Source organism: Oncorhynchus kisutch, linkage group LG25, assembly GCF_002021735.2.
Source record: "Oncorhynchus kisutch isolate 150728-3 linkage group LG25, Okis_V2, whole genome shotgun sequence".
Lineage (NCBI taxonomy): Eukaryota > Metazoa > Chordata > Actinopteri > Salmoniformes > Salmonidae > Oncorhynchus > Oncorhynchus kisutch.
Genome location: NC_034198.2, coordinates 34,534,109 through 34,605,418, shown reverse-complemented (window position 1 = coordinate 34,605,418; position 71,310 = coordinate 34,534,109). Strand labels below are relative to the sequence as shown.

The window sequence follows — 71,310 nt, the reverse complement described above, 5'->3', positions numbered from 1 at the left end:
AGGATAGGGAGTTTGAAAATAGGACCATAGTTATTAGCATTTGAGGGATATCCACCCTTTAGCAATGGGCTGATAAGCTGATTTCCAAATGCTGGGTATGGAATTGGTTAAGAGACTCAAGTTGAAAATGTGAGCCACAGGTTCAATAACAATACCAGCTGCTATCTTTAAGAGGTAGGGGCCCATGTTGTCTGGACCTGCAGACGTTTCAGTGTCTATTGCCTTTAGTGCTTTATACACCTCAGTATAAGAAACAGGCTCAAAGTTAAAATGGCTCACACGAGGGCCATCATAGTTGACTGTAACAGAGCTTACATTAGAGACCTGGGCCCCACCATTATCAAAAACTGAACCAGCAGATATGAAGTGCTTGTTAAAAACCCCTACAATATTGGCATTATCCTTCACTTCATTCTAATTCATCATTACAACCTGACACTGATTTGATTAACTTTCAGAACTTGGTAGGGTTGTTTAGGTTCTCTGTGACTGCGTTTAGATAGAAATCTGATTTGGACTCCCTGAACAATCCTGTACATTTGTTTTTAGCACTCTGAAGGAGGGCTAGTCAACAGGAACATGAGTACATTTCTCTTTCAAATGAATTCTCCCAAGTTATCTGAAAAACAGGGATTGTCCCTTCCACTGACTCTACATTTCTTAACATCGGCATTCTTATCACAATATCTTGTGTATATATCTTGTTGTTAACACAGTGTCTTTGGACACTGTGTTAACAACCCTCCAGGCAAGCTTCAATGCCATACAACTCTCCTTCCGTGGCCTCCAATTGCTCTTAAATACAAGTAAAACTAAATGCATGCTCTTCAACCGATCGCTACCTGCACCTACCCGCCTGTCCAACATCACTACTCTGGACGGCTCTGACTTAGAATACGTGGACAACTACAAATACTTAGGTGTCTGGTTAGACTGTAAACTCTCCTTCCAGACCCATATCAAACATCTCCAATCCAAAGTTAAATCTAGAATTGGCTTCCTATTTCGCAACAAAGCATCCTTCACTCATGCTGCCAAACATACCCTTGTAAAACTGACCATCCTACCAATCCTCGACTTTGGCTATGTCATTTACAAAATAGCCTCAAATACCCTACTCAACAAATTGGATGCAGTCTATCACAGTGCAATCCGTTTTATCACCAAAGCCCCATATACTACCCACCATTGCGACCTGTACGCTCTCGTTGGCTGGCCCTCGCTTCATACTCGTCGCCAAACCCACTGGCTCCATGTCATCTACAAGACCCTGCTAGGTAAAGTCCCCCCTTATCTCAGCTCGCTGGTCACCATAGCATCTCCCACCTGTAGCACACGCTCCAGCAGGTATATCTCTCTAGTCACCCCCAAAACCAATTCTTTCTTTGGCCGCCTCTCCTTCCAGTTCTCTGCTGCCAATGACTGGAACGAACTACAAAAATCTCTGAAACTGGAAACACTTATCTCCCTCACTAGCTTTAAGCACCAACTGTCAGAGCAGCTCACAGATTACTGCACCTGTACATAGCCCACTTATAATTTAGCCCAAACAACTACCTCTTTCCCAACTGTATTTAATTTGTATTTATTTATTTATTTTGCTCCTTTGCACCCCATTATTTTTTATTTATACTTTGCACATTCTTCCATTGCAAAACTACCATTCCAGTATTTTACTTGCTATATTGTATTTACTTTGCCATCATGGCCTTTTTTGCCTTTACCTCCCTTCTCACCTCATTTGCTCACATTGTATATAGACTTGTTTATACTGCATTATTGACTGTATGTTTGTTTTTACTCCATGTGTAACTCTGTGTCGTTTTATCTGTCGAACTGCTTTGCTTTATCTTGGCCAGGTCGCAATTGTAAATGAGAACTTGTTCTCAACTTGCCTACCTGGTTAAATAAAGGTGTTCTCAACTTGCCTACCTGGTTAAATAAAGGTGTTCTCAACTAGCCTACCTGGTTAAATAAAGGTGTTCTCAACTAGCCTACCTGGTTAAATAAAGGTGTTCTCAACTAGCCTACCTGGTTAAATAAAGGTGTTCTCAACTTGCCTACCTGGTTAAATAAAGGTGTTCTCAACTTGCCTACCTGGTTAAATAAAGGTAAAATAAAAATAAAATAAAACAAACGGACACATATTTCATATAAAAACAGTCCCAGGCAGTGTAAACATCAGGAATCAGGCTTACTCTGTCAATATTATGGTACAGATCATGTAAGAACGCTTGCTCATCAAAATGTCTGTAGTGGGGTTTGGCTTTGGTCATTTTTGTATTTCTAACACAAGCAATTGCATAGTGATCACTGACATCATTACAGAAAATCCCAGTCAATGTGTATTTGTGAGGGGTATTCGGGAATGTCCAATAGTGTCACGCCCTGATCTGTATTACCTGTCTTTGTGATTGTCTCCACCCACCTCCAGGTGTCACCTGTTTTCCCCATTAGTCCCCAGTGTATTTATCCCTGTGTTTCCTGTCTCTCTGTGCCAGTTCGTCTTGTTTTGCCAAGTCAACCAGCGGTTTTCCAAGCTCCTATTTTTCCCAGTCTCAGTTTTTTTTCCTAGCCCTCCTGGTTTTTGACCTTTGCCTGTCCTGCTGCAGAATCCGCCTGCCTGACCACTCTGCCTGTCCTGACCTCGAGCCTGCCTATCCCCTGGTACTGTCTCGAGTCTGACCTGGTTTATGAACTCTCGCCTGTCCCTGACCTGTCTTTTGCCTACCCCTTTTGTTATAATAAATATCGGAGCTCAACCATCTGCCTCCTGTGTCTGCATTTGGGTCTCTCCTTGTGCCCTTATAAATCGTGTTGATTTGTTAGGTGCTCTGGGATTTAGTCTTGTAGGCGCATTCATTCATTTTGTGAGTTTAAGAGAGTCACACAGTTATTTAAAAGAGTCCGATACAGGCGTAAGCATGTTCAAGTCAACTGAAAGAATGAATTCAGTCATTTCGCTTGTGCAGGACATCAGAAAGAGTTATGTGCGCCTCCCAAGGGTGGTCTGTAGCAGCTACTACATGTGGGAGTCCTTATATACATTCACTTCCACTGGAAGCTTTTCAAAACGTTAGGCTTTGGTCATCGAGAATTTCAGAGGTGTTAACCTCACATCAATTGCAACCCCTCCTCCTTTACTCATCTAATTAATTCTAAAAACCGTGTAGAAATCAAGTTATTTGACACATTTCTTTAGCCAAATTTCTGATAAAATCATATCTGTGTTTGTCTTTTTGGCCCATAAAAATATTTTTTTAAATGTACTTCTGACATTAACCTGTAAGAGGCCAAAACCTGCTCTGTTTTTAAAACCATAGTGAGTCAGTAGAGATTGCATGGGATCCACCAGCCCAAGGTTTGGTCGCACATTACTAGAGATCAACAGTAAAAGCATAACAATACCTCTCAGTTGCCCAATGCGTGAGGACTTGACGGAGCCAGTACCAATGTCAATAAAACTAGTCTTTTGACACAGAAAGAAAGTAATTCAGTAGTTTGAGATTTTGGAAGTGTGCCATCAAGTGTAGATCCACTTGCGTTTGAGAGTGGTACAAATGCAGCTGCAGAGAGAGACCAAGTTCCTGGTGGTATTGACATTGTCACAGTCTTCCTCCTCGTCATCTGAAGAGGAGAGGCGAGAAGGATCAGAGGACCAATATGCGGCGTGGTTTGTGTTCATCTTGAATTTTAATAAAGAAAACACTGAACACTGAAACACACTATACAAAAACAATAAACGCAATAACGACCGTGAAGCTAAATGAGAACTGTGCTGAACACAAGCAATCAACATAGACAATCACCCACAAACAAACAGTGAAACCCAGGCTACCTAAGTATGATTCTCAATCAGAGACAACTAATGACACCTGCCTCTGATTGAGAACCATACTAGGCCGAAACATACAAATCCCCAAATCATAGAAAAACAAACATAGACTGCCCACCCCAAATCACGCCCTGACCATACTAAATAAATACAAAACAAAGGAAATAAAGGTCAGAACGTGACAGACATGATGGTCTCGTCGGAGTGTTTGCAAATTGTAGGGCATAAAGCAAAGAATTCACTCACCCATTGATCACTCAGCCTATTTAATCCAGGATGGCATTGAGTAAAGAGCAGTAACAGATACATTATTCTGGTTTTTAGAGGTCATCCAGAACAGGTGTGCAACAACCAGGAGAAGTTGTGTAGAACAACGTCAACATTATTCTATCTTCATGGTTAAACTCATCAGTATCCTGTGATGACAGGAGTATGGAACGGGCTTCGGCTTTATGTGGATTATTTTGTTTTATGATAATCCTTAATCTTGTTGACTCAGTCATGGGGGTTTATACACTATTAGAAAAAACGTTTTTTGAAAGGGTTCTTCGGCTGTCCCCAAAGGAGAACCCTTTTTGTTTCCAGGTAAAACAATTTTTGGTTCCAGGTAGAACCATTTTGGGTTCAATATAGAACCCTCTATGAAAGGGATTCTACATGGAACAAAAATGGTTCTACTTGGAGCCAACAAAGGTTCTTCTCCTCCAATGGGGACAGCCGAAGAACCCTTTTAAGTTCTTTTTTATAAGAGTGTAGTGAGGATGATTCTAATACAAGGAAAAACAAGTCATTCCCGTGATGGACAGTGAGAGAGAGACTAATATTAATTTCCCCCCCCATCTCAGCTAAAGTGGCTGTAGATTAGAACTACAGTGCCTTGCAAAAGTATTCATCTCCCTTGGCGTTTTTCCTATTTTGTTGCATTACAACCTGTAATTTAAATAGATTTTTATTTGGATTTCATGTAATGGACAAACACAAAATAGTCCAAATTGGTGAAGTGAAAAGAAAAAAAGAAAAAATGGAAAAGTGGTAACTGCAATATGTATTCACCCCCTTTGGTATGAAGCCCCTAAATAAGATCTGGTGCAACCAATTACCTTCAGAAGTCACATAATTTGTTAAATAAAGTCCACCTGTGTGCAATCTAAGTGTCACATAATCTGTCACATGATCTCAGTATATATACACCTGTTCTGAAAGGCCCCAGAGTCTGCAACACCACTAAGCAAGTGGCATCACCAAGCAAGCGACACTATGAAGCACAAGGAGCTCTCCAAACAGGTCAGGGACAAAGTTGTGGAGAAGTACAGATCAGGGTTGGGTTATAAAAAAATATCGGAAACTTTGAACATCCCACAGAGCACCATTAAATCCATTATTAGAAAATAGAAAGAATATGGCAACACACCTGCCATGAGAGGGCCACCCACCAAAACTCACAGAGTAGGAGACTCCCCAAACATATGGAAGAAGGTAACTCTGGTCTAAAATTGAGCTTTTTTGCCATCAAGGAAAACGCTATGTCTGGCGCAAACCCAACACCTCTCATCACCCCGAGGATACGATACCATCCCCACAGTGAAGCATGGTGGTGGCAGCATCATACTGTGGCAACGTTTTTCATCGGCAGGGACTGGGAAACTGGTCAGAATTGAAGGAATGATGGATGGCGCTAAATACAGGGAGATTCTTGAGGAAAACCTGTTCAGTCTTCCAGAGATTTGAGACTGGGACGGAGGTTCACCTTCCAGCAGGATAATGACCCGAAGCATACTGCTAAAGCAACACTCGAGTGGTATAAGGGGAAACATTTAAATGTCTTGGAATGGCCTAGTCAAAGCCCAGACCTCACTCCAATTGAGAATCTGTGGTATGACTTAAAGATTTCTGTACACCTGTCACGACTTCCGCCGAAGTCAGCTGCCCTCCTTGTTTGGGCGGCGTTCGGCGGTCGACGTCACCGGCCTTCTAGCCATCGCCACTCCATTTTTCATTTTTCCATTCGTTTTGTCTTGTTCCCCGCACACCTGGTTTACATTCCCTAATCACACTACATACAGTGGGGTAAAAAAGTATTTAGTCAGCCACCAATTGTGCAAGTTCTCCCACTTAAAAAGATGAGAGGCCTGTAATTTTCATCATAGGTACACTTCAACTATGACAGACAAAGTTAGAAAAAAAATCCATAAAATCACATTGTAGGATATTTTATGAATTTATTTGCAAATGATGGTGGAAAATAAGTATTTGGTCAATAACAAAAGTTTATCTCAATACTTATATACCCTTTGTTGGCAATGACAGAGGTCAAACGTTTTCTGTAAGTCTTCACAAGGTTTTCACACACTGTTGCTGGTATTTTGGCCCATTTCTCAATGCAGATCTCCTCTAGAGCAGGGATGTTTTGGGGCTGTTGCTGGGCAACGCGGGGGGGGGCAACTCCCTCCAAAGATTTTCTATGGGGTTGAGATCTGGAGACTGGCTAGGCCACTCCAGGACCTTGAAATGCTTCTTACGAAGCCTCTCCTTCATTGCCCTGGCGGTGTGTTTGGGATCATTGTCATGCTGAAAGACCCAGCCACGTTTCATCTTCAATGCCCTTGCTGATGGAAGGAGGTTTTCACTCAAAATCTCACGATACATGGCCCCATTCTTTCTTTCCTTTACACGGATCAGTCGTCCTGGTCCCTTTGCAGAAAAACAGCCCCAAAGCATGATGTTTCCACCCCCATGCTTCACAGTAGGTATGGTGTTCTTTGGAATAAACTCAGCATTCTTTGTCCTCCAAACACGACGAGTTGAGTTTTTACCAAAAAGTTATATTTTGGTTTCATCTGACCATATGACATTCACCCAATCTTCTTCTGGATCATCCAAATGCTCTCTAGCAAACTTCAGACGGGCCTGGACATGTACTGGCTTAAGCAGGGGGACACGTCTGGCACTGCAGGATTTGAGTCCCTGGCGGCATAATGTGTTACTGATGGTAGGCTTTGTTACTTTGGTCCCAGCTCTCTGCAGGTCATTCACTAGGTCCCCCCATGTGGTTCTGGGATTTTTGCTCACCGTTCTTGTGATCATTTTGACCCCACGGGGTGAGATCTTGCGTGGAGCCCCAGATCGAGGGAGATTATCAGTGGTCTTGTATGTCTTCCATTTCCTAATAATTGCTCCCACAGTTGATTTCTTCAAACCAAGCTGCTTACCTATTGCAGATTCAGTCTTCACAGCCTGGTGCAGGTCTACAATTTTGTTTCTGGTGTCCTTTGACAGCTCTTTGGTCTTGGCCATAGTGGAGTTTGGAGTGTGACTGTTTGAGGTTGTGGACAGGTGTCTTTTATACTGATAACAAGTACAAACAGGTGCCATTAATACAGGTAACAAGTGGAGGACAGAGGAGCCTCTTAAAGAAGACGTTACAGGTCTGCCAGAAATCTTGCTTGTTTGTAGGTGACCAAATGCTTATTTTCCACCATATTTTGCAAATAAATTCATTAAAAATCCTACAATGTGATTTTCTGGATTTTGTTTTCTCATTTTGTCTGTCATAGTTGAAGTGTACCTATGATGAACATTTACAGGCCTCTCTCATCTTTTTAAGTGGGAGAACTTGCACAATTGGTGGCTGACTAAATACTTTTTTGCCCCACTGTATATATATATTCCTCTGTTCCCCCATGTTCTTGTGTGGAATTGTTTTGTTTCATGTTCAGTGTGATGCGCCAGGCTGGTTGTTTCCACCCTGTGTATTCTTGTTGAACCCATTGGAGGTTTGATGACTAACGTTAGTTTTGTGACTGTATTTTGCGCGTTTCTCTTTTTGCATTTTTGCTGGAGGTTTGACGCAGTTGCGTCCGTTTGTTGTGCTTCTGCCCAAATAAAGAGTGCGCCTGATCACAACTCTCTGCTCTCCTGCACCTGACTTCAACACCAGTAATGCAGATGCTGACAACACCAGCAGAACCCATCCAACTTGAAGGAGAGGGAACAGTTTTGCCTTGAAGAATGGGCAAAAATCCCAGTGGGTAGATGTGCCAAGACATACCCTAAGAGACTTGCAGCTGTAATTTCTGCAAAAGATGACTCTATTGACTTTTGGGGGGGTGAATGGTTAAGCACCATCAAGTTTTCACTTTTTTTGTCTTGTTTCTTGTGTGTTTCACCATTTTTTAAATTTTGCATCTTCAAAGTGGTAGGCATGTTGTATAAATTAAATGATACAACCTCCCAGAAAATCCATTTTAATTCCAGGTTGTAAGGCAACAAAATAGGAAAAAATGCCAAGGGCGATGAATACTTTCTCAACCACTGTATGTTCATTTCACTGCCATTCCAACTCGCCCATTAGATGAGAATGTGTTTGGATCAGTACACATATATGCAAGCAGACAGACACACACACACACACACACACACACACACACTCACGCACACACTGCTGTGTAGGAAAATTCTCAGTAACAAAAGTGATCAAATTAAGATCCTACATCTGTACAAAATAAAAAATGTTTCCATGAATTCTCTCTCTTTCTCTGTCTATCTACTGTCAGCCCTCAAGGACCAGAGGGTTTTAAGTGGCAGTGTGGCACACAAAGCCATGCCAGCCTCATCTGTTCCTCTCAGACTTTCACCCAAAATAGGCACATCTTTCCTTTGAAACAGTCGAAACCAGTAGTATTTCTCTGCATCTTGCAACAACAAAGTCTGCATTTTGCATTAGGATTTAAACTGAACTAGCCTTATTTTCACCTAAGCAAGATGGTAGAGTGTTCGTGCAACTTCAACAGATTATATTGCATTTGTGTGTATGTGTGAACTAAATATCTCACCAATCCAGAGCCACACTCACACATGAATGAATACAACACTAGAATGAATACCTTTCTCTTCCAAAACCACAGAGGGAGAGCGAGAGAGAGCCATTGAAGTTTATTATAATGATGTAATAAGTGGTTCCTGTGTGTGTGTGTGTGTGTGTGTGTGCTTGCATGTGTGTGTGTGTGTCATTGTTTTCCTTCCTTTTTAGCAGAACATCATTAGCTTAGAGCTCAGCTGCTAAACCCACAGAAACCTTGAACCAATTTAACCATCCCTAAAAATGTACCACAGAGCACCCTGCCTTGGGGTATATTTTGGAAGATTTAGGACTATTCATCATTTTCCAACCTATCTGCTCCTTTTCCCAGGACACAGACCCACAGAAACTTATATTAGGAGATAAGGTTCTGGTAAAATGATTTAATCTGTCACTGTCGTAGGATCAATGTCACCTCGCTCCCTCTATTCCTATCTCTTTTTGTATTTTCACTCCTTCTACCTCTGTCTCTATCTGCTCTCTCCTTGCAACTCCCAGTCTTTTCTCCTTCTGTCTGTATCAGCTCTCTCCCTGCAACTCCCAGTCTTTTCTCCCTCTGTCTGTATCAGCTCTCTCCCTGCATCTCCCAGTCTTTTCACTCTCTGTCTGTATCTCCTCTCTCCCTGCAACTCCCAGTCTTTTCTCCCTCTGTCTGTATCAGCTCTCTCCCTGCATCTCCCAGTCTTTTCTCACTCTGTCTGTATCAGCTCTCTCCCTGCATCTCCCAGTCTTTTCTCCTTCTGTCTGTATCAGCTCTCTCCCTGCATCTCCCAGTCTTTTCTCCCTCTGTCTGTATCAGCTCTCTCCCTGCATCTCCCAGTCTTTTCTCCTTCTGTCTGTATCAGCTCTCTCCCTGCATCTCCCAGTCTTTTCTCCCTCTGTCTGTATCAGCTCTCTCCCTGCATCTCCCAGTCTTTTCTCCCTCTGTCTGTATCAGCTCTCTCCCTGCATCTCCCAGTCTTTTCTCCCTCTGTCTGTATCAGCTCTCTCCTGCATCTCCCAGTCTTTTCTCCTTCTGTCTGTATCAGCTCTCTCCCTGCATCTCCCAGTCTTTTCTCCCTCTGTCTGTATCAGCTCTTTCCCTGCATCTCCCAGTCTTTTCTCCTTCTGTCTGTATCAGCTCTCTCCCTGCATCTCCCAGTCTTTTCTCCCTCTGTCTGTATCAGCTCTCTCCCTGCATCTCCCAGTCTTTTCTCCCTCTGTCTGTATCAGCTCTCTCCCTGCATCTCCCAGTCTTTTCTCCCTCTGTCTGTATCAGCTCTCTCCCTGCATCTCCCAGTCTTTTCTCCCTCTGTCTGTATCAGCTCTCTCCCTGCATCTCCCAGTCTTTTCTCCCTCTGTCTGTATCAGCTCTCTCCCTGCATCTCCCAGTCTTTTCTCCTTCTGTCTGTATCTGCTCTCTCTCTGCATCTCCCAGTCTTTTCTCCTTCTGTCTGTATCAGCTCTCTCCCTGCATCTCCCAGTCTTTTCTCCTTCTGTCTGTATCTGCTCTCTCTCTGCATCTCCCAGTCTTTTCTCCCTCTATCTGTATCTCCTCTCTCCCTGCAACTCCCTGTATTTTCTTTCTCTGTCTGTATCAGCTCTCTCTCTGCATCTCCCTGTAACGATTGTTGTCGGGAGAAGGAGAAGAGGACCAAAGTGCAGCGTGGTAAGTGTTCATGTTACTTTTATTTAAACTGAACACAAAACAAAATAACAAAGGGAATGAACGAAAACGAAACAGTCCTGTCAGTTGCAGAAACACAAAACAGAAAACAACTACCCACAAACCGTAGTGGGAAAACAGGCTGCCTAAGTATGGTTTTCAATCAGAGACAACAATTGCCAGCTGCCTCTGATTGGGAACCATACCAGGCCAAACACATAGAAATAGAAAACATAGAACACAAAACATAGAATGCCCACCCCAACTCACACCCTGACCAAACTAAAACAGAGACATAAAAAAGGAACTAAGGTCAAGACGTGACACTCCCAGTCTTTTCTCCCTCTGTCTGTATCAGCTCTCTCCCTGCATCTCCCAGTCTTTTCTCCCTCTGTCTGTATCTGCTCTCTCCCTGCATCTCCCAGTCTTTTCACTCTCTGTCTGTAGCCGCTCTCTCCCTGCTACAACCAGTCTTTGATTTGTTTTTTTTATGTCTTCTTAGCTCAATAACAAGGCTGAAATATATTTCATTTCCAATAGTCAATAGTCAACGCTAGGGCAATAACAGAACAATATGGTTCATTTCCCACTCCCAGAGTTATTACCAAATGATTTGATTTTTCTTTGCCCAGGGGCCAAAAGCAATTCTGAAAGGAGGCGTTTTTTTCTCTCACTGTAAACAGCCATAGTTCTGCGTGAGCAGATCTATATTGGATTAAAACACTTGGGGTAGAGTAATGAGATAAAACAGAACAATATAATGAAGAAATATAAATGAAAGGGACATGTGTGGGAGGTGATCTCACAACTAATAAATGAAAGGGCAATGTGTGGGAGGTGATCTCACAACTAATAAATGAAAGGCCAATGTGTGGGAGGTGATCTCACAACTAATAAATGAAAGGGCAATGTGTGGGAGGTGATCTCACAACTAATAAATGAAAAGGCAATGTGTGGGAGGTGATCTCACAACTAATAAATGAAAGGGCAATGTGTGGGAGGTGATCTCACAACTAATAAATGAAAGGGCAATGTGTGGGAGGTGATCTCACAACTTACCTTATTAAAACATTCCAAACAGTTGATTTCAAGTCCCCTCAGAGTTGAATTAGGATAGATTTCTTGCATTTGTAACTATTGTCGGCATTCATTACAGAAATGGCTGAAAGTACAGCATGCAGTATATGATATGATAGGTTATGTAGTAGATTAATGATGTCAAAAGATTGTTGGCTTGTCATCAGCACTTCTTTCAGTCCAACAATCAAATACAAAACAAGAATTGTAGATACTATATGCAGAGTCATGCTATGGTTGCATATAGTTTCCTTGTCATGCTTGAAAGTGCGTAGAGAACCTTTGGGCACCCAAGGGAAACAAGGGTAGTGGACCTGATACTGAAGGTAACCCTGAACCAAGGAGGGATTTACTCAAAGCAATGGTGCCACCTACTGGCTATTATGGAGAAGTGTATAGTATGTCTGCTCAACAGTATAGCCTCTGTCAGCCACACTTAATAGGCTGACTGTTGTCTGGAACCGGACCCAGAACTTAGTTAGGGTGCATAGATAACCTTTGTGTTTTCCAAGGGTTACCAACAATGATGTATATCAACCTGCCTCGCCACTGCATCTCTGTTCTCCTCTCTCCCCCAGACCTGATACTGAACCCTGAACCAAATATGGATTTACTCATCCAATGTGAGTACATGTTGTTTGAGGTACAGTAGGTCAATACAGACACAGTACTATCGCAGGTGTTTACAGACACCTTAACCAAATACATTTTAACTCAGTTTCACAATTCCGGACATTTAATCCTAGTAAAAATTCCCTGTCTTAAGTCAGTTACGATCACCACTTCATTTTAAGAATATGAAATGTTAGAATAATAGTAGAGAGAATGATTTATTTCAGCTTTTATTTCTTTCGTCACATTCCCAGTGGGTCAGAAGTTTACATACACTCACTCCATTAGTATTTGGTAGCATTGCCTTTAAATTGTTTAACTTGGGTCAAACATTTTGGTTAGCCTTCTACAAGCGTCCCGCAATAATTTGGGTGAATTCTGGTCCATTCCTCCTGACAGAGCTTGTGTAACTGAGTCAGGTTTGTAGGCCTCCTTGCTCGCACACACTTTTTCAGTTCTGCCTATATATTTTCAATAAGATTGAGGTCAGAGCTTTGTGATGGCCACTCCAATACCTTGATTTTGTTGTCCTTAAGCCATTTTGCCACAACTTTGGAAGTATGCTTGGGGTCATTGTCCATTTGGAAGATCCATTTGCGACCAAGCTTTAACTTCCTAACTGATGTCTTGAGATGTTGCTTCAAAATATCCACATAATTTTCCTATCTCATGATGCCATCTATTTTGTGAAGTGCACCAGTCCCTCCTGCAGCAAAGCACCCTCACAACATGATGCTGCCACCCCCGTGCTTCATGTTGGGATGGTGTTCTTTGGCTTGTAAGCCCCCTTTTTCAATAAGTATATAAGTATTCAACCCCTTTCTTATGGCAAGCCTAAATAAGTTCAGGAGTAAAAATGTGCTAGAAAAATGTCCTATAAGTTTCATGGACTCCTCTCCATAGGGAACTTTTAAAGTGTTCCTGTGATGTTGTGTTCTGACTGGACCAGGACGAAGGGGCAATTGGGCTGAGCACACATCTGGTCAACCTCTCCAAGCTGATGGAAAGCTTTCCTCCAAGGTCTGTTCAGTACTACTGCCTGAAATGGAAAGAATGATGAAAAGTGTTTTTCTCTTGAACATCGTACTTCTGTTTAATGGTAGGTAATAACTCATGGGTTCACCTCCCCCTGTGTTTACAATGAAAGACTGAGGGAGCGGATAGTGGATTTCTGGACTCCTAGCTTTAAAGACCTAGGCAGTGTGTAGCCCAAGGAAGCTAAGGACACAGTTGCCAACATCCTGAAAGGTGTGTCCTCTGATTGGTAACCCATTTTCCACTCTCCCTCATTTTCTCACTTTAGTTCTCACCTTTATATAACCATTTAATTTGAATGCCATTGTACAGAACACAGAGGGCAGGTGAGTAGACACCAGAGGAGGCTGGTTTGGGGAGCTGTAGGAGGACGGGCTCGTTGTAATGGCTGGAATGGAATCAATGTAATGGAATCAAACACATTGTTTCCACGTGTTTGATGTGTTAGGTACCATTCCATTGATTCCATTCCAGCCATAACAATGAGTCTGTCCTCCTATAGCTCCTCCCACCAGCCTCCTAAGTGGCAAGAGTGTGGAGTCTTGGAGTGTAGTTTCCTCTCAGTTTCTAATGTTCCACATCATCATCAGTTCCACATCTTCAGGTCGATGGGGATGGACAAGAGTCTATTCATGCGTCTTTGGAATCATAGTGAGGCTGTAGTCAAGCTGAACATCCAGTACAGGAAGAACAGGTGGGTTATTCTCCATAACAAAATCATGTCAACTATTTCATTAAATATTTCAACAGCATTTTTTTTTTCAAATATCATATCTCCTTTTCTATGCACTCAAAGGTTGCTGATTTCATCCATCACACCCTATGTTTTTAAACTAATTTCTTGGTGTACCACCCTATAAGATCATGTCCCTGAGTAACACTGATGTACGGAGGCATGCTAACCCTGCCCTCCCAGGGCTCTGTCCAGAGGGAGCTGGGGCTGATCCATCTGGGAGACCTGGTCTGGGTCCAGGCAGCTCTCTCCCTCTTTTCTCTCTCTCTCTCTCTTAGTAAACAGCACAGTGGGTCAATTTCCGGAACAACTAAGAGCGATTAGTTAGTGTAGTAATACCTCTACATGTATCAGCATTAATCACAAACCGGGGCATATTGAACCAAAACGGTAGTGGAACACAAAGGAATGGATGTTGAACCAGTGACCAGATTACTACATAATTTCTTCAAGACAGATATGCTGTTCTGATACACAGTACATACAATCTCTATCATTGCTGTGAATCTATGTAAATCAGGCAAATTATTTTTCGATTTATTATTTTGTGTATTCCATTTGACTTTCATTGAAGCTCTCACCTTCAGTAGCAGGCTGACTAAACCGTGCATCAGAGCAGCTTCTGTTTGGTTGCTGATTCCCCCCCTGTCAACCGTCTCCAGCACAGGAACCGGCCAGACAGCTGCAGCATGCAGACACAGTTCCAATAACATACTGTACAAAGTTCCAACAACACGGTTACACAATACACAGGTCAAACAAACCACACTTAACGGTAGAGTCAGCGAAATGCCATTGCCACTAGTAGCACAGCAGATGTTGAGATGAACGAGATCTGTTACAGTGTGGTAGCAAGGATACCAAAACAGCAGAGAATTTAGCCTTATACCATCCTGTTCTACTAGACTGGTTGCAGGGCCAGTGATATTGGGGTCATTGCTCCCTACAGACAGCAGCTGAAGGCCATCTTAAGCCTGCTAACTGCGCAAGCCTTCAGCACTGTGGAGGTCAACGCTGTGGAGAAGTACAACAGAGTCATCACCATTTCCCTCGTCAGGAGTCACCCAGAAGGCAACGTGAGTGGACCTTAAACCAACCATGTCTCTTGAGATATGAACCTGTACTTGGTCAAAGTGCATAACTTTTGGATGGATAGTTATAACAGACTTTGAGCAAATTTCAACATGAGTTATTTGTATCTGAATTGGACATATTGTATGGGTCATGACCTTTGACCTGTGTGTGACCTGGTCTGAGCTGCTGAAAGACTAGAGGAGGCTGAACGTGGCCATCACAAAAGCTCATCATGGTGGTCTCGGACACCATCCTGCACTGCTATGGCTCCCTGGAGAAACTCCTCAGCCACCTCAACCAGGAGAGCATGATATCCTTTACACTGTCCAGCCAGGAGAGCATGATATCCTTTACACTGTCCAGCCAGGAGAGCATGATATCCTTTACACTGTCCAGCCAGGAGAGCATGATATCCTTTACACTGTCCAGCCAGGAGAGCATGATATCCTTTACACTGTCCAGCCAGGAGAGCATGATATCCTTTACACTGTCCAGCCAGGAGAGCATGATATCCTTTACACTGTCCAGCCTGGAGAGCATGATATCCTTTACACTGTCCAGCCAGGAGAGCATGATATCCTTTACACTGTCCAGCCAGGAGAGCATGATATCCTTTACACTGTCCAGCATGGCCTAAATCTTGGATGAGAGAAATACAGTGATGAATGGATTCTGTAGTTTGCAGATAAGCTGATATGTTGTAGAGGTGCTGTGATATGTCAATGTTGTATAGAGATCAGTATTTTACAGGTTTTAAAAGCGTGTAAAGTTGTTGAATGATGATTGATAATGATAACTGTTCAATCCACTCAGGATTGTTTTTATTAATTGGCCCATGTTTTCCAGCTCCCTCCAGCAGCCCATGAGGTCTGACTCACCATGCACATGTAACAGGACATCTGAGGTTGAACAGTGCCTTTCCTCTGCTCACCATCTGGAAATCAGCCTTCAGACTGATCAAGCAATGGATCAATTTCTAAATATTGATTACTTTAAAAAGCAGTTGAAACTATGCTACAGTATTTTTTGGAGATGAGTGTTTTAACACGAAGCCATTGCATCTATGGGTTGGTATGTTTTGACATTGTTTAAACTATGGGTTGGAGTGTTTTGTTATCGTTTTAACTATGGGTTGGAATGTTTTGTTATCGTTTTAACTATGGGTTGGAATGTTTTGTTATCGTTTTAACTATGGGTTGGAATGTTTTGTTATCGTTTAAACTATGGGTTGGAATGTTTTGTTATCGTTTTAACTATGGGTTGGAGTGTTTTGTTAGCGTTTTAACTATGGGTTGGAGTGTTTTGTTATCGTTTTAAAGATTTCTATTACAACAGAATGTGACCATTGGAAAGTTGAAGTACAGGTACCATTAACACTGAATCTGCACAATCATTAGGGTTATGTAGCAATACAAATGACTTACTCAAACTTTGCTCAGACCTTTCCTCACACAGACCTCTTTTATTTATTTAACTAGGCAAGTCAGTTAAGAACAAATTCTTATTTTCAATGACGGCCTAGGAACAGTGGGTTAACTGCCTGTTCAGGGGCAGAACGACAGATTTGTACCTTGTCAGCTCGGGGATTTGAACTTGCAACCTTTCGGTTACCCTGCCGCCCTCTGTTAGATTAAGATTGGTAATTTAGTCATGTTTTTGAGACAGTACTGATTGTCAAGCTTTTACTTTTTATATTCACACAAATGTTTTTTTTTTTTTTATGTGAATAAATATTTTTTGGTTCTATTTCTGTTTGTCAGTAAAATCCCAGACTGTTGAAATACAGTCCTCACCATATGTATTTGAACAACGTAGCTAAAATTTGAATTCTGACTTCAAGTGTGGGGATAACTAAAGTGCTTTTATTTCTTAAAGGAGAAGTTCACTTTATTATTTGAGGCAAATCTGTATTTTGGGATGTAAATGGCATGTTATATGCAATTTCACTTGGTTTTGAGCAACTTACCCCGACCAGAGATACACTTCCTCATAGTCGTTCTGAACAAAAAAATCCCAAAACATAACGTTATAAATGGCAATGCTCTCAGTATAGTGATGCAAGTCTTTAGATGTTGAACACATGAAACTGTGGCGTTGCGAATTTGATCTGCAACATTATATTCCATTTTGTACGACTTGAGTCATACTTTCTTTGTGTTTGCATAGGTGGGCTACACATAGATATCACAGCTGGAAAGGGGAAACAAAATGGAATATAACTTTGCAGATACAGTTTGGTATGGCACAATCTCATGTGTATAACATCTAAAGACCTGCATCACTATACTGAGAGTGCTTCCGTTTCTTAAAAGATGTATTTGGGTGTGTGTTTTTTGTTGTTGTTGCTTTTGTTAATGTTTTATCTAATCCCCTACACTGCAGAATGAGCATGAGAAAGTATATTGCTGGTGGGGGACGTTTCTCAAAACCAAGTGAAATTGCAACAAACAAACAATGTTTGGACCCTTCTATAACATGTCATTTACACCCAAAATACAGCTGTTGGTTTAAATAAAGTGAACTTCCTTAATGGTAAAACCGATATGTATGAAAATACCCCCAATTTAAAGGTGACATTCAGTAGTCACCTCATATTCAAAACTTGCTCTCATATCCAAAATTCTGGAGTATAGAGACATTTAAAATTTTAGCTTCACTGTACAAATAGTGAGGATTGTATGCTGAATGTTGACTAACAACTTGGCACAATGGAATAATCTCTCAAAACCCAAATAATTTGTAGACACAGTCAGAGTTTTTTTTTTTTTACATTTAATTGCTATGCTCCTGTTGTACATTTGGCTAGTTCTGAGTAAACAGCATAGTCTCTACACAGTGAGAATCCCCTGCAGGACGGTTACCGCCTGGCCAGCGATATCGAGCCTGCCATCATCCTGTAGTTCAAGCTCCAGCTCCCCACCACGGCTAGAGCACTGATAGGCTGTCACACAGGGGGGAAATATAGTATGTTAGTGGCAGTTCTTCAAATTACATGATTATTGATTGGATTTTACTGGACTCAAGATGTACATGTCCACCAATATCTGTAAATGTATTGTTCTGTGCAATGGAATTTGACCTCCATGTTGCAATACTGTTTAGATTACCCACCCAGCATCTTTTTCTTGCCAAGTTTCTCTGACCAGTAGCCTGCAAGGACAGTATGCGCAGAGCCTAAAAAAATATATAAAAAAATATATATATTTGAATTAAAGAATAAGAATAAGACTGGCCAATGTGCTCTGTTCTTACCAGTCACAGGGTCCTCAGGAACCCCGAACCAGGGGAAGAAGTTTCTGGAGTAGAAGTCATAGCCAGGCTGACAGCCAGGGTCTCCAATACTGGTGACAAGCAGACCCCGAACCCTCCCGCCAGTGTCTACACGAAGCAGAACTGCTGGGTCTGGCTGCAGGGATGTGAGCACTGACCTATAACCCAAGACTCACTGTTTCAATCCCTTTCAGGCTACGTTGCCCTTCCATCCTCTCCATTTCCCAACAGCCCAGGGATAATTAGTGTTTTTATTATATATTTGAATGTTACCTGTCACAACTGTCAGCAAGGCACACCATTAGCATTTTGGTGATGGCACAGAGGCACACTTCTTGAACTGGCTGGTCTCCCACAGCAGCCTGCACATACACATTCAGACTGTCACATCAAGTCTTATTCTTCACCATAAATTATAGAAACAGTGGTAAGAAGGATGACGCACTTACTTTAACTATGTCTTTAAATTCATTAAGACCCTGCGGATATTAAGCTTAAATTAGATCATTTAAAAAGTTACATTGATATGCAAAGGCTTTTATGCAATATTTATAATAGCATGTGCACTGAGTGCACAAAACATTAAGCCCACCTGCTCTTTCCATGACAGACTGACCAGATGAAAGCTATGATCCCTTATTGGGGTCACCTGTTAAATCCACTTCAATCAGTGTAGATGAAGGGGAGGAGACAGGTTAAAAAAGGATATACAAGCCTTGAGACAATGATTGTGTATGTGTGCCATTCATAGTGTGAATGGGCAAGACAAAAGTTAAGTGCCTTTGAACAGGGTATGGTAGTAGGTGCCAGGTGCACCGGTTTGTGTCAAGAACTGCAGCACTGCTGGGTTTTTCACGCTCAACAGTTTCTCGTGTGTATAAAGAATGGTCCACCACCCAAAGGACATCCAGGCAACTTGACACAACTGTGGGAAGCATTGGAGTCAACATGGGACAGCATTCCTGTGGAACGCTTGACACCTTGTCCATACCCCAACGAATTAAGGCTGTTCTGAGGGCAAAAGGCGGTGCAACTAAATGTTTTCTATTTAACTAGGCAAGTCAGTTAAGAACAAATTCTAATTCACAATGACGGCCTCCAATATTAGGTAGGTGTTCCTAATGTTTGGTATACTCAGTGTATATAACATGCTGAACATGAATGTACCACATTGATTCCATCACCTACCACAGGAGTAGGTTTGTTCAGTGGGAAATCCATCACTATAGATTCCCCTTGTTGTCGCACATACAGCTCTCCACTCAATGTCTCAAATAGCACTGTTGAGTTGACATTTTCTGAAGGAAGGGGTTGTGGGATAGAAACAGTTAATTGAATTGCAGTCTATACAGAAAGTGTGTACTTGTTGCAATTCACTTGCTTACATGTGAGATACTGTACTATAAACTGGATGGTTCGAGCCCTGAATGCCGATTGGCTGAAAGCAGTGGTATATGAGACCGTATACCACGGGTATGACCAAACATTTATTTGTACTGTAGTAATTATGTTTGTAACCAGTTTATAATAGCAATAAGGCACCTTGTGGGTTTGTGGTATGGCCAATATACCACGGCTAAGGGCTGTATCCAGGCACTCCACGTTGACATACCACCCCCCGTGCCTTATTGTTTAATGTCGTCACTGTCATTCTTACTTTTTTTGTAAAACAGTACTGCAGCTGAAGCCAGGGTGGCATGGCCACACAGAGGAACCTCGGTGGTGGGGGTGAACCAACGCAAACGAAAGCGTGCTCCTTCAATACAACACATACAAGTTCCCATGTCAGTCATTTTAGGAAGTTGTGGTGAGTTGATTAACATGTTCTTTCCTCAATCCCCATCTACTCTCATTGGCAGCAGTCACCCCCTCTTAGTTAATTGCAATAAAATACCCCCTTAGTTAATTGCAATAAAATAGATTACCACCAGATGGCAGATTTGCAAACCTCTGCACAGAAAATGGTAAAAGTGGCATACCTTTTGATATCGAATACATTAGTAAATTACAACTCTATTTCAGAATGTCCAAAAAAAGATACCTGAGCTGAAGTCATCTTTTGAATTCAGCCTTATGATGAAGGCAGTCTCTGACAGGTTCATCTCAGCAGCAATGTTCTGGTACATATCATCCTGCAATTCCTTTGGTTGAGAACAGTCAACAGTATTTTTTTGCATGATTACATTGGTAATATTTAAGTATACCTATAATAAGATAACTTAAAGCAAATACTCATGTTGATTATTCAGCAATACATGAACATATGCAATGACATGTAATCATGTATTATTTGCCCAAGTAGAAAAAAGTGCACTTACATGTAAAAGCAGACAAACTGCTGCAGGATTTCCTTTGAAAGGGAAGTTGGTAAACGCATCAACAGTGAACACTGGAATCTCCATTACTTACTAGAGTAGACCTGTGCTGATTTCACGGAGAGAAATGAATAAGTTTAACAGCTGCACGCCTCCAAATAAAGTTTAACCAGAGGGTGTATCATTCCAAGAGTCTAAAGTCTATTGCTTCCTCACATTTTCTTCGTCTGCACCGACTTGATAGGGCTGGCTTGGCTAGACAATCTCCCCATAGAATAGGCCCAAAATATTGCGCTTTCAGACCAGTGCTGGTGAAAAAGGTTAGGCAACTCTGGTCTCCTAGCTATTTTTATTTCATTGATTTGATCGAAACTGTAGGTAGGCATCTGCCCAGGGTAAATGTGTATTTTGTTTCAAAATCCTTGTAAAAATGAGACAATGAGAGAACCCCACCTAGACTATTTTGATCATATATAGGCAGCAGTACAAACTACAGCCCTGGGTCCTAAACCCTCGAATTACGTTTTACATCGTCAAATCCGAGTATACCTTATGTCCCTTGCCTAAGCGAGTGATGATTGGAGAGGCAACCTCCTTGGTGGAAATATTGATCTTAAAAACGTATTTAAAAAGGTACCTAGCAAGCGAACATAGCTAGTTAAAACTAACGTAACTGTCAGGTAGCTAGCTAGTTTTATAGTTTGGGCATTTATTCCAATAAATATCAGAATTCCCCAAAATATGTTTATGAAACTAGCTACATTTTAAATATATATGTATATTTAGAAAGCTAGTTTTGTAAATTTGTCTGACATGCCAAAAACGCAGTCATGTTGATTACATTTGAGACTTCCTGTACGCCGGAGTTTGACACGTGACTAAAGTTTGCATTGAATTGTGGGTCATATCAACCCCACAAGTGATTAAAGTTCTTCACTTGCTCCCTCGAGCAAAATCGGTTGTAAAATCGAGGGCTGGGGTGGATAACGTTTGTGAATTGGACCTCCAATTAAGAGGGCAATTAACTGCATCCGGTTTCGACGGTGAGGAGGAGGCCGTTTACTCTGGGCACCTTTCATCCAAGCTACTCGATACTGCCCCTGCAGCCATAAGACGTGTTAACTATTGCCCCGTTATGATAACCCCTTTCAATGAGAACCATTACATAAATAATTATGAGTTTTTTTTTGTTCTGCAGAACATTGATATATTGAGCTCTTCTTAAACTCAACTGCTAGTGGAGCATCTAAAATGGGTAAATACTTTCCATCATCTCCTCTGATACCATCATCTGCCTGTATTTCAGAAAACACGCAGATGACAATGGTTGAATCGATGTTTTTAATTTCTGGATTTATTTCTTTTTTGGTTTTAGGCCATGGTGATGGTTTCTATGGTAACTCAAGAGTGAGTGGACTGAGGGGGATGTTCTAAAACGGAGTTAACTGAACCTTGAAGTCTTGAAGATTGCATTTGAATGTTTTTACGTTCATGAAAAGTACCTACTTAGAATATTTTCCGGTCTCAGAGTGGTATATAAAAAAATAGATATATACAGTACCAGTCCATTTTGGACACACTTACTCCTTCCAGGGGTTTTTATTTTTTCTACAATGTAGAATAATAGTGAAGACATCAACACATATGGAATCATGTAGTAACCAAAAACAGTGTTAAACAAACCAACATATATTTGAGATTCTTCATTGTAGCCACCCTTTATTTAATAAAATGCATCCAGATAATTATCCGACATTAGAAAATGGGTTGTTATCGTTGAGCTGTTTCTGATTTGAGCCAATGAATGTGGTTGTGTTTTGATCAGCTAGCTAGCTAAAATAAAGTTGTACCGGCCAAAGGAGCGCTAACATTGGCTTGCTAGCTAACCAACAAGCGAGGAAACCTAGCTATATTTAGCTAAGAAATTGTTTAAATTCCCTAAAATAATCATATTTTAAAATGTAGTTAAATTTGGTTTTAAAATATGTTTTTGAACAGATATTTTGATCTTCATCCATAGCCACTTGTTATGAACATGTCTGCTATTCATTCGAAGTGTTTATGTGGTACTCAGAGGCTGAGAAATGGGCAATTTCGCTAATCTGACATACCGGTACAACCTAAGATAGCCACCGGTAACAGACCTTTAGCTCACACTTTTCAATGCTATAGGTTATCAACTCAGTTCCAACTGCATCTGAGTATGAGACTAGAGACATTGACTGTAAGGTAATATGCATTTGCATTTGTTATTTTTGAGTTTGTGGCTGTCACACCACTCAAATGTCTAAATCTGGGGTGGTTGCATATCCATATCTTTCCAGAGTGCATACTTCTCCATCTCTGACAAATTTGTTTACAATTCAGTCCACATTTTCAGGTCCAACACTTCAATTTTTAGAACATAATTTGATGTGGAAATTACAAAAATACATCTTTTGCATGTGGAAATGTTGTATAATTACTTTGTGTAAAACAAACATGGAAATTAAACAACATTTTCAGGCAGGCATTTCAACGCAGACATTTGTCTGTGATCGAAAAAGGAAAATCACATGAGCACCACAATGCCTACTTCAACAATGCTCTAATAAGGTTAACCAGCACACAGCTTGGACCTACTACAGTAGTTTTGAATCCTAAGTAACCTGTCTATATGTTGTTTGAAATACAATAGACCAACATAGCTCCTGTAGTAGCTGTCTGCTGGAACCCCTTGGTAGAGCATCACTGAAGTTAGGCATTGTGGTGCTCATGTTAATTTACTTTTTTGGCTTAAGACCAATACCTACTTCTCACAACCCAACCTCAACTTTTAAAATCACACTATTTAAGACACAGGCAGGAAGTAGAAAGGGAAATATGCTAACCTACTACCTGCTTTACCAAAAACAGACAAGTAAAGTGTGTTGTACAGTAATCTCTCAGACTAACATATGAGGTTTTCTGTTCTGGGATGCTGAGATTGGTAGGATTGTATCGGACTTAGAAATATCAACATTTTAAAATAGTTTATTGTAGTGACTTTCAGTAAAAATATTGTACACACAACTGATACAGTGTATTATAGTGAAAACCCTAATTACAATCTTGGGCGGGATTTAATCTGAAAGCACATGTAGACAGTGCAACTTTTAAAGACAATTTCACCACATTTGCAGAGAGAGCATTAATGGTAAACATTTCATATGTTGGCTGTATTAAAAATTACCTTTAAAATGTCAAGCACGCTATAACGCGGATCTACCACAGATCGGATTGAATCACACCCCTTGTTGGTTATATCAGATCTTCAATGAGGTTGTAATTAAATCCCAAAACAATACAAGTCAATTGATGATGGATGTACTGTATATTGATGTCATAACTGTAAATACTTCAGTGCAGAGGCTTATAGCTCAATATGTTAGTATAAGTATGTTTCATTATAAATCACATGGTCTGTTGAGGGCAGTGTCTTGGTTTGAACCCAATCAGTCACAACCAACTGTCACTTCCTTCAGCCTTCAGTTACAGTATCTAATACTGTGTTAATCATAGCCCATCTTATCTCACGACTGTAAACCCATGGTAGGCAGTGTTCGAGAGCATCAAAACTGCGATGTATTGTGTAAATTGTGACTGATGGATCTACAAATAATATTGGAGTAGTTATTTATGATACAAGGTGATTTGTATATCAGTCAGACTGGACTCGGCTTTAAAGTTGGCTGCTATCTGTTAATAGGCCATCTTATATCTTACATGACTTCTGTCCTGTGGTTTATTTAATATGTAGAACCACACAGACAGTGATGTGATAGCATGTTGTGGGTGGGATCATTCAATATCCCCGTCCTCTTCAGTGCACCAACTGTCCTCTTCTTCGTACACTACCTCTATATCATGCGGCTCCACTAACTGGCAACGTTTGATGACATCACTCTGTGAACTCTGGGGTCATGTGTAGTCTGAGTAGGTCCTGACCCCTTCTGATCACCATGGTGATGCTGTCGCTGGTCCTCACGGCATTGTAAATCTCCTCTGACGTGTTCACCTTGGTGCCATTGATCTCCAGCACTATGTCACCTGGCTTCATACCTGCCCTGTGGAGGGTTATAACGACACGGTGACCTAGCTACATACCTGCCCTGTGGAGGGTTATAACGACACGGTCACCTAGCTACATACCTGCCCTGGAATTTTTTATTGAAATATACCTTTAGAGGGCATTCCACATTCTTAAGTGTATTTCACTGACGCACGAAGAAAGAATAAACAATGTACACATCAGTTGAATTGAATATGGAGACCTTATACGGACATTACACAGTGCTCACCTGTTGGCTGGAGAGCCCATGATGACACGGTGGATCATGATCCCGTATGTGACATCAGGGAAGGAGGGATCCCTCAGCTTCAACTCGGCAATGATACTGCAACAGAATAGACATCCAACTATGGCTAAATCCTCCACTGTCATTCATCCTACCCCAGGTAGGTGATAGCTTTCCTGTTCACTCAGGTGCAGCACAATAGCTGTCATATGACCTTTACCTTGGAGTCAGGGTCAGCATCATGACCCCGATGTATCTCCGCTTGGTGTCCAACACCCCCAATCGAGACTCTAGGAGACAATCACAAAAACCTTCAACTTCCAAGAAGTGCAAATAACTTCAAGGTAGTGGGTCTATGGTCTTATTAGCCTGGTCTCAGACCTGTTGGTGGTGTCTGACCTAGTCCTATTGTCACACAATGACCATAGGAGCCAACATAGGAATTGGCAGGACAGCACAAACAGATCTGGTACCAGGCTATGGCACTTTGTCAGCACGGTAAAGTAACTCACTCTTCTTGTCGGAGGCTTGGTTCAGGAAGTGTTTGACGTGATCCGAGGGGATCGCGAAGGAGATCCCTGCCGTCACCTTCATGGTGTTGATGCCGATCACCTCACCATCCAGATTAATCAGAGGCCCTCCAGAATTCCCAAACTACAAGACAGAACAATCCAGAAGCATTATTGATCATGTCATACATTTGGAGAACATAATGCTTTACTCTTACTAGCTCTGATTTTGCAGATAGGGGCTTGTGATGTGTGGTTGTTCATACAACTCGTTCCTTACAAGCTGGACGCACCGATTGTACATTTATCTGGATAAGAGTGTCTACTAAATTACTACTGGCAATTAGTTCACATCCATGACCAGACCAGTGGAGTTATGTCGACGGCAGTGGACCACAAAGCTTTACAAGCAGGCTAGGGTTAGAGTCAATGCTTTACAAGCAGGTTAAGGTCACTGTCAATGCTTTACTAGCAGGCTAGGTTTAGAGTCAATGCTTTACTAGCAGGCTAGGGTTAGAGTCAATGCTTTACTAGCAGGCTAGGGTTAGAGTCAATGCTTTACTAGCAGGCTAGGGTTAGAGTCAATGCTTTACTAGCAGGCTAGGGTTAGAGTCAATGCTTTACAAGCAGGTTAGGGTCACTGTCAATGCTTTACTAGCAGGCTAGGGTTAGAGTCAATGCTTTACTAGCAGGCTAGGGTTAGAGTCAATGCTTTACTAGCAGGCTAGGGTTAGAGTCAATGCTTTACTAGCAGGCTAGGGTTAGAGTCAATGCTTTACTAGCAGGCTAGGGTTAGAGTCAATGCTTTACTAGCAGGCTAGGGTTAGAGTCAATGCTTTACTAGCAGGCTAGGGTTAGAGTCAATGCTTTACAAGCAGGTTAGGGTCACTGTCAATGCTTTACTAGCAGGCTAGGGTTAGAGTCAATGCTTTACTAGCAGGCTAGGGTTAGAGTCAATGCTTTACTAGCAGGCTAGGGTTAGAGTCAATGCTTTACTAGCAGGCTAGGGTTAGAGTCAATGCTTTACTAGCAGGCTAGGGTTAGAGTCAATGCTTTACTAGCAGGCTAGGGTTAGAGTCAATGCTTTACTAGCAGGCTAGAGTTACTGTAAACAGACCAGGGTACTCACATCGATGGCAGCGTCTGTCTGGATATAGTCCATGTTGGGTTTGGACAGACCCAGCTCCTTGCTGCCCCGCTGGACTGAAGAGACGATACCTGACGTGATGGTGTTCCTCAGGGCAAACGGGCTGCCCATGGCAACCACAAACTCCCCCTGACGCACATCCGACGACAGCCCCAGAGAGAGGGTAGGGAGAGGGTGCTACAGAGAGGAGAGAGACACAGTTAGAGGGTAGGGAGAGGGGGCTACAGAGAGGACAGACGGAGAGGGTGCTACAGAGAAGAGAGAGAGACAGAGGATGCTACAGAGAGGAGATGGTGCTACAGAGAGGAGAGAGAGATACGGAGAGGGTGCTACAGAGAAGAGAGAGATACGGAGAGGAGAGAGACGGAGAGGGTGCTACGGAGAAGAGAGAGAGACGGAGAGGGTGCTACGGAGAAGAGAGAGAGACGGAGAGGGTGCTACGGAGAAGAGAGAGAGACGGAGAAGGTGCTACGGAGAAGAGAGAGAGACGGAGAGGGTGCTACGGAGAAGAGAGAGAGACGGAGAGGGTGCTACGGAGAAGAGAGAGAGACGGAGAGGGTGCTACGGAGAAGAGAGAGACGGAGAGGGTGCTACGGAGAAGAGAGAGAGACGGAGAGGGTGCTACAGAAAGGAGCAAATGCTACAGAGGGTGATAAAGAGAGGAGAGAGACAGACCGAGAGGGTAGGGTGAGTGTCATGCCTCAATCATAACCTCTTACCTGGGCATTGATTTTTATAGTGGCTATGTCCGCCACCTGATCGACGTCTTGCACAGTGGCGTTATACGTCTCCCCATTGGTTAGCTTGACCCGGACTCCTCTCTTATTGGCCACTACATGGGCATTGGTGACTATGAGCCCATCACTGCTGACAATGAAACCAGAACCGTTGGAGATGGGGACTTCCCGGCCGGAGAACGGGTGCCTGTCAGTATCATAGTTGAACATTACAGGTTACGTTATTGTTCATTGGTTATAATGGACATTTAGAACGCCCTTTCACAAAACCCCTAGATACACACACACATTGAAAGTCATAGGGTCAGATGCAGTGCGGAGTCCCTCGATGGATAGCAATTGTTGGTCAGGGGTTATCTATCATCAACTTGGTCTCAGATCTGTATGTGCTCTTGCCAACATTGCCAATCCAAACATGACATGATAATCAGTGACATGGAGGAGTTGGTACGATAGCACTAACGGGACTGGCACTATTGTTTTTTGTTATCAAAACAAACTAGCCCATCAAAGCGGTCGTGTGATCTTACCTGCCGACGATTTCAATATAAACGACAGCGGGCGTAGATTTTTCCACCACATCCGCAATGAAGTTGAACTTGAATCGTGGACTGTCGGGTTTAAAAGGAGAGGCACAGTGGGCTGTTGGCAAGACACGTTCTAGGATCGAATCACAAAGTAAACCTCTCCTCTCACAAACGTTGTCCTCCTCGTCCCCTCTGAAATGCAGAACTGCCGCACTACCGAGTCCCAACCCAACAGCAACTGACTTGAGGAGAGTAGTCCGCTCTGAGCCACTGCGCCTGCCGCCTCCTGCGCTCCAAATGGTCGTAACATTGTTGACATGACAAGTGTTTGCGTCTCCAGTTGAGTGCTGTTTGTAACCGACAGAAGCACCGGAAACTCGTCCTAGTGTTCGCTCGTTCAAAATGTTAAATTTTCGGAGATATTCCCCAGTGTACCTCCTGATTATCCAGAAGAGCGGACGATTGACATGTGTTGACATGTTGTTGCATCAGTCAGAATGCAGTAAAATAACTTTTACAACAAATTCAACAATTCACACTCCTTTCTTGACCATATGGATCTTCAACTACGTCTGACCTTAGTAACCTACGGATTTATAAAAACGTAATCATCATCCACGTACCAGCTATCAGACCACGACCTAACTAGGTCGAAAAAATAACCAGCGTCTCGTAGAGTAACACACAAATTAAAAGTACTTCCGGGTCACAGAATTTCAGAAACGTTCTAAAAAAAAATTTGATTTATTTTACCTTTATATAACTAGGCAAGTCAGTTAAGAACAAATTCTTATTTTCAATGACGGCCTAGGAACAGTGGGTTAACTGCCTGTTCAGGGGCAGAACGACAGATTTGTACCTTGTCAGCCCCGCACGTAATAGTAGAAGTGTCAACCTGTATTTATTAATAAAATATAAAAAAATATATTTTAAACATGAATGATTCATATTTGTTCATATTTAAGTGACATTGGAATTACATTTGGGTTTTAAAACATGTTCCAAAGTCAAATAAATGCCCCCAATGCAATACAGTGTATATAAAATACATATAGGCTTATAGAGAGAACTATTCTAGGAGCCGAAGTAAGTAATATAGTGTTATTTCATGGGGGAGTGAGGTCTAAATGACCAGCAATACTTTCTACTCCACCCACTCTATTCACGGCAATGCAGGCCTATAGGTGATCAGTTACTTCAGGCCTATAGATGACTTATTCTTATCAGGTTAGGAGAATTAGGGGACAAGTCCCCAACCTAGATCACGACCATAGAGAATGATAGAAACCTCTAGTATGGGCAGCACCATTGAGGAATACCACCATTTTAATGTAGTCAATTGGGAGAGCGTTTCCTAAGGTTAGGGAAAGGGTTAGGGTTAGCTAAAATGCAAAAAAATAAACTTTTGATGTCAATTTGACCAAAGCTGTATCCCGTCTAGACATTACCCTGTGTGGTGGGCTGTAAAACTTATACAGGTTGCGTTCCTGCCTGACTACATTGCAGATACCTTGACGGCCCTGAAAGAACGTCACTGGACTCTATGTAAATTGGAAACCATATATCTCGAGGCTGCATTTTTTGTAGCTGGGGATTTAACAAAGCTAATCTGAAAACAAGGCGAACCACTGCTTTTAATCATGGCAAGGTGACCGGAAACATGACTGAATACAAACAGTGTAGCTATTCCCTCCGCAAGGCAATCAAACAAGCCAAGCGTCAGTATAGAGACAGAGTCGCAATTAAACAGCTCAAACACGAGACGTATGTGGCAGGGTCTACAGACAATCACGGATTACAAAAAGAACACCAGCCCCGTCGCAGACACCGACGTCTTGCTCCCAGACAAATTAAACAACTTCTTTGCTCGCTTTGAGGACAATACAGTGCCACTGACACGGCCCGCTACCAAAACCTGTTGGCTCTCCTTCACCGGGGCCAACGTGAGTAAAACATTTAAACATGTTAACCCTCGCAAGGCTGCTGGCCCAGATGGCATCCCTAGCCGCGTCCTCAGAGCATGCGCAGACCAGCTGGCTGGTGTGTTTACGGACATATTCAATCAATCCCTATCCCAGTCTGCTGTGCCCACATGCTTCAAGAGGGCCACCATTGTTCCTGTCCCCAAGAAAGCAAAGGTAACTGAGCTAAATGACAATCGCCCCGTAGCACTCACTTCTGTCATCATGAAGTGCTTTGAGAGACTAGTCAAGGATCATATCACATCCACCCTACCTGATACCCTAGATCCACTCCAATTTGCCTACCGCCCCAATAGGTCAAAAGACAGACAACATAATCACACTGAACACTAACCTAACCCATCTGAACAAGACGCATACCTATGTAAGAATGCTGTTAATTGACTGCAGCTCAGCATTTAACACCATAGTACCCTCCAAACTCGTCATCAAGCTCGAGACCCTGGGTCTCGACCCCGCCCTGTGCAACTGGGTACTGGACTTCCTGACGGGCCGCCCCCAGGTGGTGAGGGTAGGTAACAACATCTCCACCCCGCTGATCCTCAACACTGGGGCCCCACAAGGGTGCGTTCTGAGCCCTCTCCTGTACTCCCTGTTCACCCATGACTGTGTGGCCACGCACGCCTCCAACTCAATCATCAAGTTTGCAGACGACACAACAGTGGTAGGCTTGATTACCAACAACGACGAGACAGCCTACAGGGAGGAGGTGAGGGCCCTCGGAGTGTGGTGTCAGGAAAATAACCTCACACTCAACATCAACAAAACTAAGGAGATGATTGTGGACTTCAGGAAACAGCAGAGGGAACACCCCCCTATCCACATCGATGGAACAGTAGTGGAGAGGGTAGTAAGTTTTAAGTTCCTCGGCGTACACATCACAGACAAACTGAATTGGTCCACCCACACAGACAGCATCGTGAAGAAGGCGCAGCAGCACCTCTTCAACCTCAGGAGGCTGAAGAAATTTGGCTTGTCACCAAAAGCACACAAACTTCTACAGATGCACAATCGAGAGCATCACCGCCTGGTACGGCAACTGCTCCGCCCACAACCGTAAGGCTCTCCAGAGGGTAGTGAGGTCTGCACAACGCATCACCGGGGGCAAACTACCTGCCCTCCAGGACACCTACACCACCCGATGTCACAGGAAGGCCATAAAGATCATCAAGGACAACAACCACCCGAGCCACTGCCTTTTCACCCCGCTATCATCCAGAAGGCGAGGTCAGTACAGGTGCATCAAAGCTGGGACCGAGAGACTGAAAAACAGCTTCTATCTCAAGGCCATCAGACTGTTAAACAGCCACCACTAACATTGAGTGGCTGCTGCCAACACACTGACTCAACTCCAGCCACTTTAATAATGGGATTTGATGTAAAATATATCACTAGCCACTTTAAACAATGCTACTTAATATAATGTTTACATACCCTACATTATTTATCTCATATATATACGTATATACTGTACTCTATATAATCTACTGCATCTTTATGTAATACATGTATCACTAGCCACTTTAAACCATGCCACTTTGTTTACATACTCATCTCATATGTATATACTGTACTCAATACCATCTACTGCATCTTGCCTATGCCGCTCTGTACCATCACTCATTCATATATCTTTATATACATATTCTTTATCCCTTTACACTTGTGTGTATAAGGTAGTAGTTTTGGAATTGTTAGCTAGATTACTCGCTGGTTATTACTGCATTGTCAGAACTAGAAGCACAAGCATTTCGCTACACTTGCATTAACATCTGCTAACCATGTGTATGTGACAAATAACATTTGATTTGACTTTAATAATTAATAATTGGATGTAATAAATGATATCACTAGTCACTTTAAACAGTGCCACTTTATATATTGATTACACACTACATTACATTACTCATCTCATATGTATATACTGTACTCTATGCCATCTACGGCATCTTGCCTATGCCGCATGGTCATCGCTCATCCATATATTCATGTGTAAATATTCTTATTCATCGCTTTACACTTGTGTATAAGGTAGTTGTTGTGAAATTGTTAGATTACTTGTTAGATATTACTGCACTGTCAGAACTAGAAGCACAAGCATTTCACTACACTCGCATTAGCATCTGCATGTGACCAATAACATTTTATTTTGATTTGTAAATAATCACAAATCGAATGACGGTGGTGTTTGTTTTGAAGCCACTTTTAAAAAATCGAATTTTGTCAATGTGGGGTCAGGGGGAAAATGGAGTCCCTAGAGAAAGCAAGTACAAGATGGGTGTCAGGGATGGAGTGGCAGGATTATCATAAGGAGACGTGTACTTGGAAAACGGAGGAGGAATGGAGGGAAAAAGAGAGAGAAGAGGTCCAAGAGAGAGAGAAGGTGAGCTTGAGTCAGATAAAAATGGTGGAAAAAAGGGAGATGGTTTGTCAAAGAAGAATGTTAGAAAGTGTAAGCAGAGGGAGCTGAAGACAGGAGGAGAAATGGAAGTGAATGAGGGTGAGTATCGGAGGTGGTAGGTTCGGTAAAGTCATCAGAGACTGAGGTATGCACAGACTATCAGGTTGATGAAGAGTCTGACAGTAGGAGTGAAGTTTATGGACAAAGTGGACTCTTGGCTTTTGGCTGGTCCATTTGTGTTTTTTTGGTGGGTGAAAAAAAAAAAGAGTTGGGTCATGTGGAATCGGTGAGGGTAACTAGAAGTGGTCTAGTGATAATTGTTTGTGTTTCTGTTGGGCAGAGGAAGAATGAGCTCAAAGTAAAATAAATGGGGGCAAGAAAAGTGAATTGTTTCATTCTCAAGAAAAGGGCACCAATGAAAGGAGTAATAACTGGGGTAACAGTAGATATAAATGTTCACCAGCTGAGGGCAAAGATTCCCAGTGTATGTGTAACAGTATTGCTTCCGTCCCTCTCCTCGCCCCTACCTGGGCTCGAACCAGGGACCCTCTGCACACATCGACAACAGTCACCCTTGAAGCACCGTTATCCATCGCTCCAAAAAACTCTGCAAGGGGAACAACTACTTCAAGTCTTTCAGGGTCGTCAAGGTATCTGCAATGCAGTCAGGTAGGAACGAAACCCGTATAAGTTTTACAGCCCACCGCACAGGGTAATGTCTAGACGGGATACAGCTTTGGTCAAATTGACATCAAAAGTTAATTTTTTGGCATTTTAGCTAGCCATTTCACAACGGTTACATATGTAATGCGTCGCATCAAACGACGAGCGACGCAGACAGGGTGGCGAGAGTGGGGAAACAGAAAAGTCAGTCTGTTATTTTAAGTTTTGAAGTTGAGTCGACAAAGTGTAGTTAGGATATATAAGTTATCCTGTACGAGCGTATGTGCCGAATATATTAAGATGTTATAGGTGTCAAGTTTATGGGCATGTGGCAGCAGTGTGTAGGAGGGAGGGTCCAATGTGTGAGAAATGTGCAGAAGGGCATGAGACAAAGGAATGTGTAGTATTGGGGAAAGTAGTGGTATGTGTTAATTGTAGGGGTGCCCATGGTGCTGGGGATCAGAAATGTCCTGTGCGAGAGAGGCAGGTTAAGGTTTCCAGGGTTAGAGTAGTGCAGAAGTTGTCATATGCTGAGGCAGTGAAGAAAATAGAGTTAGATGGGCTAAGGGGGAGGAATGGGGAGAGTAGTAGAGATATCAGTACAGAGGGAGGAATGGGGAGAGTAGTAGAGATATCAGTATAGAGGGAGAGGCCAAAAAGTGAAATAAGTTTCAGTAAGATCGGATTTTTTGCATTTATAGCAATGGTTATCAATCTTACTGCAGGGATGGATCGGAAGTCTCAGAAAATGGAGGTTGTGGTGGCAGAGGTATTTGGGTGTGCGAGACTTGACAGCAGAAGTGTTACAGGATGTGTTAAGTGGTGATGTCCCATCCTTTCAGGGTGATGGCATGAGGTAGGAATAAATACATTTAATTAGTGGTTAGGGGGGGGTGTTCATTTAATTTTATATACATTTGAAATTAGTGAGTATAGTGTTAGATTGTAGGGTATTTATTTAGTACATTTTTATTTTTCAAGTAAAGTATAAGGGAGTTGTACTCCAGTCTAGTAGGTGGCGGTAATGCAACAAATTGGATGCCAACCGCCATTTAACCTCATAGAAGAAGAAGCCATCCCTCTACAAACATGGCCATGTGGTGAAGAGGACTGTGCTGCAGTGTCTACCTCACTGCAGTCTCCCTCGCTGCAGCACAGTCATCTTCACCACATGGCCATCTGTGTCGATGGCAAAGTTATAGTTCTTAGGGTTGTCCAGGGATTCCATAATACACTAGTCATGGTTCTCCTGGGTGACGAAGCTCTTGGCTTCCTCCTGGAACATCAAATCAAAAGTTTATTTTGTCTGGTGCACAGGATATAAGAGGTGTAAATTCTAACACAATCCAGGGAAATGCTTATTTAAAATCTCTTTCTCAACAATGCACTGTTCAATATCAAAAGAAAATAAAACATGCAGAATAGGATCTTAAAGAGCACAGATCAGATACCTAAAAATAAAAACTCATTTAAAATAAATCTAAGAATAAAAACACATAAGTAGTGGTGGGTAAATCCATCCTACTCAAATGTGCTGTATATGTAAATGTACATCAGCAGTTGTCAAAGTGCTTTACAGTTACAGTAGTTACCTAGCTTTATACCCCACTGAGCAAGAAATGCAGAGGCAGAAGCAAAGTAGTGAGGAAAAACTCCCTAAAAGGCAGGAAACTAGAAAGAAACCTAGAGAGGAACCAGGCTCCGATTGGTGGCCAGGTAGAGATTTAATAGTACATGCGGCCATGTAGCAAGCACAGGATAATGTACATACTCTCCCAATATCACCTGCAGTTAGAATGTATCAGTTTGTGTGTCCATAAAACCAGGGTCCAGTCCCTATAATACAAAACCAGTCAGTTTAAACAAAAAATGTCATTTCTGGAAGAGAACTTTGTTAATGAATAGGGTTAAGGGTTTGGTAAAGGCTTTTGTTAAAGTATGGGCAAGTATTCGATAAGGTAATCTGTATGCTGGTCAGAAAAGTCCCCATAGTCTCTCCTGTGGAGAGGACAATCCTGGTGTTATGGAATAATGACGTTTCCAATGTGTCTTTAGACTCCTGCCTCAAGTGGTGCTACCATATAATTAAATGATAACAATTGAACAGAAATGTAATAAGTATTAAAGTATATAGTATCGCCATGGGTGCTACACAACTTACTATGACTCGGGTTGGGATAAATTTCACTTAAATTCAGTCACTTTGAGGCATTCCATACCAACTGACATTCCAAAAGCAATTTCAATTTCCTGAAATTATGTCAAGTGCAATGAAAATATGTTAAAATGTCATTTTCAATTGTATTTGGAACAACCGATAGCATACTGCAGACTTTTTGTTGTTGTTGCCTTCAGCCTTGTTTCACACAAACATGCGAGTACTCGATCATTTTCATAACTTTCAAATGCCCATCCCTAGAATTGACCACACCACTGCCTCAACTGCAATTAGGCTACCCAGATTTTTTTCGGCCATGAAAAGTGCCATAGAAGTTAAAATAATGTGTCTATTATGTGGGCTACATCGCTACCTGACAAAGAACAATGGATAAACATCCTTTCTCTGGGCTCTACCCAAATTATTTTCAAAAAGTAACCAACATAAAGTAAAACATTTGTGCTTAGCTCATGATTGATGCCTTAATAGGCAACTATATTAATGGAATTTACCATTGAACAGATTCCCAGACTTCAGACAGTACTTTTAACCATGAGCAGTGACCTGAGGGGTATGTCCTCTTAATATTCTATCTTTCAACTAACACATTTTACACAAAGGATTTTTACACGTTCTCAGTCATTATGAATAGTCTTTCTGTGAGTTCGCAGATGTCTTTTCAGACTTGAAGCTAACTTCAAGTGAGTTCCACACAAATGACATTGCACTCCCTCACCTCTATGAGTCCTCATATGAACTGTCAGGTTTCCCTTCAGACCGAAGCATCGGCCACATTCATTACAGCGATGAGGTTTCTCCTCGGTGTGAGTCATCATATGCTTTGACAGGCTTCCATTCTCACCAAAGCATTTGCCACATTCTTTGCACCAAAATGGTTTCTCCCCCGTGTGAATCCTCATATGCTTTTTCAGGTTTGACCTGCAGAAAAAGGCTTTGCTACATTCTTTACACCGATGCGTTTTCTGTTCCGTGTGCTTTTTCTGATGAAATTTCAGACCACCTTTTGTCGTCAAGCATCTCCCACACACATCACATTTAAAATCCCCCCCTCTATGAACACCCATATGATTTTCCAGGTTCTCTTGGTGAAAGAAACATTTGCCACATTCGGTGCAGCAATGTTGTCTCTCCTCCGTGTGACGCTTCATGTGCCGGGTCAGGTAGCAGTTCAGGGTGAAACATTGTCCACATGTGTCGCACATGTATGGTCTCTCATCACTGTGCCGATTCCGCCGATGCCTCATCAGACTACGTGCTGCCGTAAAGCATTTTCCACACACGTCACATTTTAGATCAGGCAATCCACTGGTTTCTTTTCTTGGTCTCTCTTCACGGTGATGATTTTGCTGATGCCTTTTCAGATTAGCTGCTGTCGCCAATAATTTCCCGCACACGTCACATTTCAGATCAGGTGACTCACCGGTGTGTTTCCTTGGCCGTCCTCTTCCCCTCTTTGACCTTGACGGTGGTATTCTGCTCACCACTCCATCCACTTTTTCATTGTCACTGTCTGGGTTTACATCAGAGTGGGGCTGATAGTCACTGGTTGATTGGGACTCTCTGTTGCTCTCGTCTTCTGATTCTGTTTGGTTCTGTACCGTTATGATGTTGATAGAGTCCCATATAGACTCTACGGCATCAGATTCCACCGGCCCCAGATTGGCACTCCATTCCTGCTCACAGTGCTGCTGGCCACAATTAACCTCCTCTTCAGGAAGAGTGAATTGCTGGAGGTCTGGAGGGAAGAAAGGATGAAAGAGCGAAATTAAAACACTGAAAAGTGACAAGAAATGGGGCTTACTACCTACCTTTGACTGATTATTGGACTGAACACACGATGCATCCCAGTGAAATATAATAGGCTTACTCTTTCAGAAACGTATTAGATACAATTGAATACAAAATGGCCTAAAATATAGATTATGAATAACAGTTTTAGATAGCCGGAGTGAATGTATGAACGCACCCAGAGTCATCATCTTCTAAATGTGCCCGTGTCACTTAGAAATTAATACTTCCTGCAAAGACGTTGGGAAACGGGAGACATCCGGAGACTAAATTGGTGAGGGAACTCCTCACACAAAAAGTGGTTTAAATATTGTTATGAATATTCTCTGGTTATCAGAGTTCCACCTGCAACTCAAAACAGGTGTGTATAAGACACCCAGTGCCTTCCGAATCCAAAATGAAGAAAGTATTGCCAAGTAGAGGTTGTTTGAAAATAAGTTTACCAGCTTAGCTATGCCGCTGAAGGTCCGATATAGATTCTGAATGCACTGTAAGTATAGGCAAAGTATTCAGACCCCTTGACTTTTTCCACTTTGTTAAGTTACAGCCTTATTCTAAAATGTATAAAATATTTATTTCCTCATAAATCTATAAACAATACCCCATAATGACAAAGAAAAAACAAGTTTTTAGAAATGTTAACAAACTTAAACACCTTATTTACATAAGTATTCAGATAATTTCGAAGTCTCATATCAATGGGAGTTCCAAGTGCATCCTGTTTCCATTGATTATCCAGAAGGACAACCATCTCTGCACCACTCCACCAAATCAGGCCTTTATGGTAGAGTGGCCAGACGGAAGCAGCTCCTCAGCACATGCCAGCCCACTTTGAGTTTTCCAAAAGACACCTTGACTCTCAGACCATAAGTAACAAGATTCTCTGGTCTGATGAAACCAAGATTGAACTCTTTGGCCTGAATGCCAAGTGTTACGTCTGGAGGAAACCTGGCAACATCCCTACGGTGAAGCATGGCGGTGGCGTCATACTCAAGAAGACTAGAGGCTGTTAACGCTGCCTAAGGTGCTTCAGCAAAGTAGTGAGTAAATGGTCTGAATACTTACGTAAAATATTTTTGGTTTGTAATAAATTTGCAAAAATGTCTAAATACATAAGTAGTTCACTACATCAAACCTATCTCATAAACTAATTGTCATATCTACATCTGAAATGTCATATAATACAAAGTTAAGAAACATGACTACAAGAAGAGATGTTAACAGTAATAAGATCTGTGTAAGACAGAACGTGAGTGTGTCATTCCAGGTAAAGCTGGTTGAGAGAATGCCAAGAGTATGCAACGCTGTCATCTAGGAAAAGGCTGGCTACTTTGAAGAACCTCAAATATAAAATATATTTTGATTTGTTTACCCCTTTTTTTTGGTTACTACAGGATTCCACAGTTCATTCATAGTTTTGATGTCTAAACTATTATTCTACAACGTAGAAAATAAAAAACCCTGGAATGAGTAGGTGTGGCAAACTTTTGACTGGTACTGTACAGTTTGGGAATCCTCTGTAAAAGTCATGTGCCCTACGAGTGGAGAAGGAGAGTAATTTCATACAAGAACATTTGTTTCCACCTCTCCTTGACTTCCTTTTACCTTTTTGAAAAAGAGGCAAGGAGAGGATGGAGGAGACGCGAGGAGTCAAGCAACCAATTGAGAATCTACCTTATATTTTGGGATTCCTCTTCTGTAAACGTAATTTGCCTGATAGACAAAGCTTTGCTAGTCTTTGCTAGTGGACAAAGAGTCTTATTTCATACAAGCCCATTTGTTTCCACTTTTCTTCTTGTCACCTTGATTTATTAATGGGGCTTGTGAAGCAAGAGTCCCCACTTTAAATCTTAGACATACTTCAGACGTATTATTCGTTAGGACGCTACTCCTCTTACACCGTTTAAGATAGAAACGCTGTTCAAACTTGCAGAGTGGTCATGCAGACTGGTCTGGATTGAGTTGCTTGTATACAACTTTTTGATATCTTTAATACTTTTCGAACTATTAAGCTTTTTGTCCTCCATCCACTTTCATGGGATTTCCTCAGCATTCCAAAGGGCCCATTGTGACATGACTCCCAACATTCTATTCTATGTAACTTTTGACACAAATCAGTTTTTTTTATACCACTTTTCAACAACTTAGACAAAAGTTAGTGTATGAAATATACATTCAATCTACTTATCTGCTATTCAAATCTGACATCGGAAAACAAAATTACACACACACATACATATATATGGATCTTCTCCCCCGATTGCTCAGTTTGGCCAGGCGACCAGCTCTAGGAAGAGTGGTTCCAAACGTATTCCATTTAAGAATAACGGAGGCCACCGTGTTCTTCGGGACTTTCAATGCTGCAGACATTTTTTGTACCCTTCTCCAGATTTGTGCCTCGACACAATCCTGTCTCTGAGATCGACGAGCAAGTCCTTCGACCTCATGGCTTGGTTTTTCCTCTGAAATGCACGGTCAACTGTGGGACCTTATAAAGGGAGGTGTGTGCCTTTCCAAATCATGTCCAATCAATTGAATTTACTACAGGTTGTAGAAATATCTCAAGGATGATCAATGGAAACAGGATGCACCGGAGCTCAATTTCAAAGTCTCATAGCAAAGGGTCTGAATACTTTGTAAATAAGGTATTTCAGTTTTTTTATTTGAATACATTTGAAAACATCTCTAAACACTCATTTTCTCTTTGTCATTATTGGGTATTGTGTGTAGATTGCTGAGGAAAAACATTTATTTAATCAATTTTAGAAAAAGTCTAATGTAACAAAAATAAAGAAAAATTCAAGGGTTCTGAAAACTTTCCGAAGGCAGTGTGTGTGTGTATTGATTATTTTTTTTTTTGCTAAACAGGAGGGACTCAAAACTGGTGTGGTTCTGCCCCACCTGCCCTGAATGATGAGTCGCCACTGAACAAAACAGCCTAATGCATGGCTGGCTACTTCTGCCTGATTTTATTCCAGACACATATTTAGATGAAGGTAGTTTAATTCTAACCGCATTTATCCAGACACATATTTAGATGAAGGTAATTACATTTGTAATTTTATGTTCTAATGATCTGTTGTTTAGTAAACACGCCTGGTTGAGAATAAATAATAATAGCAAGCATGGGCTTGGATCACGAGATTATGACAGACTTCGTCAGCAATGGAATAATTATATGGACAGACAAAGTAGGCCACTTTCTGAATTTAGACCAACTAAGAGCACATGGAATCTTGATTTTCAAATCTAAAATCAGAACACTTTTTCCATTACCACAAAAATACTTTTAAAGAGCTAAAACAAGAGCCACAATTTTAGTTGATGTAGTTACCGTTGACCTTTTTCAAAAAGAGGAGAGAGAACCAGAGCAGAGAAGTGTTGCCATATTCTTGGTTTTCCCACTAATTGGTCATTTAAAAAGGATGTCATGGGTGAAAATGTATTGGTCGCGGGTTGCTGGTTTTTGGGCTAAGTTGCACCGCAGCTGCCATGGCGTTTTTTTAAATGTATATTTCACTGTGACCTGCAGTTTACTGTCAGGTGTGAGTGAGTGATGGGGAGGGCCGGAGGGGTGTGTGTCTGTTGAGAGAGAACTACAGCTATTGGCTGAGTCACGTGAGCATGAGGAGAATGCGTGTCTAGAATGCACATCTATTTTCAACCATTTTTCCGTAAAACATATTAATACGCTAGAACTGATGCACATCAAGAAATAGTGCAGACAAAGCACTGGAAAACGACTTTGGGCGCACTAGAGCGCATTATGTACATTCGCTTGGAGGTGGTTAAAACTGCAGTTGAATGTTGACATTACTAGAAAAGGGTATAAATCAAATTTTATTAGTCACATGCGCCGAATGAAATGCTTGCTTACAAGGCCCTAACCAACAATGCTGTTTAAAAATACAAATAATAAGAAATAAAAAGGAACAATTAAAGAGCAAAATGTTTTATGCATGCTTAGTTCTTGGGGGCTGCACGAGTGGAAATCTGAAATGGAAGTTGAGACTCCCTTGTGTGGTTCTTTTTATTTGTTAAGTCCTCAATGAAACTGACATTAAAATGGGGAAAATGATACATTTGCCTTTGTTGGCCATCAAGTAAACAAATTTATATGCCATTGTAGGCTACCATTTGATACAATAAATATGTTGAAATGATGATAATGGCTTCATTGCAAATACATTTGTGCCACTTGTGTAGCATACATGGAGCTGACAAACCAATTTAATAAGTAGCCTATAACTTCAGTTTATTGTTGTTGTAGCCATATGTTATCATGCAAATACTATGCAAGTTATCAAAGTTCTATCGCAACTGCCGATCAGTTGCTAGAACGCATTAGATTGATGGTAACAGTAGTCAGATTAGGCTACAGGGAGAAAAATAAATAAAAGTATATTCATTTCATATTTACTTAACCAGGCAAGTCAGATAAGAACAAATTCTTATTTACAATGACGGCCTACCAAAAGGCAAATGGCCTTCTGCGGGGCACACACAAGAGAGACAACACTCCATAAAGAGAGACCTAAGACAACAACATTGCAAGGCAGCAACACATGACAACCCAGCATGGTAGCAACACAATAACAACATGGTAGCAACATATTATTAATATTTAATTCAGAGATTGAAATTATGACCCCATCCTCAGTAGCCTATTCCAGCAGGCTATTGGGAAACACAAGTACTTCTTACCTCGAAATCTCCTCGCTATTTACGTGGAATAAATTAGTCTTCATTTGAACTAAGCAAGCTGCTAGATCATTCAATTTACATCAGGCCTACATCTTGTCTAGGCTACTGTAGATCATCTAAAATTAGATGTAGGCCTATCAGGGGCTATAGGATACCATTTATAATGGTTTTTAGTCTCAACATCTGGCACATAATAAGAGCACAATTGCAGGAAAATAGCCTAACATTAGTTTATGTTCATCCAAGTGTTTCTTGCTCAGAGACTGAGATCCTCTGTCCAACTTTCATCACTCAAACTCTCCTGTCAGATTTATCTATAGTTATGCACATGCGCAAAGGGGATGTATTTACAATTATAAACCTGGTTCAGCCTGAAAGCTGCTTGGCTGAAAGCCAAAGTAAATCAGACCATATACCACAGGTATGACAAAAAAAACTTTTTACGATTCTAATTACTTTGGTAACCAGTTTATATAATATTAATAAGGCACCTTTGGAATTGTTGGTATATGGCCAATGGAGGTATCCGAGGACCCCTTGTTGCGTCATGAAATAACAGCTCTTAGCCATGGTATACTGGCCATATACCATACTCATAGCGGTCATACGAGTTAGAACGACATACATTGATGGAACATTCTTTGGCGAGTTTAATTAGGGTGTGAAATCAAATGTGCCTAGGTTCAGGCCTTTTGGGCAGGTTTTGTGTAGTCATTTGTCTCGAAAATGTAGCTACACCTGGCAACCCTGCGGAGGAGAGACGCGAGAAATTGAGCAAAACATCTTAGATTCTACCACTGTCAGTATATGGCTAATTTGTGGTACGCAAAGCCTCTAAAATTGTGCTAAATGTCAAATGAAAGTCAAATAGAGAGATATAGTCACAAACCTGCTAATCTATGCAACTTTATCTCTGGTTTGAAAACCAAATCCAGGATTCTTCGTAAACGTTCATTCGCCCGTCTCAAACGGCAGATTTCTTCCTGGTGCTCTGCTATCGTTTTTTTAACTGCCACGGATATCTCCAAAGGAACTGCGATTAATTTTTCATTGAGAAACAGATTAAGTAGCTGTAGTTTATACATGTTAGGGAAGAAAGGGATGAGATTGAGAAATTGTTGTTTTTGCAGCAAGATTCGCTGGTTTACGGCCGGACACAACGCTGCTGTTGCTGCTGCTTCTATGGTATCATGGCGGTCCGCAAAAAAATATTTGATGTACATGCCGCCACCTACTGGGCTGGAGTGTACGATCAATCATGATCTCCCCAATTCTGTACTACCATGAAAATAACATTCAAAACCAAATAAATCCCTAACTTCTAACACACCCTCCCTCCAAACCCCCTTTCCCAACCCCATTAAACTTGATATATATCATGCTCAAACACTCCACCCTTCAGATTGTTCAGCATGCCATCATTGTAAATAATAATTTGTTCTTAACTGACTTGCCTAGTTAGATAAAAAATAAAATAATATTTTACTCCAATATCTCTTTTGCCATCTCCACAATAACCTTCAACCTGGCATTTCTGCTTTCCACAACCCAAGTCGTATTGATAATCTTACCAATAAAAGCTATGAAGTCAACATTATTCATTATCAAAGTGTGCTTTGACACCGCACATTCATGAACACAAGATTTCTGAACAGGCCTCGGAACCATGCCAGGACCATCGGAAGCACCATCCCCGACAGTAGGGTCGGAACATCAAGTTAAATCCAATATTTTCATATTGGACATACATATTCCACCATACAAAATTATCTGTACGTTGATTCTACTCAGGAGCACTTCTAGTTTCCAAATTCACAGTTTACACTCTGAGGAACATCACTTATTCTACAAACAAACAATATACAGTTGAAGTCGGAAGTTTACATACACTTAGGTTGGAGTCATTAAAACTCGTTTTTCAACCACTCCACACATTTCTTGTTAACAAACTATAGTTTTGGCAAGTCGGTCAGGACATCTACTTTGTGCATGACACAAGTCATTTTTCCAACAATTGTTTACAGACAGATTATTTCACTTATAATTCACTGTATCACAATTCCAGTGGGTCATAAGTTTACATACACTAAGTTGACTGTGCTTTTAAACAGTTTGGAAAATTCCAGAAAATTATGTCATGGCTTTAGAAGCTTCTGATCGGCTAATTGACATCATTTGAGTCAATTGGAGGTGTACCTGTGGATGTATTTCAAGGCCTACCTTCGAATTCAGTGCCTCTTTGCTTGACATCATGGGAAAATCAAAAGAAATCAGCCAAGACCTCAGAAAACAAATTGTAGACCTCCATAAGTCTGGTTCATCCTTGGGAGCAATTTCCAAATGCCTGAAGGTACCACGTTCATCTGTACAAACAATAGTACGCAAGTATAAACACCATGGGACCATGCAGCTGTCATACCGCTCAGGAAGGAGACGTGTTCTGTCTCCTATAGATTAATGTACTTGGTGCAAAAAGTGCAAATCAATCCCAGAACAACAGCAAAGGACCTTGTGAAGATTCTGGAGGAAACAGGTACAAAAGTATCTATATCCACAGTAAAACGACTCCTATATCAACATAACCTGAAAGGCGTCTCAGCAAGGAAGAAGCCACTGCTCCAAAACCGCCATGAAAACAGCCAGACTACGGTTTGCAACTGCACACGGGGACAAAGATCGTATCTTTTGGAAAAATGTCCTCTGGTCTGATGAAACAAAAATAGAACTGTTTGGCCATAATGACCATCGTTATGTTTGGAGGAAAAAGGGGGAGGCTTGCAAACCGAAGAACGCCCTCCCAACCATGACGCACGGGGGTGTCAGCATCATGTTGTGGGGGTGCTTTGCTGCAGGAGGGACTGGAGCACTTCACAAAATAGATGACATCACGAGGAGGGAAAAGTTGTGGATATATTGAAACAACATCTCAAGACATCAGTTAAAGCTTGGTAGCAAATGGGTCTTCCAAATGGACAATGACCCCAAGCATACTTCCAAAGTTGTTGCAAAATGGCTTAAGGACACCAAAGTCAAGGTATTTGAGTGGCCATCACAAAGCCCTGACCTCAATCCCATAGAAAATGCGTGTGCGAGCAAGGAGGCCTAGAAATCTGACTCAGTTACACCAGCTCTGTCAGGAGGAATGGAATAAACCTAGAGAGGAACCAGGCTATGAGGTGTGGCCAGTCCTCTTCTAGCTGTGCTGGTGGAGATTATAAAAGAACATGGCCAAGATGTTCAAATGTTCATAGATGACCAGCAGGGTCAAATAATAATATACATTTCAATCAAGCAGAAAACAACAGATGATCAACATCAATTCACTAGGGATATTTTTTTTAAATAGGGCCTAACAGAATAATGTGGACGTTGTGTTGTTATGCGTTAATAACATTTAGACTACGTTACCCAGCAGGCTAGGCGGATGGTTAAATAATGCCTTGCATGGCTAAACATGGGAGTTTTCTAGCTGAAGTATATGTTCATTAAAAGTAGTTCAACCTACGCCCCAGTTTGTCATTATATAAGGAATAAACATAACAGACGTGTCTGACTAAATAAATTGGATGCATGCATGTCGATTTTCTGAAGCCTATTGTGGCCGAAGCAGGCACAGATAATACATCCATGAATAGCCATAGCATTAATCTCACCATTTCACTCTCAACGTTGCTGTTTTTATAACGAGAAAGCGACCAAAAACTTGTTGTTGAAGCCAACGTGTTGTCCTCATAATAACCGCACGTGGTTTTACCGCAACAGAGTAAGTAGAACAACACCCTTCAATTGAAGCAGCAGGACACAAAGGAAGGTGGCCACATCTCTCACAAAAACAGATCAAAAATGAAATCATGCATCATTATAAGGCAGCAGGAGAACTTGTAAATTGGCTACAATAATTACAAGGACTTTTCAAGTACCAAATTGAGGAAATATTTACATTTTCAAGGTAGGCATATTTCCAGTGGTGTAAAGTACTTAAGTAAAAATACTTGAAAGTATTACTTTTTTTTGGGGGGGGGGATATCTGTACATTACTATGTATATTTTGGACAACTTTTACATCACTACATTTCAACAAAAAAAATGTATGTACTTTTTACATTTTCCCTGACATCCAAAATTATTCCTTACATTTTGAATGCTTAGCAGGACAGGGAAATTGTCCAATTCACACACTTATCAAGATAACATCCCTGGTCATCACCACTGTCACTGATCTGGCAGGCTCACTAAACACACATGCTTCATTTGTAAAGGATGCCTGAGTGTTGGAGTGTGTCCCTGGCTCTTTGTAAATAAATTAATACAAGAAAATGGTGCCGTCTGCTTTGCTTTATATAAGGCATTTGAAATGATGTATACTTTTACTTTTGATACTTAAGTATATTTTAGCAATTACACTTAAGTACTTATACTTTATATAGCAATTATACTTAAGTAGCCTACTGTATACATTACATAAAAGTATAGCATTGTACAGAAAAAAACTATAAATTGTGTCCGTAAAACCAGGGTCCAGTCTACTCACTAGAGTCCCTAGAATAGAAAAACAGAGGAGTTAATAAAAAGCCAGGTCAAAGGAAGTGTTGCTGGTCTTTTGTATTTATTATGGATCCCCTTGGCAGCAGCTACTCTTCCTGGGCTCCGGCAAAATGGAGGCAGTTATGCAATTTTAGAAACATTACAATACATTCACAGAATTCACAACTGTGGTCAAACAGCTTAAAGTGGGGCTTAATGAAAACATTAAGCTTAAAAGAAAATACTTGAGTCATTGCCAGCACAGGGGGTCAATGTTCGAGTGTGGGGGGGGGGGGTCGTGTCAGAGTCCAAAGTGTAAAACTGTACATGTTTAGAGTTAGAGATCACGTAGCCCTCCCTACCTCTCCCTTCCCTGAAGTCTGGAGCCCTCCCTACCTCTCCCTGCCTTTAAGTATTTTCCCCCACACATTTGCAAGAGCTGTTTTCACAAATCAGACAAGATGCGTGTGTGGCATGCCCTATTCAGGTGATTGATGTCGTAGAATGGTGCAGTGTGTATTGTGTAATATTTTCATGGAAAATCTACCTTGAATTTACAAGCAGAGTCCACTCTAAGGACCATATCATACAGTACTGTGAAAAAGTCATTTCCCCCTCTCAGATTCCCTATTTTTGCATATTTTTTTTATATTGAATGTTATCAGATCTTCAACCAAAACCTAATATTAGATAAAGGGAACCCGAGTTTACAAATAACAAAGTTTATGCATCACCCAATGCCCCCGTGTGAATGCCCCCTTACACTCAATAACTGGTTGTGCCACCTTTAGCAGCAATGACTCCAACCAAACGCTTCCTGCAGTTATTGATCAGTCTTTCACATCGTTGTGGAGGAATGTTGGCCAACTCTTGCATGCATTTTTCTTTTTCTAAAATGGTATTTTAGTAAATACTTGAACACTTATTTTTCTTAAACTGCATTGTTGGTTAAGGGCTAGTAAGCACTTTACTGTAAGGTTGTATTTGGCGCATGTGACAAGTCAAATTAGATTTGAACTGCTTTAACTCAGCGACATTTGTGGGTTTTCAAGCATTAACTGCTCGTTTCAAGTCCTGCCATATCTCAACTGATTAGGTCTGGACTTTGACTAGGCCATTCCAAAACTTCAAATTTGTGGCTTTTTAGACATTTTCATGTAAACTTACTTGTGTTTTGGATCATTGTCTTGCTGCATGACCCAACTGCGCTTCTGCTCACAGATAGATGGCCTGACATTCTCCTGTAGAATTATCTGATACGGAGCTTAATTCATGGTTCCTTCTATTAAGGCAAGTCATCCAGGCCCCAAGGCAGCAAAGCATCCCCAAACCATCACACTACCACCACCATGCTTGCATAATGGGACCCCATGTCATCCAAAAAGTTACAACTTTTGAATCATCTGTCCATAGAACATTCTTCCAAGTCTTGATTTTTTTAAAGCTTACCTTTATTTAACTAGGCAAGTCAGTTAAGAACAAATTCTTATTTTAAATAACGGCCTAGGAACAGTGGGTTAACTGCCTGTTCAGGGGCAGAACGACAGATTTGTACCTTGTCAGCTCAGGGGTTTGAACTTGCAACCTTCCAGATACTAGTCCAACGCTCTAACCACTAGGCTGCCGCCCCAAAATGATGATCATCCAGGTGCTTCTTGGCAAACTTAAGTCTACTTTTTGTATGAAATGGGTCCCATTATGTCTGGCGAAAAACAAACACAGTAAGAACCTCATACCAACGGTCAAGCATGGTGGTGGTAGTGTGATGGTTTGGGGATGCATTGCTGCCTCAGGACCTGGACGACTTTGATGCACTGCAAAGTAACTGGCATCTAGTGAACAAGAGAATATATTGAGAACTGATAAGGCACACAGGATATATTTTGATTATGTGAGATGTACCATATCCATTTATTTTTAATGAAAAGTATTCATTCCAGTTTTGGAAAATTATACATTGAAACACACTGTTTTGCTGATTGAATACAAAACAAAATATACAGCAAGTGTATAATTTGGTAAACACAAATTAATGTACAGTACATCTGAAATTATTTGTCACTTTGATACAAGATTTTAAACTTGTATGACAAATATTCAAATAAAATGTGCAGAAAAATAACAAATACTCTTTTCCACTTTATAAAAATAAATACCAGATGGGTATGTTTGCAAACATAATCATTTGCTACTTTAGGTAGCTATAGTATATTTTTATGATAATAATAGTTATTGTTAAGTTAATAATTAATTAGGCCTACTTAAGTTAATATTGTGTTTTTCAGTCAGTAATCAAAAGTACAACATATACATTTGTTGTGCTGTTTCATGTAGTTTCTTCTTCTTCATAACCAAGGCAGCATTGGGAACATTAGTGCTTTTGGTAAACATACTTCTGAAATGTGCCTGCATTCTATCATGCAGAAACAAATCTGTGAAAGGTACTCATTCAGTATTTTGGCTTATTAGAGGCACGTGTGAATTACAACAGGTAAGACCATCCACATTCAAGTGAAATAACACGACTCAACAAAACCAAAATATGATTATGTCCAATGACTCCACGGCTTATCACAACAGGCTCAACCACTGTATTCCTCTGTCCGTAAAGAAACATACTTCGCATCGTCTCTTGATATTCTTACTGCAGATTTAGAACGATATGCTCAGCTGCCCACATGGTTTTAGTCTATTGTGGAGATAGGCAGCCCAATTCTGATCTTCTGCCCAATTATTGGCAAAATATCTGATATGATTGGTCAAAAGTGAAAAAAAACATCAGAATTGTGCTGCCTGTCTAAAAACGCAGCCTTAGTGTCATATAAGTATCACAGATATAACATCTCAAATCTCATGTTACACAAAGGACAACACCTAGGAGAACATGAATGCTTGATACCTGATAACAGTCACACAAACTCAGAGGGGGGGCTAAGTAAAAGCTGTGGATGGGGCTGAAAGGAGGCATCTCATGTGGCATTTGAGGAACAGCGTTGGAGAAGAAGGGCGTGGCACGTATCACAGACCCTCACTGGTTTTGGCGAGGCAGGGAGGGGCAGCTCGTTGTCAGAGCAGGCATTGCAGAAGATCTCCCCACAGTTTCTACAGTGGTGCTAGAGAAATGAGATGCATGGAAAACACAAATCAGCTAACCTAGGCAAGAAGTACACCACAAGGAAAAGATATGCGTTATGGTTTGCATAGTTTTACAATTAGAATGGCAACTATGTCACATATTTTTGTGTTGCATGCTGGTTAAGCACTGTCCCAATTAATTTCACACAAAAAATGTAATGAGTTTAACCTAACCTTTCTCCGAGAGATGGAGAACTCCTTCTCACACAGTTTACAGATGTTGGCGTCTTTGTCCTTCAGCCAGATCTGGCCCCCCTGGAATATTTGATTGTAAGATAGGCGACTCGTAGAACAGCATGGTCCAAGGTTAACATGCATGTTAGTAGATCAGTTGTTTTCATAAGAACAAAAAAAATGGTCTGATTGGTCTGAACTTTCACTTGAATAACAACGTAGAACTCAAGAGACACTTACCTGAAGAGCTTTATTTGCCTCTTTTATGTCCTCGATTTTAAGTTTTGATCTGTGTTAAGAATAAGAAAAGCCAGGCATCAGTTTACAGAGTTCACGTCTCTCAATTTATCCTAAAAGGAACTTTGCAACAGTATGTGCACTAACTAAGGCCAAGAGGCATATAAAAAGATCATGGATGTGATTATAGTCCCTCCTCCACAACATAAAAGCATGTTGCTCCTTTCCACTCCTTTCTGAAAAGGTACATTGAGATTGCTCTAACGGATGTGGGTAAGAGGGTGCATTCCTTTTTTGAAAGACAGACCGTGTTAAATAAAAACACATAAAATGAGGAGTTTAAAACAGACAAGTACTCGCTAAGTTTGCATCCCAGCTCCTCCAGGGCATGTTCCTGTTCGTCACATATTCCAGTCAGCTGGCAGTTCTCATCCTGCAGCCTGTGGAACTCCTGGAGAAAAACATGTCAAATACATCAGTCCACTGTGTGTAAATATACTCCATCTCTGTGACACAACGTCAAATGGAAAATATGTTGAACTTGAACATAATACTTTTTAAATGCCACAATGTCACAAAAAGCCCTACGAGGAACCCTCACAAACCTTTTTAAGTCCATTTATTTGCTGGGCTTCAGCACTGAGCTGGGCGACGATGTCTCGTTCCCTCTCCAGGTTGTTTTGTAAGGTCTGCTGCCACTCCTTCTCAATCTTTAGGTCTGTCTCCAGCTGCAACCTACAACAGGAACAACATCCCGGATAACTCTATTCAGTCTGTATCGCTGAAGATTGGCGCTAAACATTTAAAAGTCATTTCCAACTGAGTCGACATTTGTAGCGTTTACCATGAAGGCACTCTCCGCTAGCACGGGAACACTGCCTTTAAATTTCAAATCACACTGTAACGCTGCATTTCTGCGATACAGAATGAATAGAGCCCCAAATCTTCATTTTGGTACAGAGACAAACAATATATTTATTATATAGAAGGAACAAGTGCTAAGAGCTGTTGGAAATATACCGTATGGATGTGTTCTTACCTCTGCTTCTCTCTCTGGGCTATCTGCTTTTGGAGGCTGTCGGCTTTGTTGACAAAGTCCTGCTTGAATTTGCGCGTTCCATCTTCTGCGGTCCAGCGGTCCCGATCAACCTCCTGTAATCTGGTGTAATTCAAACCAACTGGGTAAAACTGAGGCTCCAATCACAAGGAAAAAGGGGTGCAGGGGATTGGGATGCAATGGGACAAACTGGCAAAAGTAAAGGGGGAGGCCAAACATCTACAGGCAGACCATTCTGAAGAGAAGATGGCTAAACATCTACAGGCAGACCATTCTGAAGAGAAGATGGCTAAACATCTACAGGCAGACCATTCTGAAGAGAAGATGGCTAAACATCTACAGGCAGACCATTCTGAAGAGAAGATGGCTAAACATCTACAGGCAGACCATTCTGAAGAGAAGATGGCTAAACATCTACAGGCAGACCATTCTGAAGAGAAAATGGCCAGACATCTACAGGCAGACCATTCTGAAGAGAAGATGGCCAGACATCTACAGGCAGACCATTCTGAAGAGAAGATGGCCAGACATCTACAGGCAGACCATTCTGAAGAGAAGATGGCTAAACATCTACAGGCAGACCATTCTGAAGAGAAGATGGCTAAACATCTACAGGCAGACCATTCTGAAGAGAAGATGGCTAAACATCTACAGGCAGACCATTCTGAAGAGAAGATGGCTAAACATCTACAGGCAGACCATTCTGAAGAGAAGATGGCTAAACATCTACAGGCAGACCATTCTGAAGAGAAGATGGCCAAACATCTACAGGCAGACCATTCTGAAGAGAAGATGGCTAAACATCTACAGGCAGACCATTCTGAAGAGAAGATGGCTAAACATCTACAGGCAGACCATTCTGAAGAGAAAATGGCCAGACATCTACAGGCAGACCATTCTGAAGAGAAGATGGCCAGACATCTACAGGCAGACCATTCTGAAGAGAAGATGGCCAGACATCTACAGGCAGACCATTCTGAAGAGAAGATGGCCAGACATCTACAGGCAGACCATTCTGAAGAGAAGATGGCTAAACATCTACAGGCAGACCATTCTGAAGAGAAGATGGCTAAACATCTACAGGCAGACCATTCTGAAGAGAAGATGGCCAAACATCTACAGGCAGACCATTCTGAAGAGAAGATGGCCAAACATCTACAGGCAGACCATTCTGAAGAGAAGATGGCCAGACATCTACAGGCAGACCATTCTGAAGAGAAGATGGCCAGACATCTACAGGCAGACCATTCTGAAGAGAAGATGGCCAGACATCTACAGGCAGACCATTCTGAAGAGAAGATGGCCAGACATCTACAGGCAGACCATTCTGAAGAGAAGATGGCCAGACATCTACAGGCAGACCATTCTGAAGAGAAGATGGCCAGACATCTACAGGCAGACCATTCTGAAGAGAAGATGGCCAGACATCTACAGGCAGACCATTCTGAAGAGAAGATGGCCAGACCATTCTGAAGAGAAGATGGCCAGACATCTACAGGCAGACCATTCTAAAAGAGAAGATGGCCAGACATCTACAGGCAGACCATTCTAAAAGAGAAGATGGCCAGACATCTACAGGCAGACCATTCTGAAAGAGAAGATGGTCAGACATCTACAGGCAGACCATTCTGAAAGAGAAGATGGCCAGACATCTACAGGCAGACCATTCTGAAGAGCAGATGGTCAGACATCTACAGGCAGACCATTCTAAAAGAGAAGATGGCCAGACATCTACAGGCAGACCATTCTGAAGAGAAAATGGCCAGACATCTACAGGCAGACCATTCTAAAAGAGAAGATGGCCAGACATCTACAGGCAGACCAATCTGAAGAGAAGATTGTCAGACAATGGCAGGAGAGTTTGTAACATTTCTATGGACACAATCAGGGAGCTGATTTAATGCTGGCAATTCTTTTTAAAGATTCATTCCACGACCACAATTTCAAAACATCTAACTTTATTGTTTCATGTGACAAAAGACAATTATTATACTTTTTATTGGCTATAATGAGTAGAGTATTTGCTCTTACAGATATGTTTGAGTGTATTAGTTATTACAGTACCACAATAACAGGATGCACTACAAAACTTCCTTTAGTGAAAGAAGCTCGTCTTAACATTAGACTGATTAAAAAACCAACAAACGTTTAAAGAACAGTCAACCCATTACTTTACGATACTGCATATGAACAAATCCCCTGCCTAGTGTTTGCTGCGAGTTAGTGGTTGTGTTTGAATGCTCAGAAAGAGATGTCTTTAACAAGCTTGTATTGGTGCTCAGTGTCTGCGCTGGCACATTTTACGAATGACATGGCGAGCGTTCGCGTCTGGCTTAGCAAATCTTTATCACTATTGAGACCAAGTAGACAAAACAGGAAGTTGTATCGAAATATAGAGATATAGAAATATGTAGAAATATGTATGAAATGAAACATGAGGGTAAAAAATGGAAGCAATAAAAGACAAGGAAAAGAAAAGAGAAATAGGAAGTCAATATCAGGGAACTTCCATTTGACCAAAATAAATAAGAAATTGTTAAGCAAATTATTCTTATAAAAATATCACAAAGAAGATGGCGTTAAACGAATGGAAGAGAAAGGGAGAGATGGTCCATGTTGACTGAGACATGACAAAGCTACGGTCACATCACACAACACAACAAGACTACAGCCAAGTCAATGCTCCAAAATGGATTTGTAATAATGGTAAAACATACATTCATAACAATACACCTACATGCAAAAAGAGAAAATACTCTGCATGCCACTGGGCCAGTTTCCTGCACACAGATTAAGCCTAGTCCCAGACTATAAATCTCCATTGAAAATACTCTGCATGCCACTGGCCAGTTTCCTGCACACAGATTAAGCCCAGTCCCAGACTATAAATCTCCATTGAAAATACTCTGCATGCCACTGGGCCAGTTTCCTGCACACAGATTAAGCCTAGTCCCAGACTATAAATCTCCATTGAAAATACTCTGCATGCCACTGGGCCAGTTTCCTGCACACAGATTAAGCCTAGTCCCAGACTATAAATCTCCATTGAAAGTACTTTTTAATCCAGGGAAAGGTTCTGTGTCCAGGAAACCGGGCCTTAAATATTACCTTCAAATAATTTAAGAGGATATTTTAAGTCAACTCCCTTACCTTTGTTCCAGCTGTTTCATGGTTGCTGTGATTTGATTGGTCTTCTCCTCCAAACGAGTGATCATGTCGTTCTTCTGTTTCATGCCGTCATCGGAAGTCTGGTCGACAACACAGCAAAGCCATCAGATCAGTATAGTCACTGGAACATAATCTGATAACATAAACAACATAGCCGACTCTATGCACAAAAGCACCAGCAAAATCCGCCACACAAAAAGTTCCACGGCACCTGCATTTTTGAGTACATTTCCACGTTGATGGCCTTGACTTCGTCCAGCTGGTGGCGGAGGCCAATCAGTGTGTCCTGCTTTTCGTGGATGTCCTTCTCCAACAGTTTCATGGCCAGATCCATTTCCTGCTTCATGCTCACCTGCACCACCAACTCATTCTCCACATCCTACAGCGGGGGACAAGGAGAACAGCTGTCCGTCACCCCAAATCCTGCTCAACTGTAAAGCACGGACCTTTCCCACACAGACCATACTACTGAATGCTCATTTCAGAATTCTGCATTGGCTTATGTTGGCAATGTTTCCTCTATTGTAAAGGTGAGAGTCTCCCCTTTCTACATTAGCTGCTTCCTCTGCCTAGAAAAAAAAACATTGGCTTCAATGGGTTTCAACTGAAAATGTGCCCCATATAGAAAAATGATCAAGAGGAAATGCTGGATGATGACAGACCTGGCGTAGTTGACACTCCTCCCTGAGCTGCTTCCTGGCCTCGTTGTACATCTCGTCCAGGCCCTGCCTCGACTTCTTGTAGGTGTCCAGCTCCACGTCCACGTCCACCTGGGTCACCTGACAGACAGTGACACAGAGGTGACATTAGTGGATTAGACCAAACCCACAATTCCTAATACCACAAACACTACAAATGAGGAACAAGGTTCTACAGTTGACTGACACGGAGAGAGAACAGGACATTGTAAAAGGCATACCTCAAGTTGCTGCTGAGCTTTCATGAGAATAATAGTGTTCTCATTTCTAAGCTGATGATTCTCCTCTTGTAGTTTGATTATGTTGTTTTTTGCAATCGCCAGCTACAATGAAAAGAAGTTCAAATGAATACCAAATCAGATGTATAAAATGGTAAAAGATTCGTAATGTTAGTACTGTACTAATGAGAGACTTTGCCATACCTCCTCAATGAGTTTAGAGTTTGATTTCTCCAAGTTATCGACCCTCCCTTGTAAGCCGTGTACTGAAGAGCTGTGCCAAAGATACAAGTGCTAATTTAGTGCCATTTCATATTTAGTCTCTCCCAACAGGTGTTTGAAAAAGCACACTGCTTCAAGTATCGCAGGTTTAAAACAGACTTAGAAAAAGGTCCTCACAAAACACAAGTACTTTCATTGTCTTTTAGAATTACATTTCCTGCAGTTGAACTAGTGAGCTTGAGTTCTTTAGAGGTTGAGCAATGAGTGTAAGACTATAGAAGAGAAGAGACACCTTTATTTGCGTAACCAGTGCCAACAACTTGGTCTAAATAAGAGCTTCCTCAGCAAAAAAAAACACAGTTGAGCGATTATCAAACACACACAAACAAACAAAAATCACAATGATACAGTATGGTAAAGAAAACATATTAAAATACTTACTTAAGCTGCCTGTTTAATTCTTCAACGTAGTTCTTCTGGTCCAGGATGGCTGCTATTTGACCATTTCTATTGGGAAAACAAATAATGGAAGATAAATCAGAAGAGAGAACATTTATGTTTGAAAGTGTTAAGTATTTTGATATACAGTTAAAGTCGGAGGTTTAAATACACCTTAGCCAAATACATTTAAACTCAGTTTTTCACAATTCCTGACACTTAATCCTAGTAAAAATTCCCTATCTTAGGTCAGTTAGGATCACCACTTTATTTTAAGAATGTGAAATGTCAGAATAATAGTAGAGAGAATGATTTATTTCAGCTTTTATTTCTTTCATCATTTGGTATCATTGCCTTTAAAATTGTTTAACTTGGGTCAAACATTTCAGGTAGCCTTGCACAAGCTTCCCACAATAAGTTGGGTGAATTTGGTGTAACTAAGTCAGGTTTGTAAGGCCTCCTTGCTCGCAAACGCTTTTTTCAGTTCTGCCCACAAATTTTCTATGGGATTGAGGTCAGGGCTTTGTGATGGCCACTCCAATACCTTGTCTTTGTTGTCCTTAAGCCATTTTGCAACAACTTTGGAAGAATGCTTGGGGTCATTGTCCATTTGAAAGACCCATTTGTGACCAAGCTTTAACTTACTGACTGATGTGGATATATTGAAGCAACATCAAGACATCATTTTCCTCCCTCATGACGCATCAGCCCCTCCTGCAGCAAAGCACCCCCACAACATGATGCTGCCACCCCCGTACTTCACGGTTGGGATAGTGTTCTTCGGCTTGCAAGCCTCCTCTTTTCCTCCAAACATAACGATGGTCATTATGGCCAAACTGTTCCATTTCTCCAAAAAGTACAATCTTTGTCCCCATGTGCAGTTGCAAACCGTAGTCTGGCTTTTTTATGGCGGTTTTGGAGCAGTGGCTTCTTCCTTGCTGAGCGGCCTTCAGGTCGTCGATATAGGACTCGTTTTACTGTGGATATAGATACTTTTTTTACCTGTTTCCTACAGCATCTTCACAAGGTCCTTTGCTGTTGTTCTGGGATTGATTTGCACTTTTCGCACCAAAGTACGTTAATCTATAGGAGACAGAACACATCTCCTTCCTGAGCGGTATGACAGCTGCGTGGTCCCATGGTGTTTATACTTGCGTACTATTGTTTGTACAGATGAACGTGGTACCTTCAGGCATTTGGAAATTGCTCCCAAGGATGAACCAGACTTGTTGAGGTCTACAATTTGTTTTCTGACGTCTTGGCTGATTTCTTTTGATTTTCCCATGATGTCAAGCAAAGAGGCACTGGGTTTGAAGGTAGGCCTTGAAATACATCCACAGATACACCTCCAATTGACTCAAATGATGTCAATTAGCCGATCAGAAGCTTCTAAAGGCATGACATAATTTTCAAGAATTTTCCAAGCTGTTTAAAGGCACAGTAAACTTAGTGTATGTAAACTTCTGACCCTCTGGAATTGTGATACAGTGATTTATGTGAAATAATCTGTCTGTAAACAATTGTTGGAAAAATTACTTGTGTCATGCACAAAGTAGATCTCCTAACCGGACTTGCCAAAACTATAGTTTGTTAACAGAAATTTGTGAAATGGTTGAAAAACAAGTTTTAATGACTCCAACCTAAGTGTATGTAAACTTCTGACTTCAACTGTACTTTTATCTTTCTCAGCGTATCCAAGACAATGTGTAGTAGTAGATATATTTTAATGGATATATTCCATCTCGTTAAAGTAACAAGAGTATCTACTTTACCTTTCTTCACTTCTGTAGTCATCAATGTCATTTTTCAAGTACATGGAGAAGTCAATGACCCCAACCTAAGAAATGTAAAAATGTCACACAGCCAGTATGTTGAACATTTCTGCATAGACTTTGACCACTATATTCCTTCTCAAATTGGTCTGAGACAACTGGAGTGTAAACATCTGCTGCTACAATCTGAATAGACTAGAAGCACAGCTGAACAGTTTAGATTATACTAATTTGTTTGGGCTTTGACAGTTGTAGATACTAGTTTGATTAGTTTGTTGGGATGTGACGAGTGCTCTCTCTACGAGGTGAAAGGAACGTAGATCCTGCGTCCGTGGGTAGGACCCTGAATAACATTGAGGTGTCCTCTCACTTGCCTATTTTAAAGGCTGTCATGGGGAATTTTAGAACAATGACTAAAGTGTGTGTGTGTGGGGGGGGGGGGGGGGGGGTGACTCACCTGTGTATCCAAGTCTTCTCCCTTGACACAAAGGTTGGCATCGATCACATTGAGTCCCACCAGCAGGCCAACGATGACAGCACCCTCCTCCTCTACCATCACAGCAGAATTCTCATAGAAATCACTGTGGATGCAAAACGCCATATTTCACATCAAATCAAATTTTTAAATGGTTAGCATACAATGTTTACAAATGAATAACTAAAATCTAGTTGTTGCATAAGTTCACCCCCTTTGTTTATGCAAGCACGGTCAAGTTAATAATGATGCTGTGGATATTTTTTCCACTTTGACAGTGTTTTGTGTAGATCATTGACCATATTTTAAAAATGAAGTTTCACTTCTATAACAATAAAATGTGAAGCTTCAAGGGGGGGTGAATACTTACTTATGCACTGTATATACCATCACTGCTTATTCTAACAGTTTTCTTATAGAAAATAACTGACACCACTTTTACCCATCTGAAGGTATTAGTGTCTCGTCTGCTGAGAAGCAGATGGTGAACCACTACTGAGGAGGCTCTCTGTCTGCTGGCCCAAGGACTTGAATGGAGATGAAGATGTGTGTGAGAAAAACCAGTGTGAGTGAGTTGAGACTGGGTGTCCTTCCAGTACCTTAGCAGGTCCTTTCTGGTGATCAGAAGGCGGAGGTAATCAGCCAGCCTCTTCTGCATCAGGGCTAGACGCAGCCAGGCCCGAGCTCTGCCCAGCGGAGTCCTACAATAACAGAACAAAAACTACAGCCAAACACTGTGTACTGTATGTGTTGACATTAGATGTGGCGTGCATGATTTATGATCGACATGCAAGTTGTTTTCATGGTTAACAGCCCGGCTGAGTCATCACCTTTATGGCACACGGAGGAAAATGTGTATGCTTGCTTTCCTAGGTTATAGAACATACAGTGCAAAGTATTCAGACCCCTTCCCCTTTTCTCATTTTGTTAAGTAGCTCCAACTCCAAAAAGTTCTGGGACACTGTGAAGTCCATGGAGAACAAGAGCACACTGTGCTATCTAACCTCCAAACAAGCTTCAATGCCATACAACACTCCTTCCGTGGCCTCCAACTGCTCTTAAACGCTAGTAAAACCAAATGCATGCTTTTCAACCGGTCGCTGCCTGCACCCGCATGCCCGACTGGCATCACCACCCTGGATGGTTCAGACCTAGAATATGTGGACGTCTATAAGTACCTAGGTGTCTGGCTAGACTGCAAACTCTCCTTCCAGACTCATATCAAACATCTCCAATCGAAAATCAAATCAAGAGTCGGCTTTCTATTCCGCAACAAAGCCTCCTTCACTCACGCCGCCAAGCTTACCCTAGTAAAACTGACTATCCTACCGATCCTCGACTTCGGCGATGTCATCTACAAAATGGCTTCCAACACTCTACTCAGCAAACTGGAAGCAGTCTATCACAGTGCCATCCGTTTTGTCACTAAAGCACCTTATACCACCCACCACTGCGACTTGTATGCGCTAGTCGGCTGGCCCTCGCTACATATTCGTCGCCAGACCCACTGGCTCCAGGTCATCTACAAGTCCATGCTAGGTAAAGCTCCGCCTTATCTCAGCTCACTGGTCACGATGGCAACACCCATCCGTAGCACGCGCTCCAGCAGGTGTATCTCACTGATCATCCCTAAAGCCAACACCTCATTTGGCCGCCTTTCGTTCCAGTACTCTGCTGCCTGTGACTGGAACGAATTGCAAAAATCGCTGAAGTTGGAGACTTTTATCTCCCTCACCAACTTCAAACATCAGCTATCTGAGAAGCTAACCGATCACTGCAGCTGTACATAGTCTATTGGTAAATAGCCCACCCATTTTCACCTACCTCATCCCCATACTGTTTTTATTTATTTACTTTTCTGCTCTTTTGCACACCAATATCTCTACCTGTACATGACCATCTGATCATTCATCACTCCAGTGTTAATCTGCAAAATTGTAATTATTTGCCTACCTCCTCATGCCTTTTGCACACATTGTATATAGACTCCCCCTTTGTTTTCTACTGTGTTATTGACTTGTTAATTGTTTACTCCATGTGTAACTCTTTGTTGTCTGCTCACACTGCTATGCTTTATCTTGGCCAGGTCGCAGTTGCAAATGAGAACTTGTTCTCAACTAGCCTACCTGGTTAAATAAAGGTGTTCTCAACTAGCCTACCTGGTTAAATAAAGGTGTTCTCAACTAGCCTACCTGGTTAAATAAAGGTGTTCTCAACTAGCCTACCTGGTTAAATAAAGGTGTTCTCAACTAGCCTACCTGGTTAAATAAAGGTGTTCTCAACTAGCCTACCTGGTTAAATAAAGGTGTTCTCAACTAGCCTACCTGGTTGAATAAAGGTGTTCTCAACTAGCCTACCTGGTTAAATAAAGGTGTTCTCAACTGGCCTACCTGGTTAAATAAAGGTGTTCTCAACTAGCCTACCTGGTTAAATAAAGGTGTTCTCAACTAGCCTACCTGGTTAAATAAAGGTGAAATTAAAAAATGACCGATTGTTTGTTTTTTATAGAATTTTTTGGGGGGAAATTTTAAGCCAAAAAATTAAGTCTTCTGACCCTTTGCTATGAGATTCGAAATTGAGCTCAGGTGCATTCTGTTTCCATTGATCATCCTTAAGCTGTTTCTACAACTTGATTGGAGCCCACCTGTGTTATATATTCAATTGATTGGCCATAGGGCTGTGGCGATTAAAACATTTTGTCAGCCGGAGATTGTCAAGCAAATAACTGTCGGTCTCACGGTAATTGACTGTTAATTAGCATAAACACATTTAGCATCTCCTGGCTTCCACACACAGCCTACAAGCCACTGATGCTGACCTTTGGAACATCTACATTTTAAAAAGTCTAATAAATCCATGTAAGAAAATCCATTATTTATTTTAGACAGGTCTAAAGAAGCATGAAATGAAAAAAATTTAGTCTATTTCAGAAGAACATAATAGCATACTCTGAGTTGTCCTTATGTTAGGTCCTGATCTGTCAAATGGCTTTGAGCTACACATGTTCATTTAGCAAACAAGATTTGCTTAGAAATCTGTGGCATTATTTTATAGTATGAAGAATAAAATTGAACAAATATGTTTTCTCCAACCGATTTGAGGGAGTGTTTGTTTTTTTGCGCAGGCTGTACACACTTCATCAGTCTCTCATTCACAATTTGAGAAGCACTTGATAATGTCTTTCAAGTGAAGACAGACACATCCAGGACGCAACTGCGTGAGTCCTTATCCAAATCTGAGGTGCATATTGAATATATTGCAAGAACTGTCCACATTTAGTTTTAGGCCTAACGAACAGCAAAAGCACTAGCCTATGTCAATCTACTATCCCCCATAGTACAAAAGTTGACCTATTCTATTCTGTACGAGAAATAAATATTCCAAACATAGTCTGGGACAGTTGCGGGATGCGATAGATCCCAAATGAACACAACCACTAGCAATCAAAAAAAAAACTTGTTTTATGCAATGAGAATGACGCAACAGATCAGAACGTTTAGCTTAAAATGTTGATAAACGATCAGTCTATTTCTTCACATTATAAGCGCAACGATGCGCACACGGCAGTAGGCTATAAGAGCAGATGTTGTTCTATTAACGGGAAAACACCATTATCAAAATGAACACAAATGTATGTAATGCTTTTATTATTAATGTGCATTTTTATGGTGTAAGTTATCTTCCCAGACCTTGAAACTCACACGCTGCATACAGTATGTATGCCAGTTAGACTCTACACCTGTTGTAAATCAGATTAATGTGCTTAATTTTAAAGAAGTTATTTGGCCACTTTAGTTGTGATTACAACCCTTTTCAAAACATACAGGCCTATGGGCTATGCTACATGAGGTGTGCAACTATTATTTGAAAAAGTAGAAGGGGGAAAAAAATGCACTTTTGCCTTAAGCTGGGCATCATTCACAAGTGATAGGCTAATATTGTCACCGATCACACTATTTCTTGATTTAATCTCGTCTTTACATATACTAAATAATATATGTGTGAAATTTGTTTTGATTTAGAATGAACCACTATCATGCACCTGTCTCAAAGCAGGGGCAGGGGGGAAAAATACATGTAATATCTGCACTTAAATAGCAAATGGAGGATGCTTTTCCTGTAGTTCATTTTCATGCCAGCTAGGTAGTCTATACTCCTGTTGTAAAGAGAAGCAATGTGGTTAATATTTGCTTAATATTAGGAAAGTTGAGAAATATAGTAAGCCTAGACTATAGAAAACTGATGGGATCCTCCTCTTTTTAATAGAGGCCATCACTCGGTCCTCACACAATTGCATAGCCTATAGAATTGTTGCGCAACACGAGCTTATGGGCTCTCATGAAGTGTTTGATTAGATTTTAGAATACATTTGCATTGATGTCAGAGTGATTAGAGGGACAATAGAGTGCTGAGTACCAGGCAGTTAGTAAGTTTGGTAGGCTACTAATGACAATCAGCAGCATCAGAGCTTGGAGAAGTCTAATTACCGTGACTAAACGATCACATAGAATTTGACTAACTTCAGAACTCATGACCGCTGGTGTGGTGGTAATACAGTCACCGCAGCCCTAATTTCACATGATTTGGAAAGACACACACGTGTCTATATAAAAGGTCCCACAGTTGACAGTGCATGTCAGAGCAAAAACCAAGTCATGAGGTCGAAGGAATTGTCCGCAGAGCTCCGAGACAGGATTGATACAGGGAAGGGTACCAAAAAATGTCTGCAGCATTGAACACAGTGGCCTCCATCATTCCAGCTCTTCCTAGAGCTGGCCACACGGCCAAACTGAGCAATCGGGGCGAAGGGCCGTGGTCAGGGAGGTGACCAAGAACCAGATGGTCACTGTCAGAGCTCCAGAGTTCCTCTGTGGAAATGGTAGGCAACCATCTCTGCAGCACTCTACCAATCAGGCCTTTATGGTAAAGTGGCCAGAGATCTGGAGTGGCCCAACCAGAGCCTGGACTTGAACCCGATCGAACATCCCTGGAGAGACCTGAAAATAGCTGTGCAGTGACCTGCACATCCAACCTGACAGCGCTTGAGAGAATCTGCAGAGAAGAATGGAAGAAACTCCTCAAATACAGGTGTGCCAAGCTTGTAGCGTCATACCCAAGAATAATCGCAGCCATAATCGCAGCCAAAGGTGCTTCAACAAAGTACTGAGTAAAGGGTCTGAATACTTGTGTAAATGTCATATTTCATTATTATTGTTGCTTTTTAATTAGCAAAAAAAATGAAAAACCTGTTTTTGCTTTGTCATTGCTGTGTGTAGACTGATGAGGGGGGGGGGGGGGATCACATTTAATCCATTTTAGAAAATGGCTGCAACGTAACACAACGTGGAAAAGGTCAAGGGGTCTGAATACTTTCCGAATGCACTGTATGTCTTAACCTTTCCATATGGGGTTCCCTTTATAATCTGGGCTGAATTATGCTTCACCAGAGTTTCAGTCTTAATGAAAAACACGAAGCGAAAGTACAAAAATACATTGAGGCACTTCCTTTTTCTGGCTCAAGTTTCTCTTTAGCATATCAGTGAACACAGGGATCCAATTAGGCCTAGTGCTTTTAAACTAGTGGTATACTTTCTGCTTGCAGTGTACCGTAGTGGTCATTAGGGCCTACAAATGGAAACAAAACCAACGTGAACACAAAGTTCATAAAATATACATTTCTGAGAAGAAAAGACACTGTTCTTCTGGTGAGCTCAAATGTGTCAACCCCTTAGTTAACTGAAAAACATGACAAACGAAAGCCAACATGTTTGGGCATGGTGTCAGCCTGTTTAAGGGCGTAAAGATGAAGGCTGACACCGTGCCCAAATGCATTGGCCTGTTAGTCTTGTTCTTAGCTATTTCTAACTAAATGTCACGAAAATAAAGGCTCGATTCAATCCTTATCGCTGAAGAGCAGCTTTACAGAGTGATTGACATTTAAAGCCAATGCTCCCTCATTAGTGGAGACTGAATTCAAGGTAAATGCTGCATGTCGACTTAATCCGTAATTACCTTAAAACTTCAAGCGTGCTACATCGTTGAACTTCGGCGATACGGATTGAATCAAGCCCTAATCAAGAAGTTAATCTCTCCATTTTTCTACATAGAAATGTTAGCTACAGTCATCTCTCTCGCTCTCTCTTCTGGTACCATACTTTAGTCCTGGTAGGTCCCTGACGCTGGCTGCGATCTCTCCTGCCTCGGGACACAACTTCTCCACCATCTCCAGAGGACCCCACAGAGACTTGTTGTATCCAAGAAATGACTTCTTCACTGTGGGTGCAAGAATAAACATTGAGCCTTATCTCATGGGTAATGTCACACAACACAGTCGAGAAAGTATGTTGTTGCATCTTTCAACAATCAAGAAAGAAATGGGAAAGGGGAGATTATAGCATATTTATATATTCCGGCACGTTCTGCCAACAGCGGGCATTGAGTATGATACAGTATGTGTTGATTCATGAACATAACAAATCATTATGTAATAAAAATGTGTCCATGAGCTGATAGTGTCAACATTATGAATGGGATTCAACTAGTTCTGCACCATGTTAACGATGATAAGTGAATACCTCTGAGACCATGTTTGAGGCAGTGCTCCATGACAACGAAGAACTGCTGGAGTGGAGGGTAGTCGGAGTCCAGGGTGCGTCCAAAACTGAGGGCCGACTCGATCAGGCCTTTGATGCTGAGCTTGGCCATGTTCAGCAGGTTGGCTCTCTCCATCGCCATAGGGTCCCGCAGAGCTGGAGAGGGAAGGAAACAGACCCACATTTGGGAGTGGTCAATTCAAACACTACCTATAGTATGTCAACAAAGAGCCATGCCATTATGTTTTGCATAGTGGTGCACACAAACATACAGCACATGTTGACATCTGTAATGCCTATCTACATTACGTCAATAAACAGTCATCAATTCATCATCTCACATTTCATAGTCCATTTCATAGTTCTCTGCAATATGTGTTGTACAGACATGACACCGCATGTAGGCACGTTATTGGGTTTCATCCTGGCTAATAAATAACCTTTTCTGATCAACTAAATTTGTGATGAGTGTTTCATTACTATTTCTGATCGAACCAGAAGAAAACATTGATCAGAAACAGTTTTGCACTGGCCTTTAGCTGTAAATATGCAACTGACACATGGGGTAAATGATGCCATCTATCACGTTGCTATTCTGCTTCAGATCAGAGTCGTCAGTAGTTGAGAGATCGATTAATGTGCGTTACAGGCCTATTCCCACTCCACAAGGGATGCAACTGGTCTGAATCACCCAAAGTAACTGCAGCAAGCATCGCATCTGGATCACGATATGAGCTCGGGGTGTGGTTCTAACTAGCTATTGGTTAATCACACAAAAACATCATAAGGTTATCACCATTTGACAGTGAATGAGTTGAATTGATAAGAGAATAATTCCAAACAGATTCTTCCGCCGATGCGTAAACTCACGCAGAAAAATAGATGCATGTCGCACAATCAACAATGACCGACACATATGCATTTGATACTGTAGCAACATGTATTGAGCAGGAACGGGATGACATGACAGCTGTGTTGATCTATGCAAAATCAAACAGCAAAACAAGACGAGCACATAAATCCAAATTACCTTGGGCACTCCATTCGTTTACAAAAGATGTGGGTTCCGCTACCTTCGCCAAAACATGACTACTGCTTCCTGAAAAGGTCTCTGATGCTTTCCTGGCTAGTGCAAATATGGGTGCCTGCCATCTCCCGTCCCCGGCTCTCATGGTCGTGGACGTGGTGGTGCTAGCTTTTTCACCGGTCGATTTTTCTTCCTGAAACCTAAGGATTCCGAATACTTGAGACTTCTCTTTGTTGCTCTCTGCTTCAGCTAATGTAAGGTCGTGCTCTGCAGGTGTCGCCATCGTCGAAATATCATACAGACAATTCACCTGGCGACCATTGTTGCAGAAATGTCTGGGATAGCATTGCTAAACCATCCAAACCCAACACTATAATGCCTATCACATTTCGTCTACATTCTAAGTGTGAACGTCGCTTTCACAGTCATCAATGACAAATGACTATCCCTTATTCGCAGCAGAGTGTAAAGATCCTATGAAGCCGAATCCCTCAGGTCCGTATGGGAGGCGTCAAAAACGCACACAATGCACTACGTAATGGCGTGAGATACTTGGGATTCTGCTACCCTCTACCGCGGGCTGGAAGAAATCAAGTTATTTCTGCATACAATTTGGAGTACTGTATAATATAATGATGTGGTATCAATTATTTAAATGGAGTAAAATAAAATATGATTTAAGTAATTCAATATTAATAAAACAATTAGTATACTTGCCTAGCTCTATACAGTGTTTAGAGAAAATAGAAGTGTTGATCAGACATGAATATTTCTTGTCATTAAAAGTTCCCAGATATGAATAATCTTACTTAGTAATGAATGAAAAATGGTCACTAGATAAACTTGATGCATGTCCCTCCAAAGTTAATAAATGATCTGATATTGATAGTTTTCATAATTCAATGGAGCATTTCAGTAGGATTCCAGTTTTTCCATGTCTGTGTCTGTAATACTCAGTTTAAAAAATAGTGTTGTGGCCAATTGTACCACAATATGATTGAGAAGAAATTGTAAGCTATCTGATCTTGTTTACCTTGACTGTATGCAAGTCGCTCCATGCTCTCAGTATGAGTGATGCCCCAGCGATGTAAACTCTGAGGGGAATACATGGTGAAGATCACTTCAACCCAAGATGGTCCGGGGACCTGGACAAACAACTATTTAGTTTGCAGTAAGAGAGGAGAGAAGTCGAAGTGTTACACAAATACAGGGATGCCAACAACAGCCTTAGAAAAAACATCTCACACATTCTCCCCATGAGAGAATAATGACTGTGAAATGTAAATTATAATTCATGCAAAACCAAAATCACGTAATTGAAGGGGAAATAACTGATTTATGTGCCCGAGGGCCAACTGAGTGCCCACACAGTGTCAGTTGGTCACAAACCAACATAAAACAGGAATATTCTGACGCAGTATAATGTGCACTTTATTGTCCTTAGTTTTAAATCTGGACCATAACACAGCATGTCATGAACTCATGGAGAGAGATAAACAAAATGATAAACAATGTAATAAATCCGAGCAATATGATTATAAATATGTTGGTCTTGGATCCATTAACTAAATAAGATGAACATTGTTCCATGGAACCATACAGATTCTATTAACTTGCCTATTCCATTTCCTGATTCTACAGTCGGAACAGCCTTCTTATATTTTCAGAAGCAAGCTGGAACCAGGACTGTGGAGTCCATTGTCTCCACTGACAGTGTCAGTAACGTTTCTGCTGTTTTCCTGCTGATTTGCCAGTCAGTGCTGCACTATCATATGACTCTGATTTCCTGCGGCACCCTCCCTTTCTACCAGTTACACGTGGACTGAGATATGTCCTCTACACTCTGTAACATCCTCCCTGAGATATATATTCTATACTGTAACATCCTCCCGAGAGATATAATCTACATTATAACATCCTCCCTGAGATATATATATATATATATATATATTCTATACTGTAACATTCTGCCTTAGATATACTGTAACATCCTCCCAGAGAAATATATTCTATACTGTAACATCCTCCCTGAGATATACTGTATATTCTATACTGTAACATCCTCCCAGAGATATATATTCTATACTGTAACATCCTCCCAGAGATATATATTCTATACTGTAACATCCTCCCTGAGATATATATTCTATACTGTAACATCCTCCCTGAGATATACTGTATATTCTATACTGTAACATCCTCCCAGAGATATATATTCTATACTGTAACATCCTCCCTGAGATATATATTCTATACTGTAACATTTTCCCTGATATATATATATATATTCTATACTGTAACATTCTCCCTGAGAGATATATTCTATACTATAACATCCTCCCTGAGATATGTACTCTACACTGTAACATCCTCCCTTCTGTGTTCTCTTGTAGAATGTTCCCTGAACATAAACTAATTAACATTATACACTAGTACTAAATTAACCGCTGGACTGTCTGTCTGGATGAAAATAGTGCTGACTTACCTCAGGCAAAGCAACAATAGCAGCAGCACACTGCTTGGCTTGTTTCAGATGGGCTCAGACTACTGACTCAGTAACTCCAGATCTTGCCTGGCTGGGTTGGGGTCTGTTGGGTGTGCTGCATTGGGCCTTGGTACTGAGGGAGCCTCATCCCTCTGCAGTCAGTCACAGGCAGAGAAGAGGGAATGTCGCCCAGTGGAACAACTCGGAGCACATAGTACACATACGGGCAGCAGATGAGAGGGGTCGATGAGGGCGGAGGAGGAGTCTCCTGTTTGAGGAGGGGCAGGAATGGTTCTGCTGATGGGGAGGAACAAGCCTACAAAGGCCGGCCAATCCCTGGCCTCCTGTAGTAAATGGGATGCAAAGACATTCAGGAAGTGGTTTAAGTGAGTGACCCCAAAGATGGTGGAAGAATTAAGATGTCCCACTCAGGCCGTTTACCATTAAAAAAGGTCAGTTCTCGTCTGCCTAACGGGGTGGAGTGGCTGTATATGAAGCAGAAAACATTTGGGAGTAGGATGTCTCGCTTCCTCTTCCGTCTCTGGTGACACCTCTGTTTGTATGAATGCATTACTAGCAAAATGCATGGAGTACATAGATTAAGATATATCAAGATGATCTCATCACCCAAGATGTATTTCAGTGATCATTCACAGTGACAAAAATGTATCAGATATTAATGTGGATATTACTTTCAAGTGACCATTCATTATTTAGTAATTAGTGATATATTCTTATTATTTAGAATGACATACAACATAACAAACTGCTGTTTTATGTTTACATTTTATTTTTTATTTCACCTTTATTTAACCAGGTAGGCTAGTTGAGAACAAGTTCTCATTTACAACTGCGACCTGGCCAAAAATGGTAATCCAACTGTCTGATCAGTAAAAATGTAATGTTTCATTGTCAGTCTTTTAGGGTAATCCAGAACTAAAATCTCACGTAATCAGTCAAATGTGTAGTCTGTCCACGAGAGATACAATTTTCTCATATGATGTTCTATATTCTACCCAGAAGATGGCAGTATCTCCCAAGGCAAGAGTCGTGGTACCAGCTCCCTCCATTAGATTGAGAATCTGTTCAATTTGGATAAATAAAAGGAATGGACAGATCGTATTGTAATGTTTGACCATGCGGTCAAACAGGAATGGTGGAAAGAAAACACAATTATTTGTGGTTCCTATTCAAAGAAGGCTGCCAGGCACCAACATGATGTCACTCATTCCAACCTTTGTTCCATTCATAAACCACAGTGTTTGAAAAATGTATTTAGTTTTAGTGCCTCAAGTAACTATTATTCTGTATATTTGATCATCAACATCACACTAGTAACCGTTTGGCCAGGGTGGTGGCTGGTGAGGAATTGATATAAAGACTTTCCATACTTGAGTGATCAATAAAACCCTGTGTGTCGTGACAGTTACCTGTCAACAAGTCAATAGATATCAGCTGATGTACGAAGGGCTATATAAATAAATTTGATATAAATAAATTTGAAATAAAGGCTACGGAGCCGGTCAGCAGCAGGTCATTACCAGGAAGACAGGGAGCCTCCCTCTGAGGAGAAAGATAAAGTAAATCACTATGATCAGGACGGAGGAGTTAGCAAAAAACGATTGAGAATCTCCCCATGATCAGGACGGAGGAGTTAGCAAAAACCGATTGAGAATCTCCCCATGATCAGGACGGAGGAGTTAGCAAAACCGATTGAGAATCTCCCCATGATCAGGACGGAGGAGTTAGCAAAACCGATTGAGAATCTCCCCATGATCAGGACGGAGGAGGTAGCAAAACCGATTGAGAATCTCCCCATGATCAGGACGGAGGAGGTAGCAAAACCGATTGAGAATCTCCCCATGATCAGGACGGGGGAGGTAGCAAAACCGATTGAGAATCTCCCCATGATCAGGACGGAGGAGGTAGCAAAACCGATTGAGAATCTCCCCATGATCAGGGCAGGAAATCAGGTAACTGTCACAACACACAGGGCTCTTTATTGGTTGAAATGTCTCTGAATTGTATAATAAGAAAAATGAGAGCAATTCAGAGACATTTCAACCGTTGCCATGGAAGAGCCCAGAAGCCTGGTCATTGGGATGAGGTACTGTATATAAGCCACTGCTAATAGTACTAATACATAATTCATGAACAAAGTATTCACATTTTTGATGCAAAAGAAACAAATTGCTCAAAGCCTTTCTGAAGAAATACCATTGATGGTCATATATGGTATTGTTTTTATAGGCTTGAGGGCAACTCACACAAAAGTATGCCATTGTTGAGCCCCAGTGGGAGGATATTTAGTAGTATTTCACCACACACCAAGACATATGAGAAGAAAGATCATCTTTAACTACCTGTTTGAGTATTTCAACGTAACCTACGGTCTCTTATTTTTATACCTACATACCTACAGGCTCTTTATACCTACAGGCTCTTTATACCTACAGGCTCTATCTTTACCTTGGCCACAAATGCACTGTCGCAGAAAATGAATGGAGAGGGCAAGTCCAGTAATCTATTAGCACCAAAAAGGCCTCTGAGTGGTATTCTATTGGAAAATTGGAAAATCAAGGAATCTTCTAGCAAACATCTGTTCTGCCGGCCAGTCAGTGTACTGAATAGTGTATACTGACCAATCAATATACTGTACTATATAAGCACGGGATGTCTCCCTATAGACACAGTCAACTGTGTGTAACGCTTAGGGTGTGAACAAAGAGTTTAAAAAAAAGCTCAAGTCAGGGTAAATGCCTTTTTGTAGCCCTTCAATTGCACAAAATCATATTTGATTGAGTTTGAAGTGGTCTCTGGTTGACTACCTCACAATCGTTAACAACTTTCCAACAACTGGCTTTTGGCAAGATAAAAATAGCATTGATCTGACACAAAGGTCATCCATCAGTGTAACAACTCAGCACTGTATTTGTGTCTCTATATTTGTCTTCCCCTGAGAGGAAGGCTGTTAATAAGACACTTGTCTATCTTGTTGTTAAGTGAAGAGGCATCACAGATATGTGTACGTCTTGGAGATGCTAACTTGTGCATGTCAATAACCAGTTGTGGAAGAAGTACACGATTGCTATACCTTTGTAAAAGTAAAGACACCTTAAATGAAAATGACTCAAGTAAAAGTGAATGTCACCCAGTAAAACACTACTGGAGTAAAAGTCTAAGAGCATTTGGTTTTAAATATACGTAAGTATACAAAATGTAATGTAATTGCTCAAATATACTTAAGTATCAAAAGTAAAAGTATAAATAATATCAAATTCCTTATATTAAGCAAACCAGACAGCACCATTTCCTTGTCCTTAAGCCAAGGGCACACTCCAAAAACTCATAATTTACAAACTAAGCATATGTGTTTAGTGAGTCTGCCAGATCAGCGGCAGTAAGGATGACCAGGGATGTTCTCTTGATAAGTGTGTGAATTGGACCAATTTCCTGTCCTTCTAAGCATTCAAAATAGACTGAGTACTTTTGGGTGTCAGGGAAAATGTATGGGGTAAAAAGTACATTATGTTCTTTATGAATGTAGAAGTAAAAGTTGTCAAAAATATAAATAGTAAGTACAGATACCCCAAAAAACTACTTAAGTAGTACTTTAAAGTATTTTTACTGAAGTACTTTACACCAAAGTCAATAACTATGTGCATGTATGGCATTGCTCA

At 41.3% G+C, this 71,310-nt stretch overlaps 5 protein-coding genes across 11 annotated transcripts in view; all 5 read right to left on the bottom strand.

Moving 5' to 3' along the window:
* Positions 1–3,640, bottom strand: part of LOC109888670 (transmembrane protein 100) — a 17,523-nt gene extending 13,883 nt beyond the window's left edge. Inside the window, exon 1 of the mRNA XM_031804815.1 lies at positions 3,409–3,640. The gene's annotated coding sequence lies outside the window, so the exon portion shown is untranslated. The remainder of the gene's footprint in view (positions 1–3,408) is intronic.
* A 13,978-nt stretch (positions 3,641–17,618) lies between these two features.
* Positions 17,619–21,417, bottom strand: LOC109889441 (phenazine biosynthesis-like domain-containing protein 2). Of its 4 annotated transcripts, none has more exons than XM_020480868.2 (10): positions 20,671–21,417; positions 20,458–20,563; positions 20,181–20,280; positions 19,797–19,895; positions 19,328–19,437; positions 18,589–18,618; positions 18,413–18,501; positions 18,122–18,297; positions 17,981–18,043; positions 17,619–17,810 (listed from the first exon to the last, which is right to left on the bottom strand). In XM_020480868.2, exons 2-10 carry the CDS (start codon positions 20,539–20,541, stop codon positions 17,698–17,700), a joined length of 864 nt encoding a protein of 287 aa, XP_020336457.1. In that variant the 5' UTR covers positions 20,542–20,563; positions 20,671–21,417; the 3' UTR covers positions 17,619–17,697. The 4 variants fall into 4 exon arrangements, with proteins under 4 accessions (XP_020336457.1, XP_031660673.1, XP_031660674.1 ...); XM_031804813.1 differs by having other exon boundaries at positions 17,665–17,810; positions 20,458–20,558; positions 20,671–21,358; XM_031804814.1 differs by having other exon boundaries at positions 17,665–17,810; positions 21,004–21,313.
* A 2,033-nt stretch (positions 21,418–23,450) lies between these two features.
* LOC109888869 (serine protease HTRA2, mitochondrial) lies at positions 23,451–28,562 on the bottom strand. Its single transcript, XM_031804811.1, has 7 exons — positions 27,694–28,562; positions 27,146–27,350; positions 26,409–26,603; positions 25,283–25,424; positions 24,991–25,060; positions 24,774–24,869; positions 23,451–24,539 (listed from the first exon to the last, which is right to left on the bottom strand). The coding sequence occupies exons 1-7, from the start codon at positions 28,167–28,169 to the stop codon at positions 24,374–24,376; spliced, it is 1,350 nt and encodes a 449-aa protein (XP_031660671.1). The 5' UTR covers positions 28,170–28,562; the 3' UTR covers positions 23,451–24,373.
* Positions 28,563–34,015: 5,453 nt separating this feature from the next.
* On the bottom strand, positions 34,016–42,582 carry LOC109889442 (zinc finger protein 664). The gene is made up of 2 exons (XM_020480869.2): positions 42,297–42,582; positions 34,016–36,650 (listed from the first exon to the last, which is right to left on the bottom strand). Exons 1-2 carry the CDS (start codon positions 42,490–42,492, stop codon positions 35,530–35,532), a joined length of 1,317 nt encoding a protein of 438 aa, XP_020336458.1. The 5' UTR covers positions 42,493–42,582; the 3' UTR covers positions 34,016–35,529.
* A 3,412-nt stretch (positions 42,583–45,994) lies between these two features.
* LOC109889443 (RUN and FYVE domain-containing protein 2) lies at positions 45,995–67,863 on the bottom strand. Of its 4 annotated transcripts, XM_020480871.2 has the most exons (19): positions 67,631–67,843; positions 66,179–66,302; positions 64,101–64,274; positions 63,681–63,798; positions 58,125–58,226; positions 57,508–57,631; positions 57,051–57,115; positions 55,282–55,347; positions 54,823–54,892; positions 54,622–54,723; positions 54,365–54,481; positions 53,914–54,081; positions 53,685–53,782; positions 50,517–50,636; positions 50,083–50,212; positions 49,834–49,928; positions 49,481–49,529; positions 49,241–49,321; positions 45,995–49,044 (listed from the first exon to the last, which is right to left on the bottom strand). In XM_020480871.2, the coding sequence occupies exons 2-19, from the start codon at positions 66,252–66,254 to the stop codon at positions 48,901–48,903; spliced, it is 1,899 nt and encodes a 632-aa protein (XP_020336460.2). In that variant the 5' UTR covers positions 66,255–66,302; positions 67,631–67,843; the 3' UTR covers positions 45,995–48,900. The 4 variants fall into 4 exon arrangements, with proteins under 4 accessions (XP_020336460.2, XP_020336459.2, XP_031660825.1 ...); XM_020480870.2 differs by lacking the exons at positions 66,179–66,302; positions 67,631–67,843 and adding an exon at positions 65,149–65,678; XM_031804965.1 differs by lacking the exons at positions 45,995–49,044; positions 49,241–49,321; positions 49,481–49,529; ... (1 more) ...; positions 50,083–50,212; positions 50,517–50,636 and adding an exon at positions 52,321–52,884 and having other exon boundaries at positions 67,631–67,863.
* Between the last annotated feature and the right edge of the window lie 3,447 nt (positions 67,864–71,310).

Coding starts and splice junctions, on each gene's coding strand:
- LOC109889441 (XM_020480868.2), bottom strand. CDS start 20,541: ATGGAGATTCCAGTGTTCACTGTTGATGCGTTTACCAACTTCCCTTTC. Junction 19,438..19,796: donor AGTACTGTTTTACAAAAAAA/GTAAGAATGACA, acceptor CCCTTCCTTCAG/AAAATGTCAACTCAACAGTG. Junction 18,619..19,327: donor TGAACAAACCTACTCCTGTG/GTAGGTGATGGA, acceptor TAATATCCGCAG/GGTCTTAATGAATTTAAAGA.
- LOC109888869 (XM_031804811.1), bottom strand. CDS start 28,169: ATGTCAACACATGTCAATCGTCCGCTCTTCTGGATAATCAGGAGGTAC. Junction 25,061..25,282: donor CCAAGCCTCCGACAAGAAGA/GTGAGTTACTTT, acceptor ATTGTCTCCTAG/AGTCTCGATTGGGGGTGTTG. Junction 24,870..24,990: donor ATGCTGACCCTGACTCCAAG/GTAAAGGTCATA, acceptor ATTCTGTTGCAG/TATCATTGCCGAGTTGAAGC.
- LOC109889442 (XM_020480869.2), bottom strand. CDS start 42,492: ATGTATAAACTACAGCTACTTAATCTGTTTCTCAATGAAAAATTAATC. Junction 36,651..42,296: donor AAAGTTGCATAGATTAGCAG/GTTTGTGACTAT, acceptor TCTTCCCTCCAG/ACCTCCAGCAATTCACTCTT.
- LOC109889443 (XM_020480870.2), bottom strand. CDS start 65,428: ATGGCGACACCTGCAGAGCACGACCTTACATTAGCTGAAGCAGAGAGC. Junction 57,116..57,507: donor GAGAAGACTTGGATACACAG/GTGAGTCACCCC, acceptor TACATTTCTTAG/GTTGGGGTCATTGACTTCTC. Junction 50,213..50,516: donor GCCCAGAGAGAGAAGCAGAG/GTAAGAACACAT, acceptor TTCCTGTTGTAG/GTTGCAGCTGGAGACAGACC.